The following is a 72089-nucleotide window of genomic DNA, read 5'->3' on the forward strand; positions in this document are numbered from 1 at the left end:
AATGTGTGATTAGCTTATGATAAATAATTTGGTTTAGATATATTATATTTACATTTACTTTTAAATGTATTTAATTTTAATAATAAACAATTAAGTATTTAAAATGCAATTACATTAGAAAATACATTATTGCACTAAATGATCAAATAATTTTATAAAAATAATGTCATAAAAATAATTATTAACATATTGGCGTTTTATAGGGCGTGCGGATTGCCGGATGGCGATGCCGCCGACATCCGCAGCCGGAAAATTCGATCATGATTCTTCCAGTGTTGATACTGTAAGTTGTGTTTTTGAAAATTTTTCGATTTTAAAAAAGCGATCAAAAGAATTGGTTAAATTTGATGATAATGCTAACACTTATATGACCATTTGATCATTTATAATCATGACCATTTGATCTTTTGTATTTGAGATTGTTAATATATTTGTGTTATTATTATTATTATTTTCCTAACAGTTTATTATTATTATTTTCTTAACAGTTTATACGAAACTAACTAAAAGTTTTTTCTTTTATTTCTTTTATACTATATGCACTTATTTGCTTATTTATTTATTTATTTTTTCATACAATTAGCACAGTCATTAATTAATTAATTAATTCTTTACATCGAATGTGAATAATTCGTAATTATTGTTTATTTGCAGATAAATTTACGATTGATCTTAGTGAGTGGAAAGACAAAAGAATTTCAATTAGCATCAAATTCCTCAGCTCTTGATATAACTCAATATGTATTTGATCATTGGCCTGATGGTTTGTTGATTATTTCATTTCTTTTAAAATAATAAATTCTATCTAAATTAAAATTATATATGTAAATATGTGTGCGAAGATTAGATTAATTAGTTTCAATAATATTAATTAATAGGTAAAATAATAAGGAGAAATAAAGAAAATGATCTTTTTTATTAGAATTATTTAAAATTAATGATACTTTTTTAAAATGAATATGAAAGTTGATGAATTATCATATTTTTTTTTTCTCTTTTCAAAGCAAATTTAGTAGAATATTCAGCAGAATTAAACTGTGCTATTTAATTTATTTTTAAAATTATAGTTTTTGTCATTTTGAATGACCTTTTTTTTTTTTTTTAATAAACAACACACGTGTTATATTATTGTGATACGTATGATATTATTATACGTCATTTTAAAGATATCATAAACGTGATGATATTATTATACGTCATTTAAAAGATATCATAAACGTGATGATAAATATATTATGTTAAATTGTAGCTCTTATTATTATCAAATTTTATTTCCTTGTTGATTTTTTTCATAAAAGAAATGATAATAAAATATGATATTTAAATAATTTAATTTTGCAACATTTATTATTATAAACATATGCATTATATGTATTTATTTAAACATTTTTAATTTTATTATAATATAATAATAATTAATAAAATATTATTACTAATTAATATAATATTAAATTTTCTTTTCTTTTCTTTTTTTTTTTTGTTTTTTCTAGAATGGAATGATGAGCGTGTAAATTCATCATCAATGCTAAAATTAATTTATCATGGACGATTTTTACATGGTAGTGTTACCCTTGGTGCATTATCATTACCAGTTGGGAAGACAGCGGTTATGCATCTTGTTACCCGTGAAAATTTACCCGAATCTACCACTAATGGTTTTCTTTTTTAATTTTATCCCTGTTCTTTTTTTTTAAAAAATAAAAGTAACTTTTTTTTTTTTTTTAGTTTGATAAAAATATGAGTAGGTTTGTTTATAAGAAAAAATATCATCAATTAACAATATAGATAATTAGCATTGAAAATTCTTAAATAGTAATTAGCTGAATGAAATATGCAAAATTATAGATTACAAACATTAAATTATTAGTCTCTTTTTTTTCATCTTTCCTTTGATATAAACTAATTAGCAGTGAAAAAAAAAACGATGATAATAATAATTAGATAAATAAATAAACAAATAAGTAAATAAACAAATGAATAAATAATATAAAATCATTGATAATGTTAATAGGTAAAAAAAAAAAGGGTAATAGATTATAATATGAACATATCTTATCTGTTTATCAAATTCATTTTATCATTTTATTTTATCACTTTTCATTTCCTTTTTCTTTTGTTTAATTAGGCTAAAATGCAATGGTACACAGATTTTCTTTCTTTTTTTTTTCCATTTCTATAAATTATTAAGAATAATTCGAAATTCTTTACAGTATAATAATATATTTTAAATTTTGATAGAAATATAGAATTAAAATTAAGTGATAAAAAATGGTATCAATAAATATTTCATTAATATATAATTTTTTTTTTTGGAAAATATTCAAATGTATAACTTTTTTTTTTCTTAAATTCATTATGATTGAAGAATTTTAGGAACATAAAGGATTTGTTTATGTTATCAAATCATTCATTTATTTAAGAGATACTTTTTTTTTTTTTTTTTTTTAGTATTTGAGTAAGAAATTTATCGGAAATTAATGAGGTATTAAATTATTTATTTCAGTGAAAAATACCATTCTTTTTCTTTTTGTATTATTTAAGTTATTTGAGTTAAATTTATTCATCCACATTCTTTTTTTTTTTTGTATTTAAAAAAATATAAAAAAATTCCAGAAAACAAGACAATATTTCCTTTTTTTTTTTTTTCTTTTTCAGATAATTTAAAAAAGATGAAACGTAATACATGCTGCCGATGTTGTCCATCATAAAAATGATCAAATTTTCTACTTCTTCAAACGATGATATCATTTTGTGTAGGATCAAATCGATTGATTGATTGATTGATTTCTTGCTGTCTGTTCAATCGATCATTGATTAAGACAACTCAGATATTCAAATGCGGTCAATCTCAGAAAAAGAAGAAAAAAAAAAAACTTCCAAATCTCTTAATGTATAACAAAATTTATTTTGTTTACAAATTTTTTAGGTTTTTTTGTACAGTACAAAGTGATTTGAAGTATATTTACCTTCAGCTTTTTCTTTCATTTCATTTTGTAATAGGTAAATAAATAAATAAATAAATATAAATAAATAAACATTGTAAATGCTTAATTAATCAATTAATTGATTAATTAATTGCTATTGTATTTCTTTTTTTCTAGCAGTGCAAAACTTTGGAATAATAAAGACTGAAAAAAATGTAAACAAAACAAAGGGAGGAGAGAGAGAGACTATAAATTTGGTTCATCCTTTTGGTACTAAATGCTAATTGCTAATATTAAATTTAGATTATAATTTTAATCCAATCTTCTTAACAGCATCCATCATTCTCCCACCTTCTTTTCCTAACTAAATTAAAAATTATCATTAATGATGCATCATTCCAAAAATGATAAAATGTTAAGATGAAAAGTGATATTATCAATGATTATCATTCAACTACTCACCATCATCATTTATATTCGTAACTAATCAGTTACTTATTGATTGTAGATAGAATGAAAAAAAAAAAAATGCATTATTTGGTTATACATAATGTTATCAGAGGAATTTAATTTTCTTTCAATAATTAAATTTGGGGAACTATTCATTACCTAAGAAAAACTTAACAACAATACTTTACTTCTTCTTTTCTTTTTTCTTTTTTTGTTCTCATTTATATTAGCAAAACGTTTTGCTGTTCCTCTTTTTAGATTTTTCATTCATTTTTCATTTACATTGATAAATCAGCCTATTACATTAGCTTTTTTTTTTTTCTTTTTGACTTTTTCTTAAAAACAACAAAAAATTGTTCGATATGAAAAATATAATTTCCATTTTTTCCTAAGAAATTTTAACTTTTTTCTTTTTTTTTAAAAAAAAAAAGTAAAAAAATTTATGCATCAAGAAGTGAAAATACATGTAAACAAAGGATCAATTGTAAAATATTTTATGAAAACAATAAAATGAAAGGAAAAAAAAATTGGCAAAAAGAATGCAAAAAAAAAAGAAATGAAAAACAGAAAGAGCAAAATCTACAAGAAAAACATACATGTACACGATGACGAAATTAAATTTAATACAAATTTAAATTTATCGATGACATAAAAACACGAAAAGAAATAAGAACAAACTAAAATGGTAATAATAAATACATCATAGTTTTACAATTGAAATAAATCCATTGTACCATTATATATCTTCTAAAATTTACCAATATTAAAAATAAAAAAATAAATAATATAAATGTTTGAAATGACAAATTAGGAATTAGAATTTTGAAATAAGGAAAAATTAAATTAAGTAAGCAAGAAACAATAATACACGACAAATTCACTTTAATACACGACAAATTCACTCAAAATTTTAACCAATTTTTTTTTTTTTTTTTGTTGTTGTTTAAGATGTAGACTAGTTAATCTACTAAGAATTAATTATGATGATAATAATATATCTATAAATTAAACAGAGCTAACTGAATTAAATACAATACCTAAAAATCATTTTAAGCACTTTTCAATATCATTTCCTATTATAGGCTTCTTAACACTGATAACATTTTTGTTTCTTTTTCAAATTTTCATTGACTGTTATAAATTAGAAATCAATGAATAAAAATAATGCGAAATATTTTAGAAGCTACACACAATTTATTTCAGAACATTTTAAATGTATTCAGTACATGGATATACTATCTAGAATTTAATTTATTCATAGAAAATTTGAAAAAAAAAAAAAAACTTTTGAAATTTGAAATAAATCAAACTACGGCAATTCTTGTTTAATAATAATAATAATAAGCTGAAAAATGAGAAAAAAAGATAATTAAGTATGAAAAATGAAAATGGAAAAATTCACAAAAATAAATGGATGGCATGAAGTGGCTATTTAATCAATCATTTCACTTTACCTATACTGAACTTCGTTTCAAATTTCAACAGTTCCTCTTTTTAATACTGAGAGAAGGAGAGAATAAGAAATTATAAACTGTTTAAATAATAATAATAAAAAAAGAAAAACAATAACCTTTACTAATACACTACTTTTATTATTATTATTATTATTATTATTATTATTATTATTATCAATACTATTGCTACTATTAACTATCAAATAGGAATAGTAAGCGGTGTTAATCAAAAATTTTTTCTCAAATAAGAGAATGAATAATTAATTATAAACTAATTTATGATATACTATCAATGAATTTGAGTACATTTTGAGACCCGTCTCAATAATTGGGGAAAATGGGCATAAATGTAACGAAATGAAACGAAGCAAAGCGAAATTTACACAGAAACGATGAAAGCACAGTATTTTTCATTTCATTATTTGAACGCATGTATGAATACATTATGATAACATATGCATTACAATTTCAATTATTTCAAAAATTTGCAAAAAAAGAAAAAGAAAAAATCAAACAACAAACACTATTTCCAAACATCATAGATTTCTTTGCAAGTTACCCGATTGTTACCCGTTTTTACATCAAGTTATACGCTGATAGATTAATCTATCTGAAATTATTATTGTCATTATTAATATTATTGTTATTGAATGAAAGATCAATGACCGTAATTTGCTAGAAATTAAATGATTTTATGCATCATTTTTATTCAAACAAACATATTCAGGTAATTTACAGCTCATATACCGGAAAAAGGAGATTATTATTATCCATTATTCATTTTCTATCCTTGACCTGAAATATTCTCGGTCTATTTCCCTCTATTGTTATCACACTATTCACACAAAAATCAATCAATTAGATCATGTCTAGCTTTAAATCAATCATGAGACTACCTTCCTCCCGATTGCATAATATCTTCCTCGCGCTTTTGTCGTGCTAATTGCTCCAGTGTATTGGAGTACGGATTCTTGCCACTGTATAATGCCTGTTGTAAATTAGCTGCAGCTGCTGCATTACCAAGTGACATTAGATTAGAATTAAAAAGACCAGCTGCAGCACCAAGACTTTGCGGCAATCCTGCTGCCGCAGCCGGTCCAGGAATTCCACCTGGAGGTGCGGCTCCAGTTAAAGTATACGTTGATGGAAGACCACGAGACACATTATAAAGTTGCTGTTGTTGTTGCTGATGCTGTTGACGTTGCATTTCAAGTAGTGCTTCCAATGATGGTTGCGATTGTTGCTGTCGCATTTGTGCAGCGAAAAGTTGTTGTCGCATGAGTTCAAGATTCGGAGTTGGTGTCATTGATGTGTTACCACCTATGCCTGAGGTATTGCTCAAAGCAACCATATAACGATCCATCATTTGTTGCTCCATTTGCATACGCACCAAATCGAGAGATGATGGTGGTGGTGGTTGAGGTGCACCACTAACCGGAACATGTGGTCCGGTTGCAGTTGCAGCATTAGAACTCATTTGCGCAGCTGCAGCTGATTGTCGCAATGCTTCCATCTGAAAAAAAAAAAAACATATTATTCGATGGAAAAATTGAAAATAATACCACTGAAAAATTTTAGGAAAATCGAAAATCTTCTAAAAAAATAATAAATAAATTGCAAAGAGCTGAGAGAAACTTAAAAAAGTAAGAAATTCCCAAGACATTTTTTTTTAAGAAATCATTTCTCTATTTCACATCTTTTTCCTATATTTAGCTTTTTTTTTCAATCAAAGATTTGGACATTTCAAATTTTTCATATTTAAACTTTTTTTCAAAATAATTTCCCCATTTCACATTTAACTCAAACTGAAAACATGAAAATTTTCAGTAACGGATCTTAATCAACTAACTGATTGCATTTGCTGTAATATAGCAGCCATATTGGGATCAAATAATCGCTGTGATGAATAAACAGACTGCGCCTGTGAAGTAACTGCCGAAAGAGGATGCGGTTGACCAGATGCGGCAGCGGCAGATGGTAACAGATACGCTGTAGATGAAAGGGTACCATTCGGAAGAGCTGCATTCTGTTGGGCATTTTGCAATGCAGCAAACATAGCCGCTTGTGCGGCTGCCTCACTAGTACCATTGGTGAGGGAAGCGGTAGCACCAGGCAAATTTGGCGCTAGAGGTAAAGATGAACCAAGAACGCCGGGTAGGGCACTTGGAAGAGATCCTTGAAGCTGAGGCATAGCGCCACCAGCTGCAGCTGCGGCAGCCGCAGCTACCGCCATTGATGGTGCCATTAGACTACCAGCACCACTACCGGTATTACCACCACCAAGTTGCAAATGTAATGCAGAAGCTGTTGGACTACGACTTATTGTTGTTGTCGAACGACCTTGTGATTGCTTTGGTGTCGCACTGAAAAAATTTCACAAAATTTTCTAGTTTCATTTAACAAAATTACCTTCATTAGGAAAAAAAAAAGTGAATAAATTGAAAAATTAAAATTTGAATGAAATTATTTATTATAAATTAATTATAGATCAAAATATATCAAAAATTTCAACTAATAAATAAAATAACGGAGGCAAAATTTTCTCTGATGATATCAATCATAACAGTTATAGATCAATAATAATAATAAACAATCATAATATGATGGATTATTATATTATTAATAAATAATCCCAAAATTAGTTGTATTAATTTAAGCTTATCCATTCTTTTGCTTGGTTAATATTTTTCTTTTCTCCTTTTTTTTTTTTTTTTTTTTCAATCAAAATAATAACAATATCATTATATTAAGTAATGAAATTTAGTTCCTGAAAAAAAAAAGTGTAAACTGTGCATACCTTTGACGAGCTAATTTACTAGAATCAGGAAGTTGTTGAAATGGTAGAGTAAATGGTGATGATAAAGCACCAGATTGTGCTAATGCAGGAAATGATGTTGGTAATCCGCTACCCAAACTGAAATTAATTAAGATGATAATTAAATATTATATTTCTTAGATAAAATAATCTAGCTAAGGAATATATGAGAAATTAACAAAAATATGCTAATGATTAATTCTATCAGGTATAAATTTTCAACTAAGAATTAGTTATTAGTTAGATTTTCTTTCTAGTGAAACAAAAAAGAGCCTAATGGAAAAGCAAAAAAGAAATAAATGATATTCTAACTACTTTAAATGACTTTATTTTTATTTTTTAAATTGATTTTTACAATTTGAATAAATTTATAATATAAAATTATGCAATTATGCTTTAGTATTATTATTTATTGTTACATATGGAAAGAAACAATAGCAAATTATAAATTTATGATAAAAATATATTTAAAAATGCTAACATAACGTAAAAACATTCACCTCTGTCATTCTACATTATTACTTCTCATTTGTTATTAGCGTATTTATTAATAAACAAATATATCCATACATTAAAATCTTATTTTCATCTCATTTTTAACATTTTAATGCATATATACCTCTTGAAAAGAATAAAAAAATTCAATTTCTTTACTTTTTTTTTCCCTGCAAATTTTACTTTTAAATTATTTTTGCAATAATAGCACAAAAAAAAGAGAAAGAAAAGAAATGACGTAGGTAAATAGGTTAATAATAAAATGCTAAAAAATATATGTATGAAAAGCTGTAACATTGTTTGAATAATTTAATAACTTTTTTTTTTTAAATTGAAAAGACCTTCTATTGATATTAAAGTCATTTATGAAATCAAATAAATCTTAATGAAATTTTTATAAAGAAAAAAAAAAAAAAAAAAAAACTAATTTATATTTCTCAATCAACAAAAGAAAAAAAAAAAAAAAATTTTTTTTTTTCTCTTATTTCCTATTAATTTAGATAGCTATAAGCATTCTTACCATATCCAATTTTAATACCTATGAAATTGAATCTATTATCTGTTTTTTTTCATCTAGCAAAAAAAAGAGAAAAAATAGTACAAAGTATTTAAATTTTTAATTAAGACTACTGATGAAATCTAACTATATTATTCATTTCATTTCTTCTTGTTTCTCAACAATTCTAAACTAATAATTACACCATATCCCCTCGATAATTCCAAAAGTACTTTTTAGTTTTTAACTTTACTTTAATTTCACCAAATTGAAATCTAATTTCAATTCTTTGCCTATCAGTTATCTATCTCAATTTTATTCAGCAATTTTACTATTCTCCATTCTTTTTTTCCTCTCTTAACAATTCTTATCTTTTCTAACTTTTCATTTTTTTTTTCTAATGAAAAAAAAAAGAATCTCACACTAATCTTTTACTTTGAAATTCATTTCTTTTTTGGTTCTCAACAAATAATAATCGCAATAAAATTTAAATCTTAAATTAATTAAAAAATTTTATTTCAAACCTGAAAATATTTTCAATTTAAATATTATAGTAGAATTGAAATCATTTCGTAATCATACAAATACAAAAAATAGTTTACTTAAGTGAAAATGAATTTAAAAGGTATAATTAATTCATCTACTGATCTATAATTAATTGATATTTGAAATTTACACAACATTCTTATAATAATACATTAATATTAATTACACACAAAAATATTACTTACACAATGACATTTTATTTAATCAAATGATTAATATATTTTAAAAAGTTTTAAATTTCAAAAAAAAAAAAAAATTAATTACTTACCTTGGCATATTAGCATTTGAAGTTGAAGGTGGACAGAATGGAGCTGTTACACCACCTGCTCTCATCGTAGGTGCATTATTACTATTATTTTGCGATGAAGATACTGCTGCTACTGATGATGATGCTGATGCTGCTACTGATGATGATGATGAACTTTGTGATACTGCAGCTGCAGCTGCAGCTGCAACAACTGATGGTTGTGGTGTTGAACGGCGCTCTTTTTTTGATAATATTTCATATGCTATTTTGATATGCATTGCACACCATCGTCCTTGTTTAGTCTAAAATTAAAATTCAAAAAGAAAAATTTGATTATAATTTTTATTTGATAAAACCATAGAATATCACCGCATAACATATCAATGATTCTTTTAAAAAAAATCGTTCTTTTTGTTATTACTTCCATATGTTTCTTTTAAGTTGCAAAAGAAAAAAATTCATTTTTATATTATTTTAATCTATTTTATTTATTTATTTATTTATTTTTTTTTTTTTTTTGATCAAGAAATCTAAATCATAAAAGAGAAAATAGTAGCTCTCTCTCTTTGTCTTTTTTCTCTCCCTTTTTCTCCTCTCTTTCTTTCTACCTCTATTCGTCAATATGGCTAAAATTGAATTTATTATATATTACATAATAAAATTTCATTTAAAAAGGAATAAATTTACTTTTCTAATATCTGATAGATTTATTTTATGATAAAAAAAAAATATCTAAAATACATATAAATATAAATAAATAAATAAATAAATAAATATATATATATATATATTATGACGTTCGAAAATAACATTTTATATTAGCTGTCAAATCTTTTCAAAATGACAAAGAAAGATAAGAAAAAAAATGCTTTGTTAAAAGAAAATTCATTGCTACTTTATTGCTTTCAATTCAATTCTTGAAATAATTAAGTGAAATTCTTTGATTAAAATCTCGAAATCCCTCATTCACAGTATGTTTAACATTTCACACATGCAAAATGTTAATTTTGTACTATGAATGGTGATAAAAACTAATGAAATTTTAATTCAAAACAAATGAAACATCTGGAAAAGTTAATCAAACCTTAATTATGCAATAACAAATATCAAAGAAATAACAAATAATAATACTACAAAATAATAAGATAAAAAAATAAAAAATAAAATGAAAGAAAAAAAAAGGGAATACCTTTATAGGTAATGGTTGTGTACCAGCGGTAGGTAAAGTCCGTCCTAATAATGCAGCATTAGCAAGTTGTGAACCAAGTGCAGTACCGGGTGGAAATTGAATACAACCAATTGATGATGCTGCAGCAGCGGCAGCAGCAGCAGCAGCTGAGGTTGATGGTTGTGCTGTTGCTGAAAGCGTTGTTGGAGGCACGGTACCTTGAGCAAGTGACATTGACTGAAATGAAACCAAAAAAGAAAATAAAATATATATAAAATAAATAAATGAATAAATTCATTCAAGAAAAATAAAAATTCAAATTTATTATTAATAGTAATAAAAAAAAAAAAAAACCCTTTTAATCATATAACAAATGAATGAATTTCATCTAAAAATTCAAAATGGAAGAAAAAAATTGCAATGATAAAAAAGAAAAAAAAATGATTGGTTAACAGCTAGCCAAACAATCATATAGCAATAGGAATTATTGGTTACGATAAAATTTATTCTGATTGTAAAAATGGAAAAAAAAGGATTTTATAATATCAGCTGTCATATGATTGCTCATTTTTATTGCTAATTCACCTGTTAAAATGGAATGAATTAGATGGCTTGTTGAGATGCTTTACATATTTAGAATAAAAAAAAGGAAAAAGAAAAAAGTGATTGAAAAAAAAAAAATGAAACTTTTGCAATGAAAAGTATTTAACTAACTTGTTGTGTTTGTTGTTGTTGTAGAATTTGTGCAGCAAGAAATGGGAATGCAGCTGCAGCTGTAGCATTCGGTGGTGCACCAGAAAAAAATAAATTACCAAAATCGGCACCACCAATGGTTGTTGATCCGGTACCACCACTACCACCACCAGCAGCAGCAGCAGCTGCAGCAGCAGCATTCAATGCAGCAAGATTGGTGCCACCAAAAAATGCTTGTCGAAATGGATCAATTAAAGATGCTGTAGGTGGTTGCGGCGGTGGTGGTGGTGGTGCTGATGATGGACCGGTTGCTCCACGATTATCCGTATTGGTGGTACAAACGGTAGCACCTGCAACAGCTGATGATAGCTCATTCCGTCCGGTAGGAGCAAGTACACCAATCGAAAGTCCAGATGATTCACCACTTAAAGAATTAACGGATGATAAATTCGATAGATTTATTGATGGTGCAACGGTAACACCGGTTTGTTGCTGTTGTTGATGACCTGCAACCACCGATGTTGATGGTACATCATGTCCTGGATCCACCGGATGTGTTGCTGCAACACGATTTATCGTAACTCCCATTGAGTCAAACGGTTCAACTATTTCTGATATTTTTTTTTTTGCTATTCCGCAAAAAAATAAAATTAAAAATATCAGTTTTTTCTTCTTTTATTTTTCTCCACCTGACCAATTAATTATCATCTGTTATTTGCTGTAATCAAAGACGAAAAAATAAAAGGGAAAAAGAAAAAAAAAACAACACAATAATGTCATTCATTCATCTCTTTGTATATATGTTTTTTTTTTACAAAAAAAAAAATTCCCTCAGGTAATGTTAATTAACATTGGTTAACAAAAAAAAGAGAGAAAAGAGAAAAAAAAAAAAAACAATTAATTTCCTAAACGATGTGACCTTTTCATTTTTATTTATTGTCATCATTATCATTATCATTAGTGATTTAAACATCCTCTAACATTCCATCAATTAATCACACAACATGAACATTACACAAAAGTCGGGCAATTTAATCAGTCCCCATTTCTCGATTCTATTCTGTCATGACCAACAATCATTTTTCCATCTTCTGTTACACACATAAACAGCAACCGTAAAATCACAAAGCAAAACAAAAAAAAAAAAAAAAAGGGAAAAAAAGGGGAAAAAATAGAAAAAGAAAAAATGAAATAAAATTTAATGGTAATCTCGACATCATCCATGCGACACATATCAAACTATTTTAGATGACATCAAAACTAATTCATTCTCCTCTTTTTTTCTCCAATTCTTGTTCTTGTTCTTTTTTTTTTATTTTCATAGGTTTAACATTAGCATACAATCATTATATAATTTAATAAGTAAATAAAATTAATTCTGAAAAAAAAAAAAAAATTAATTTGAAAATATAATAAATGCTTTTCACTTACTTTCAACAGAAGCTGATGATACAGGATCACGTATGTCAGTCGTACGTGATAACTGCCCATTCCATGTTGTTTGCCCAAGTTTATCGGCAGCATTTGACATGTCAACTTTTGTCACGATTGTGTTTACACGTGTTACACCTGTTGTAGCACTACGTGGTGGTGATCCGCTCATTATTGCTGATATATCTTTCTTTGCTGCTATACCAATTAAACCATTCCTAAAAAACAAAAAAAAAAAAAAAAAAATGATTTAATTTAATTTAAAAAAAGAAAATGGGAAAAGATAAACGGATGAAAAATACTAGAAAAGCAACAGAGCAACAAAATGTAAATATCATTTTTCATTCTTAAACAAAAAAGAAAAAAAGAGAGGTAAGATAGGTAAAATGATAATTAATTGCTCATAAAAATACTTTTTTTTTTTGAATTTTTTAAAACAAGTAATTTTTAAAAAAGTAAATAATGATATAAACGAATTATTAAATGACTGATCTAAGCGATCATTGTTTTTAAATAAGAGAAAATGTATCAAAATGATATTAGAAAAAAGAAAAAAAGTTGGAAAGTTTTATGAAATAAGTAGAGAATGTTAGCATATGTAAAAGTATATTTGATAGTAATTTAAATTCTAATAATTACATTTTATCGCTATTTTTTAATTGTAATTTCATTCACTAATTTCATTTTTGTTATTAATTTGAATTCCAATTAAATTTTCCACACACAATTCACAAATGTATTTGATAATTTCATTTTCAATCATTCATTCTATTATCATCAATTGGAAAACAGCTTTTAATTTGCATTTGCTCGATAATTGAATGTATTATAATACACTGGCAATCATAATTATATTCTCTTACTGATAACAAGTAAACAAACTATCGCTTTTAAACTGATAATTTTTATCACTACAACAATCTAACTTTTGATCTGATGCTTCAAAATATGAACATTCGTGTTTTTTTTTTTTTTTTTTTCACTTATTATTATTATTATCAATCAAAATTAATAACTCTCAACAGTTATACATCTTAAATATCATTACAGTTTTATTTTTCTTTTCCTTTTTTTTTTTTTTTTTTTTTTCAAATGATTAAGAAATGAATGAAATAGTTTGTTGTGAAATTAATGAGTTAAGAAGAACAAATTAATTTTAATTAAAAAGGAGCGAAAGCCTTCACAGTAAAGTTTTTTTTTTTTTTTTTTTAAATTAAAATTTGTGTAATAAACTGAGTCAAACCAATATAAAACAAAATTATGTGCTATTAATTGTGATCATAATTTTTTCAAATTAACTGCTGGAATGTCGTAAAAAAAAAAAAAGGAAACAAACAGCTACGCATAATTTTTTCTTTCGAAAATGACAAAAAGAACCAAAGGTTAACTCTTTTCTGAATGTTTTAAAAAATAAATGCTTCTCTTATCGATGTAACAAATTTTGGAAGAAAAAAATAAAATTAACGAATGGCTACTTATTCGTTCTCTTTTTCTCAAACTAGGCTTATCTATTTGTTTTGCTTTTTTTTTTACTTGCCAAATTTGATTTTAAATTTTGTAGTTTTTCGAGATGAATGTGAAAAATGTGTATCAAAATTTAGATCAAATATATATTATAATTATAATTATATGGATCATATTATTTAGATAATATATATATTTCTCGTATATATTTTTAAATGATAAACAAATTTGATTTATGTAAATTTTCCTTTTCAAACATTTCCCATTCAAATTTCATTTATTTATTCACCAATAATCGGTTAAACAAATATTGTCCGAAAAAGATGCTTAGAAAATTATAAATTTTCCAATGTATTTATTCAGTAATTTGCTAAGCATAAATAATAATAATGATAATAATAATAATAATTTAACAAATGATCTATTATGACAAACTAAAATGGAACAAATTTTGGCATGAAATTCAAAAAAGGAAATAAATATATATGTGAGAGAGAGAGGGGGAAAATAAACAAATAAATAAACATAAAAAAAAAAAAAAAAAAAAAAAACTAACTTATGATCTTCTTGATGATTTTGTTCCAATTTAACCCGTTTCTCATATCCAACACCATCAATAAGTAAATCAGATGATCGTTTAAGCATATTACTTAATGCATTATTTTGATTACCAATAGTTGGAATATTTGCAGAGCACACCGAAATACCAGTATCATTCATCCAGGTAATTGTTGTTGTATTGTTAGTGTCAATATGTGTTGTTGTTGTTGTTGTTTCACTTGGAATTTGTTCAATTCGTCCTAATAAACGTGAATAACGCTGCAAAAAGAAAGAAATAAAACAAGAAATTATATAAATAAATTAAAATGAAAAAGAAAAAAAAAAGAAGGAAACAATCAAAAATTTTATAATAAAAATTATAATTTATAAAGAAAAGAAAAGAGAAAAAAAAAAATTGGAAGAAGAAACAAGTAAATAAATAATAAATCATTTAATTTCATTCTTTTTTTTTTTTTCTTTTTCTATTATTCATTTATCTTTTCATCAATCAAATATTAAAAAACATTTTTTTTTTTTTTTTTTTTTTTATAATTGCCAAATACAATAAATTAATGCAAAGAATGAATAATTCAGATTTGATGTAATACAATAATAAAATTTTATATTAATATATTTAAGAATTACTTATAATTATTAAAAAATTTTTAAACTATTCAAATATTCTAATATCATATAAATGTAATCAGTTTATCATTTCATATTAAATTTTTTTAACACACACACAAAGACAAATATATAATACATACACACATAATTCGAATTAAAAAGAAAAGAAAACAGAGAAAGAGTGATCAAAGATTATGAATGAAATGAATTAAAAATTGTAAATGTATCCAAAAATACACATTTAAAATAATTTCCTTCAACTAAATTAATTTTTTCAATTACAATTACAATTATTCTTTACTAACAACTATCATTACTTACCACATACATACATATATATTTCCCTATTATTTTATTTTTTTTTTTTCAACTTATTTTTCCTCCTCTTATCTTTATCATAAATCATTAACTTTTCAACTCTCTTTTCACTCTCTCTCTCTCTCTCTCTCTCTCTCCCTCTCCCTCTCTCTCAGTTATCATTTAGCAAAATAAGAAAAAGTTTAGAATAAAAAGATAATGAAATTAATATAAATAGAGCACAAACAAAATGCTAATTTTCTTTCTTATTGCTTTTAAGAAAAGTATTTACTGGTGAATAACAATCAAACAATCAAAAATCATTCAATCATTTCATTAAATATTACAATAATAGCAATTCTTTCCTCTCTCTTCTTTTTTTCTTTTCCTTTTTTACACTATCATTTAATCAAATAAACCAATGAAAAGAAGGAAATCAAGAGAGAGAGAGAGAGAGAGAGAGAGAGAGAGAGGGCAAAAGAAAGAAAGAAAGAAAATGAGAAAAGTATTATCAGTAATTGAATGAATGATGAAAATGATGAAAAATCCTGATAAATGTGCATTATCATGATTGAAATACCACTCTATTTTTTAAACAAAAATATTACAGAGAGAGAGAGATATATATATATATGGAGAGAGAGAGAGAGAGAGAAAAAAAAAGAGAAAGAAAAAAAAAGAACGAAAAGAATTTTATCAAAAGATGAAAACTTGACAATGAATTAATTTGATAATATTTTTTCAATAATAAAAAAAAAAAATGAATAGTAATGAAGAAATGGAAAAATTTTATTTTAAATTATTTAACCTATGAATTTAGTATTATTCTTATAAATAATATTATATAAAAATTTAAGATTAATCCCACATTTCAGTTATAATTTAATCCAATTGTTATATAATTTTATTAGAATTTCATTTGAAATGCTTATTTATTGACAAATCTATTTGGATTCTTTTGCAAAACAAAAATAAAAATTTCTCGTTTTTTTTTTTTTTTTATTAATAATGAATTACTAAATTAATTATGGAGAAATCAGTGGAAAAATAATTTATGCAAAAGAGAAATAAGAATAAGAGAAACTAATGAGTGATACATTTACAAATGTATAAATAAAATTAAACATATGTGTTATAAATCAATAGCTAATTATGCAAAATTGAAAGAAAAGAGCTAAAAAAAAGATTAATGAATAATACTTATTTAATAAAAATTAAATATATCACATAAATTGGCAACCAATAATTATGCAAAATGAGGTAAAAAAGATTAAAAATAATCATTTTTAATATGTAATGTATATAATAATTTAAACAATAAACATTGATTTTATAAATTAAATAAGCTTATGAAATGAACACTAAATGAAATAAGCAAAAATAAAAATAATATATTTGAAATAAGTAAAATTATTTTGATCATATATAAACATTATTAATCGAAGTTCCGCGATATAAATTAATGGTAATTACTGGAAAGAATGATGAAAGATTGCGGATTAAAAGAGAGTATGAGAAAAGAAAAGGAAAAATTCATCACCAATATTTTAATCAAATATGAAATGAAAGGAGGAGAGTAATGCCCTCTACTTCATAAACAGGTTTGATGAATAATAATAAATCATATATTATATAAGAAGTTAGAAGGAGATATTGAAATAAAAGGAATGAAATGGGTAAATTTTACCCTTAATTGAAGGTAGAAATGAAAAAAAAATTGAACAAAATAATAATTATAGAAGAAAGAAAATATTTGATATACATATATAATATTCGTTAATATATATATATGTAAATAAATATTTCTAGTTTATATAAATACTTTTACAATTCTTTCTTTTTATTTATTTTCTGATGTAATAAAAAGATTAAAATTCAATGAAAATTTTAAAATAACCTCTTTTTTTTTTGAAAAAAACAACAAAAAAAAAATGCTCGAATAAATCTAATCTTTTCAAAAAAAAAAAAAAAAAATGGTTGTTAGGGAGAAAGATTCAAATACATATATAATAAATAGAAAACAAATAATCGTAAAAGAAAACCAAAATTAGAAATTTTCGAAATATACAAACAAAAGAGGAAAATAAATATGGAAGTAGGATAGATGTTTACCTTTTAAATATATTCCAACAACAAATATATTAGATCAATCAATCAATCAATCAATCAAAAAAAAAAAAACAAAGAGAGAAGCAAATTCTTTGTTTCATTGTTTTAACTTCAATTTTAAAACCATTTTTTCATGAAAAAACAAAAAAAAAAATTCCGTTTTTTTTTTTTCTTTTTCTTAAACAATTAGCGAAGCAAAAATTTTTGCAATAAAAATAAATAAAAGAAAAAAGAACACACACACACACAAAGAAAGAAAGAAAGAAAGAAACAAATAGTTGGAATTTTTTAATTTGCATTTTATTTTATTTTTTTTTTTAATTTATATAATCAAAAATGCTTTATTAAAATAAATAAATAAAATAAAAAAGCAAAAAAAAAAAAAAAAAAGGAAATAATAGAAGTGAAAAAGAGTAAGAAAGTAATGGCAAAAAAAAAAAATTTTTGCTTAAATACATTTACATTCATTCATTAGTTTAATAAATTTTCAATTTTTCTACTTTCCTTTTCCTTCTTCTTTTTTTTTTCTCTTTCTTTTTCATAGAAATTAATTAGATTTTACATGAGAAATATTTGACCTTAACAAAAATGAAAAAAAAAAAAATACAAATAAAAGCTATTTTAAAGAGAGAGAGAGAGAGAGAGAAAGAAGGAAAAATGAATTACTATTTGCAATAAATTTAATAAAAAAAAAAATTTAAACTACCAAAGAAAGAAAAGGAACAAAAAAAAAAAAAACAAAACAAAACAAATTGGTTTCTGATTTTTCTTCGCTTTTTTTTTTTCCTTTCATTTTTTCCGCTTCTCTTATCATTTTTAAATATGATACTTTGATCTTTCTCAACTCTTCTCTCTGTTTTTTTTTTCTCTCTCTCTCTCTTTTTTTTTTTGCTATTAAACTTTACGATACATCCTATAATCAAATTTATTTTTCATACTTCATATATTGAAGATAATAAGCAAAATGGAGAAGAAGAATAAGGAGAGAGAGAGAGAGAGAGAGAGACAGAGAGAAAAAAAAAAGCAAAAAGAGCAAAGTACAAATTAATTTTGGAAATAATAAATTTTAGAGGTAAAAAAAAAAAAAAAGTAAAAAGGAAGGAAAGAAAAAATAACAATTAATTGTAATAATGGAAGTGATAAATATGAATTTGTAATTTATGAATTAAAAAAATTTTTTCTCAAAAAAAAAAAAAAAAAAAAATTATTAATGATTAATGATGCAATTCATAAATTAATGAGTGCAATTCGTTTTTTTTTTCTTATCTTTTTTAATTTTCACAAAAAATAAAAAATAGAAATAGGAATGAAATTGAAACGATGGAAAATATATGCAAATTAAAAATGTGAACAATTTCCCCTAACAATTACTATAATATAATATTTAGTTTGAATAATTTAAAAAAGAAAAAAAATTTCTCTCAATGATACTTTCTGATTATTATTTTGCAGAAAAAAAAAAAAAAAAAATTTATAAACAAACAACAAATTAAATGATAAATAATCGAAATAACAGTATAGTTTGTAATACAAACTTTTCTTGCTATTCTTTTTGTTGAAATTTTTTAAAACAATAATTTCATATTAATAAATTTGCATTCTCTTTCCACTATTATTACTAGAATTATGCTATCACTTTATCATTATCACTGAATTGATTATAACTGATATTAATAATAATTGTTATAGTAATAATAGCATTTGTCAAATATTTGAACACATGAAAGGGGGGGGGGGAAAAAAAAAGGAAGGAAAATGTAAAAAGTAGCATGCAATCCTAAAAATACCCCTGAGAGAGAGAGAGAGAGAAGAAGAATGAAAGAAAGGAAAAGGAAGAGGAAAAGCAGATGAAAAAAAATTTGACATAAACTGATTGATAAATCATACATCAGCCATTAAAATTTAGACAACGAAAAAAAAAAAAAGAACTATTTTCCGTTTTTTTTTTTTTTTAAAAAAAAAAGAGAAAGAAAAATTTAAAATGAAATTGTAAAAAAAACAAAAAGTAAAAAAAAAAAAAAAAAGAAAAAAGTTCCTGCAACTAATACAAATGATCAATCATTTTGAAATTTCTCCCAATTTTACAACCCATTTCACCCACGCACCTTTTTAATTCATTCATTCATTCATTCATTCAACCATAATTTTCAACAAAACGGTTAGTCCGGTTTTCAATTCCCTTCTCTTCTCAACTTTATCCAACATAATACAACTATTCTCTCTCTCTCTCTCTCTGTAATTCATTCATTCCAAACTCTCCAATCATTCAATCTTCTAAATTTTACACTTATTTTCTCTCTCTCTCTCTCTTTCCCTTCTTCTCCTTTTCTCTTGTTGCATTTTAACATAATAAAATGTAATGCTATCAGCTCATTTCTCAATCTTTTATCCCTTCTTCCATCTCCTTTTCTCCTCTCTCGAATGTTTATATAGAAGAATCATAAAATTATCGTTCGTTCATTTCACATTCTAATCTTTATTTTAATTTTTTCCTTCTTCCTTTCTTTTTAAAAATATACCATTATACATGTATGTGTATGTCTGTGCATGTATGTGTATGTGTAGTGATAGATGACACATACATACATACATACCTACATGTATGTTATCACTATTATCGTTATCACCTATTATCACCACTATCAATCACTACACGCAATCAAATCCCCTTTTTCCTTCTTTTTGACAATTTATAGGAAAATGAAATAAAGCAAATATCGTAAAAAAAATTTTTTTTATTTTTCATTACTATACTATCTTTTTTTCTTTTTATCTCTTCCTCTTTCTTTCTCCATCTCAAATTTCTTACTATTTAATAACAATAATAATAATAATAATAATAATAATAATAATAATCATTTCAACAATACAATTTATTTCTCACATTTCTTTTTCTTTTTTTTTGTTAAAATTAATAATAATGTTTAATTTAAATTTCATTCTTTATTTCATTAATATTTATTCTTAAATTAATAAACTGATTAAAAAAAAAAAAAAAATAATTCCTTTATTATTTACGATGATTCTAACAACCTAACAGTTTTTTTTTTTTGTAACAACTGATATATTTGATAAGATAAATAAATTGTAATGACTTGCACCCGACACATACACATCTCTCAATTTATATTTTGTTTAAATTTTAAGTTAAATTTTTCGGTAAAACTCATTAAGTGAAAGAAAAAAAAAGAAAATAACGATTAATTGATATATCATTAACTATCAATGAAAAATGAACTCATTCAAATCTGATATCATTATCATGATAATTATCATTGTTCAATACAAATACATTCAACCAAATCATTATCACATGTCCTAAATTTTTTCTTCATCATTTCTCTTCTAATTAATTTAATTGTTCTCAAGGAAGAAAATCCAAAAAAAAAAAAATTAAAATAAAATAAAAATAAATAAATAAATAAAAGCAAAAGAGAGAGAGAGAGAGAGAGAGAGAGAGAGAGAGGAAAAGAGAATCTATATATGATCGAATAAACTTAATTTCATCCAATTTTCATTTATTATTTAGTTTGCTTTTTTCTTTTTTTTTTCTCTCTCTCATTTTCTTACTCATTACTTAATATAATATTATAATCAGTTAATCATTAATTATCACATTACTGATAATACATAATACACATAATAAATTGGTTAATTTATTCCGGTACGTACTGAAATAGGAAATTATTAATATCGAATTAAATATTCCGAAATGATGAATGAATGAATGAGAATAAGGTAAATACATAATAACAGTATTAATAATGATATTCCTAAATCATTAATCAAGCAACCATGCATGCATTTAGCAAACATTAAAAGCTCAATTTTTCGCTTATTCAGCTGTTTCATTATTTGCTCCCTGCATTATTAGCTAATCAGTATTTCATTTCCATTTACATTTCCATTTCCATTTTGCAACTGAAGTACTAATTGAAAATTGCTCATGAATGAATAAATTTCCAATTAGCAATTCAGTTATTTGAAGAAAAAAGAAAAATTCGACAAAAAAATGAAGTTGGAATTAAAGTTTAAGGTCAATTACTAATGAATGACACGCTGACTCATTCCAATCATTAAAAATGAATTTAAAAGAAAAAAAAAAAAAAAAAACAACATGGAAATTTAATGCATATAAAATTGAACAATTTAAATTAGAATTTCAAAGAAAAAAAAAAGAAATTTTTTTTTTAAACATATATTTGTAACCTTTAGTCAAATAATTCCGATACATTCTACATTTGATACAACTGATAATCATGATATGATCTCAAAACTATACATTTATCAATTTAATTTAACAGTTAGGAATAAACGAAACGATAAGAAATGATTGAAATTTGGAAACCGAAAAAGAGAAAAAAAAAAAAGAAAAGAAAAAAGAAAAACTGATACACATCAGACAATTTAATCTATCATTCAAATTACACTTCTTTTCATCCGATTATATTAAAATGATTCAATAAAATTAACCCATTTATTTGATTTGATTTGATATTTTCATCCTTTACTCTCTTACTACAATAATAATTGTAATAGTAGGTAAATAATAAGAATAAAGAGAATAAATAGAGAAAAAAGAATAAATAATAATAATAATAATAGTCAAAAATATTAATAGTAAATATTATTACTATTAATATCACCATTGTTACTATTATTTATATTTCTTCATCATCATTTTTAATCTTATTATCTTTCATCAAATAATTTCTATTGAATCAATTCAGCTAATCTGTATTCAAATTGCTTATAAAAATATTAGTAAATAAGGCTATTTTTAAAATTCTACAATTGATAGTATTTCATTTCTCATCGTCAAAAATAATAATTTTTAAAACAAAAACACACACACACACACACACATATGATTATGATATAATCAGAAAAGTAAGTAATCATTAATATTAAACACTAAAAACGATAATTTTTTTTTTTTAAACTGAAAAGACTAAAATAACAAAAAATTGTAATTTTTGATGGAATAAGAAATGAAAAAAAGAGAAAAAGAAGGAAGGAATGAGAAATAAATTTATCGCATATTTACAACAATCATAAACTGATATGGAAGAGAAATAATGCAAAAATGTTAGAATGTTTTACTAAAATAATAAAAAGCAAATCTACCATTCATCACCATTTGTTTATATTATTTGTTTTGTTTGTTTTTTTTTTTGTTCGTAAAAAAAAAAAAAAAATCAATGAAGGAGAAGAAAAAAAAAAAAAAAAAACGAACGATCATTTCTTAAAATCATTATAGGTGAAAGAAAAAAAAATAAAAATAAATATATCAATTAATTAAATAGAAAATCATCCAAATGTGACATATTAATTCATTTCCATTTCAAATATCAAATAATTAATTTGTTGACATTATTTGTTAATTTTTCATATAAATTAATAACAATAATCATCAATCGTAGTCAAAAAAGATTAATTATTTAATGATACATTACTATTTACTCAATTACTTATTTATTATACCTTAAATAAATTTCACAATAATACATTCATCAAATAAAACATAACAAATAAACAAATAAACCAATTGTAAAAAATTCAAAAAAAAAAAAAATTTAAACTAAATAAAAAAAAAAAAAAAAAAAAAAAAAAAAAACAAAAAAGTAGAAAATACGATGAGATGATGATATGGGTCAAACTGTGAATTTTAACACTATCCCTTAACTCTTTTCATACATGCTTCTATCATATTTTAATATTTTCAACACACACACACATACATACACAGACAGATAGCCACACACACACACACACATACACATACATATGTAAGTGTATGTGTGGGTGTGTGTGGCATATTTGCAGGAACGACAAAAGATTGAAGAACGATGAACACAGCCAAAGAAAGAAACTCTGGCGCTCTTTTAACTCCCTTTCATCTATCTATCTATCCCTGTAAATGATTATATCATCAACTTATTGTAGTTAGTATTTAAATTTCCTACAAAAAAAAAAAAAAAAAAAATTAATTTTTGAAAATTAAAATTTCAATTTTTTAAAAAGTATTAAATTTCCTATTGGCATATATAATAAATTTAATAACCGAATCTAAATAAATAAGTAAGAATGATAAATAAATAAATTAATGAAAAAAAAAAAAAAACAAAATAATTATATTAGAGATATAATTTGTGATAAGAGAGATTAGAGTAAAGAAGAAAATGATAAGATGATATCATCATTACATCTATTTTAAATATTATTTTCCACTGAAAACTAATATTTCTTTAATTTTAAAAATTGAAGAAAAAAAAAAAAAAAAGGAAAAAAAACCAACAAATGATAACAATAACTATTACTACAATTATGTTTAATTTTTAAAGAAAAAAAAATTTTTTTTTCTTTTTTAACAAAGAATAGCAAGAGGAAAAGAGAGAGAGAGAGAGAGAGAGAGAGGGGAGAGGAGAGAAAAATAAAGGAAAAATTATATTTTAAAGTTGAAAATAAAAAAGAGGAAGAGAGAGAGAGAGAGAGAAAGGGAGAGGGTAAAAAAAAAATTTTTTTTAAACGAAGTGGAAATATGGTTAGGCAATTGATGATAATTCTGTACCAGCTAATGATGATCAGAAAACCACAACGGAATAGAAGAAGGATGATGATGAGAGAGAAGCGGAAGGGCGCAAAAAGATTTTAACGCCTATCAAATTCCGCCAATAACACACACATACACGGACAGACATAGACAGACACATACATGTATATAAACATGATAGGAGAATGATGAAAAGGGAACGATGTCCTTCAAAGCAACCGATAGGAGGGAAGGAAGTAACATCATCCCCCGCCCGACACAGAGAACCGATCGTGGCGCATTTGGCCAGCGGGGCGGTGGTGGCACCAACAAGTACTTGCAGGGCACTTAAGACATGAAGGTGGAGGTGGACATGTGGACTGAGGGTACTGCCCCCTGGGAATGCAAGGGAGAGAGAGAGAGAGGAGAAATTCGATCTGGGTAACACACTCCCAGGAACTTTTCCCTCCTTCATATATTTTTCCATTACATTACACTTTTAGGTTTTTTTCATCTTCTCCCTCCCTCCCTCTCTCTCTCTCTCTCTCTCTTTCTCTTATTATCTTAGGAAGAGATTGAAAAAAACTCAGGGAAGCAAAGAGGGAGAAAGAGAAAGAGAGAGAGGGGGAGGAAGAAAAAAAAACGAAAATGAAGAGAATAATTACATGCATGTAGAGAGGGCAAAAGAAACGATAGGAGGAGTGGAGAGAGAGAGAGAGAGAGACAGGAGGAGAAAGGAAAGATTTGACAATTGAAATAAAAATAAATAAATAAAAAGAGGGAATAAAAAAAAAAAAAAATTCAACAAAGGTCATTGATTAATGATGAACAACTACTGTGAAATATTATGATTAGAAAGAAAAAAAAACGGACAACCATATAAAAATTTATAGGAGAAAGAGAGAGAGAGAGAGAGAGAGAGAGAGAGAGAGGAAGAGAAGGTTTGAGAGTACAAAAAAAAAAAAAAATGATTGAAATTGCAATCTAAAATTTATATCTTAAATAATAATAACAAAATATCTAGAAAGATAATAAAGGGATGAAAATAAATGCAAATGAAATGATACAAAGAAAAAAAAAAAGAAAAATATATATGAATGAAATAAGAGAAATTAGAAATGAAATGAAATGATAAATAACAGAGAAATGAAGAAAGGAAAAAGGAAAAGAAAAAGTTAAAAAATAAAAATGACAAGGAAAAAGAGAAAAAAAAAAATGAACGAATGCTTCGTTGAGAATAACGAATGATTGAATTAATGATTGAATGATTGATTGATTGATTGACTGACTGACTGACTGAATGACTAACTAACTAACAAATTAACTAAATGACTGATTGACTGAATGACTAACTAACCAACTGACTGACTGGCTGACTAATTAATTTGATAAATTAATGAATGTAAACAAAATTAGATGAAAGAAATGTTAGAAATGAAAAATGGACAAATTGTCGTCAAATGAAAAGAAAACAAAAAACCAAAAAAATAAAAATTAAATTAAATTAAATTAAAGCAATGAAATATCTACATGCGAACAGAAAAAAAAAATCGTAGAGAGACAGACAGAGAGAGAGAGAGAGAGAGAGAGAGAGAGGTATTAAGGGAAAGGAAAACAATATTATGTACATACATGATGGCATTACTTAAATTTAATTTAAATTGATTTTTCTAATTTTTCTCCCCCAACAAATATCACAGTCTTGTAAATTTAAACCACCAAACCATGTACATGTGCAATGTTTAAAATTTAATTTAAATTGATCTCTCTAATTTCTTTCTCCTCCTTCTCCCTCTGCCAAAAAAAAAAAATCTCACAATACATAAATTAAAGTTAAATTTCTTTTTTTTTTTAAATTTTTCTTTAAAAAAAAAGAAAAAATATTATTATCAGTCGAAGATTGATAGTAGTAGAGAAAACTATAGAAATGATGACAAATTATTGAAAAAAAAAATATATATATATATATAAAGAAAGAATTGAAATATGCTTTTCTCCCTTTTACTTTTCTTTGTTTACAAATTTTTTTTTTCTCGTAATGTGATATTTAGTATTTTTGAAATGTTTTCTAAATAGAATATGAACTGAGATAATTGGGTATAAATTCCACTTCTTTATTTTTTAATTAAAATTTCACTATTAATTATAATCTAAGTAAAGAAGGCCGAGAAAGAGAAAGAGGGAGAGAGAGAGAAAGAGGGAGACGAAGAGATGAGAAAGAAAATAACAAGTGGAAAAGCAAATTTAAATAAAAATATAATTATATAATGTCTAAAAAATATTTCAGCCTATTTATTTAAACATTAAATAAACAAACAAACAAACAAACAAACGAAAAAAAAAAAAAGAATGGAATGAGAAAAATGAGAACGAAACTAAATCTATTCAAAAAAGAGGAAAAAAAAACTGGAAAAAATGAAAAAAAAAAAAAAAAAAACGATAATTATTTTCTTTTTTTTACTAAATATAATTCATCTTCAATTATTCCAAATGTATTTGACAGAAGTAATACTCAAAAAAAAAAATTGAATTTTAAAAATATAAAAATGACTACTGAGAAGGAGAAAACGAAGAAAAATAAAATAAAAAAAAAAAAGCTTTTCTTTCCATATTTTTTTTTTCTTATCTTTAAAAATAAAAAAAAATTTTTCTTCAATATTATTTATTTATTTTTTTTTTTCATTTTTCTTTTTTAGAAAAAATAAAATGAAAAGAAAAAGAAATCGATTTGCTACATATTTTCTTTAACAAAAAAGTATGACGTAGAATGAATTTCTCACATATCAATAATATAATAAATATATGCAATTTGCTGGAAAATAAAATGTCCTATAAGGTCGATTTCTAAAAAAAAAAGAAAAAAAAAAATTTAAGAAAAAATAAAATAACAAAATGACAATTAAAATCGATAATGGAAAAGAGAGAGAGAGAGAGAGAAAAAAAGGATAAGAAATAGGATGAAAAAAAAAGAAAAAATGAAAGGATAGATATGAGAAAAAATGAAGCAACAAAAGATATAAAGAAGTAAGCATAATTTTAATTTTAAGAAAAAAAGAAGCAAAAAAAGGAAAAAAAAAAAGAGAGAAGAAGAAGAGTGAGAAAGCAAAGTGAAGAATGAAATAGAATTTAAAATAAACTAAAAAAAAAAAAAAAAAAACGGAACGAAAGATAAAATTAAGGAAAAAAAAAAAAGGAAATAAAATTGCGATAAGGGAATATTTTCATTTTTTTCTCTCTCTCTCTCTCTCTCGCTCTTTCCCTTCTCTCTCTCTCTCTCCCACTTTTTCAATCCATTTATCCTCCAATCATTAATTAAGAATTCAATAAGCTAACGAAAGATTTTTCAAAAAAAAAAAAAAAATTTTTCAATCTTTTTTTTTTTTTCATTTTCTCTTTTCTCTTCTAATCTTTTCGTTTTTCTTTTTTCTTTTTTTTTATATAACTTACAAATTGCTGTCATTTCCGAAACAGACAAAATTTTTTTTTTCACTCATTTTTTTCACATTTGTAATTTATTAAAGGGAATTTTTCAAAATGAAACAATAAATTAAAAAGAAAGGAAAAAAAAAAAAAATAAATAAATCAAATGTAGTTTTTAATTATTGGATACATAAATTCTATGGTCTTTTTTTTTTTTTTACGATCGAAAAGAAAAATGAAAAAGCAAACAAATATGATAAAATGACGTATACGTTGATAGTATATAAATGTATGCATGTAGATATGGTGAAGATGTGAAACACGTAAAAGACGTGACTACGTAAAAGACGTGAGTACAAAAATGATATTTTAATAAATGTTAGTTTAATTAATTAAACCACTGAATCATTTCTTTCATATTCATTTGACGCTAACAATGCTGTACACAAATATGACGTATAACAGGAAAAAAAAAAAAGAAATACAAAGTAGAAGAAAGAAACGTAGAATACGTGAAACAAACGGAAGTGTAAAATGCGTGAAAATTATCAAATGTATATGGTAAATAAAAAATGAAAAAAACGTCAAATATAAAAATTCATAATATATATATGATTTTAGCAACTAATAACAATCAGACAAGCATTTGACAATAAAAACAATGTTGACAACAAAAATTAAATGAATAGATTGAAATAATTTATTTAAAAAAAAAAATAAATAAATAAATTTGAACTATTATAAACTAAAAAGAAAAAAAAAAAGTTAGTTAAATGAAGAGTTTTTTTATTTATTGTCAAAAAAAAAAAAAAAGGTTTAACAAATTTTATGGATGCCCTTGGGAAGATAGTCCTTATTCAATGATAATATGCAAGAAATTTCAACAGTTTACAATACCTTGGCCTCTTTAAATAAAAATTTTTGAACATTGTATGAAAGAAGAAGAAGAAAAGTGTAAAATAATCCTTCAATCATTTTAAGTTTTTGTATAAAAAAAAAAAAAAAAAGAGAAAAACCACATTTTATGGATGAAAAAAAAAAAGCAAAAGGTGTAAAAAGTGTAAATTTCTCATTTTTTTTTTTTAATTTTATTTTTATTTACTTTTTTTTTTTTTTGTTTCTTTTAAAATAGTCAAATAAACCATTTTAAACATTTCATTTTTTTTTTTTATTAAGATATCAAATAAATAATCATACAATGTATGATTGATTACAATGGAAAATGAAAAAAATGTTTTCTCTTTTTTTAAAAAAAAAAAAAAAAAATAGAAATATCTCAAAATAATATTAATCAAAAAAAAAAAAAAAAAATGATACGTCATTTTAGCTCATCTCATAATATTATATTATTTTATTGCTACTTATAAAGAAATGAATTTACGTTGTAACATTGAAAGGGAAAATTTTTACGTCCAAAAATATGTGTCAATCAATTCATCTAATTTGATTCATTTCTAATTGAATAAATTATTCATTCAAAAAATAAATTTAAAATAAAACATAAAAAAATTCAATAAAGAAAGAGAAGGTAAGAGAGAAAGAAAAGAAAAGAAAAGAAAAAAAAAAAATTGTATTTCAATAATTTTTTTTTTTTTATTCATTTTTTTTTTTTTTTTTTATTCTTTCTTTTTGCTAAATTACTTTTCAATTAAGCAAAAAAGAATATGAGAATGAAAGAAAATTTCTAAATTTTTCTCATTTTTCTAACGTCATTTTATATTCATTTTTTTTTTTTTTCTCATTTTTTCATGAAATAAAATAACAATACTAATTGAACAAAATCAATAAAATTATTTTAAAATATTAAAAGTTATCATTAATAAAACAAAAAAATAAAATGAAATGAATTGAAACACATTTATCAAATCATTATTATTTCCTTTTTTTCTTTTTTCTGTTGAGAGAGAGAGAGAGAGAGAAAAGGAAAAATAAAAAAAAAAAAAAAAGAAATTTTCAAAAGAATCATTTGGAAACAATTCACTAAGCCCATTTTGTTGCAAACAAAAAATTGAAAAATTCCGGTTCCATTTTGCTCAAATTTTTTGAAGTTTTTTTTCTATTTTTTTTTTCTTCCACTCATAATACCTCTCTCTCCTCTCTCCCTCTCTCTCTCTCTCTCTCTCTCACTTTTCTTGCCATATTTTCTCTTCTTCACACAAAATCTCTTCAAACTAAGCATTACACATTTCAACTTTAAAATAAAAATACATGTTATTAGGAGAGAGAGAAAAAAAAAAAATCTTTAAAATAAGTTGATTGCTGCTGCTGCTGCTTTTTTAACCATTCATTTCTCTTTACAACTATTTCATATATCAAAATTTTTTTTTCTTTTTTTAAAAAAGAAAAAAAAAAAACTAAAATAATTTTATTTCTATTCAAAAATAAAAATTTCATGCTGTTAAAGTTAAACTTTTCTCACTTTATATGATAATGAGTTATGGCATACGAATGTCAAATATTCAAATATTTTAAATGTAAAATGCAAAAAACTAACCGATTGTCGAGAGGATTTTTTAGTTGCATTTGAATCTTTCAATTTTCGCTTACGCTCCTTCTTTTCCAATTTTTCATCACCAATTAATTCACGCTCACGCATTTCACGTTCACGTCGTTCTTTTCGCTCACGTTTTCTCTCTTTGCGTAATCGTCGCTCTTCGCTATCAATGCTAGTTCCTTCACGCACTCCACGTTCTCGACGCTCTCTACGATCTCTTCGACGTTGCTCCTTCTTTTCACGTCGTAAACGTCTCCTCTCCAGTTTTCGCTCCTTCTCTAATTGGGCCTTACTTTTGCGGCCTTTTTTCTTAATTAAGCCTAACCGTACATTTTCCTCATACCTACGCCGTTTCTCTTCTGCTTCCTCTTTTGCTTTGATAGCTTTCAGTTCGTCCTGAAAGACCTGAAAATTAACAAAATGATTAGATGATGAAGAAACAATTAAAATTTTAAAAAAAAAAAACAAATTTAATTTATTTTTTAAATACTTTACATCAAAATAAAGAAATTTAACATTGACAAATGAAAGAAATTCATGACCCTAAATCAACATTACAATTTATTCGCAATAGAAAATCTACATGCCACAAAATTTAAAAGCTTCCATTCTCTTTCTCTCTCTCTCTCTCTCTCTTTCCCTCTTTCTCTCTGTTTTAGTAACTTTTCTTTAACAAAAGTAATTTTAAAGAGCACGAAAGAAATGAATGGATAGGAAAAGGAGAAAGGATAGGATGGATTACTCTTTTTCCTAAAACTAGGACGATATCAGGTGAAGGACAATCGAGCGCGGCGGTATGTTTTATTCCCAAACGTTACACATACACACACATACATACACATACATACACATGCATACATACATATTTACATATAAATATTTTATTCTATCAATGAAGAAAATTGAAATTTTAGGAAAAGAAAAAAGGAATAATTCTCTCATTATTAAAAATGAAATGAAAAATTTTTTTTGAATTAAAATATTAGAAAATTATTTCACATTATAATATTATTTCATACTTTTCTTTTTTTTTTTCAAAAAAAAGAAAAAGGAAAAACTAACAAATAAATTTAAACATTTAAACAAAAAAAAAAAAAAGAAAACTAAAAAGTGTAATCGATTAGCGCTAAAAATCCTTTAAATACTTATTAATATTCTTTCTTTTTTTTGTCATCCATATGAATAATATCATATGATTTCTTCTCTTTTCTTTCCTTTTTTTTTTCAAATTAAAAAAAAAAGAAAAGTAAAGGACATAAAAATTTTAAAATAGCTTTTTCGTAAAAAAATTTAAATTGATTAGTACTCTTTCTTTCTTTCTTTCTCTCTCTCTCTCTCTTCTCTTTCTCTCCTTTTTTTTGTAATTATGAAAAAAAAAAAAGCAAAAATAAAAATAAAAATAAACAAAGATGACCTGTAAATCATTTAAATTTTTGAACATCAACAAGGAAAAATCATCAATAATTGATTCTTTCAATAATGTAATTTTGTCTTTTACCAATAATGTTTTTACATATGTTTGTGAACATGAACATGACATCGAATCCTGTAAATAAATTTTTTTTTTTTAATTTTATTAATTAATAAATGAAATGATTAAATTACAATTATTATTGCCTTCTTCAATTTTTCCCCTTTTTTTTTTCTTTTTTTTTTTTTGTTAATTAATTATTGTTCATGTTATAAATTTTAAAGTTTTTTTTATTTTCCTTTTTCCTACTTTTCATTTACAAACTAAAATTTTATTGTCATCGTTAATTTTATTTGTTAAAAGAATTTTGTCGTATTTGTTTACACTTTCCTTAATGCAATGTTTTATTTACATTAACTTAAAATGTCCAAGTTAATGTCAATAAAGTACTTTAATTACTCCAAAATCAAAGATGATAAATTCCAATGATCAAATGATCTTGGCTAATTAACATTTAAACTTATTTACTTTTATTTAAATTTAAATAGCGAATTATAATTCCTATACTTTTCTTATATTTTATTAATATTTAAATGAATATTTAGATGAAATTTAATGCTAGTAATATTTAAATGTATAAAAAATTAATAATAATAATATAATATAAATAATATATAAAAAATAATAATAATAATATTTAAGTGAATGAATTAATTAAAAATTATTTCACAGTAAAACAAACAATAAAATTTTTAGTCACTTTTTTTTCTATCATTGAAATTAATTTGTTGATTCTATAAAATGTTCAATCATTTCTTTAATTTTCATAAAAATATTTCTTTTAAATGTAAATTTGAATTATATTTTATGCATCATATATAAAAATTAAAATCCAAGAATTCTAAGAATTATAAAAATTTTCATCAAATTATCTTTCCTTTTTTTTAAAAAAATGTTAGTAAAAAGCTAATCAAAAAAAAAAAAAAAAAGTTTAAAATAAGAAATAATTATAAGTGCAATATTCAATGATCATATCAATTGTGATCGTTCATTTTTCATCTTTTTTACCTTTTTTTTTAATTTTATTTTTTATTTTTGCTTTTTTTTTTGATCTTCTGTTTCTCGAAATAAATCCAACAAAAATGTATAATCAATAATAATAATATGTCTTTAAAAAAAAAACAAACAAAAAAAGAAAAGAATAAAGCAAACCAAAACTAATGCATTAATCAAAATAACGATGTGAATAAAAAAAAAAAAAAAAAAAAAAAAATTTTTTAAAAATTTAAAAAAAAAAAAAAAAAAAAAAAAAAAAAAAAAAAAAATTAATTTTCAAAATTTTATTGCTTAAAATATCATAAATTATAGCCTCATTATATTTTTTAAATTTCTAACAAAAAAAAAAAAAAAATCATCGCTACTTTATTGATTAATTTAAAATAAAATTTAAAACAAAGAAAAAACAAAAAACGAAAAAAAAAAAAAAAAAAAACTGAAAGACTTAAATGATATTTCATTTCCTCTAAATATAAACATAACAATATCGATAGCTAAGCAATGATAAATAAAATTAACTTTATTTTTAACTTTAATTTTACTTACTTACTTTCTTTTTTAATTTTATTTTATTTTATACAAATGATAAAACTGATATCTAAATTAAAATCAAAATTAAAATAACAATGATCTTATCATTATAGTGCATATGAAATAATCATATGATAATAAATAATACTATCATTTCTTTCATTTGTTTAAATAACAAATAAAAATTATCAAATGTTATTGCTTATTGCTAATATCAAAAAAAAAAAAAAAATGAAATAAAATAAAATAAAAATAAGAAATCAATATTATTTTATAATATTTCATATTAAAAATAACATTTAATGAATTAATTTGTAATTTAATCAAAAAATTGAAAAATTTTTCACTCTTCGCAACTAAAAAATTTCGTTTAATTGCATGCATATTCGTAAATATTTGCGATATTTTACTAAATGCGAAATTTAAAATTTTAATCGTTAAATTCTAAACTCTAATTGGATTATTTCAATAAATGAATTCTATCATTTAAAAATTTGAAATATGAATAATTTATGATTAAATTCATTATTCCCTCTAACCCATATTCTATACTCTTTTCTTTTTATCGTTATTTTGTTTAAAATTAAAACTAAAAAAAAAAAAATCTCATTGAAAAAAAGAAAAAAAAAAGTAGGAAAAATTATTTCATAAAAAATAAATTGAAAGGGAAATGAATGAAAAAGAGAGGGACAGAGAGAGAGAGAGGGAGAAAGAGAGAGAGAAATAAGATAAAATTGATAGATTGTCATCTTCTAAAAATGAAATGATATTTAAACAGAAATGATCAAAAAAAAAAAAAAGGAAAGAAATGTCCTTTCTAGTTTTTCGCTTTTTTTTTTTACTTTAAAAAAAACAATTTCCCTCTATCTATTTTTTACCTTTACTTTAAAAAAAAAAAGATGAAATAAAACTGAAATTAGATAATTTTTAGAAAATTAATCATGATGAATTTTATATTCAATCTAGTTGCTTACTGAAGCAAATATAAATTATTAAAAAAAGAAAGAAAAAAGGAAACAAAAAAAAAAAAAAATATAAAAATCTTTCTTCATATTTATGAATTGTATAGCAAAAATTTTTGTTTATGTTTTTTCATTTTTTTTTTTCCGAAATTTTTTTTTCTAATGAATTTAAGTATTTAATAATGATTTGTATAAATTTCTAATTAAACAATTATTGTTATTCTTATTCTTCTTATTATTATCATTATCATTAATTGTTATATACATAGATGGATAATTAAACTAATTTAACCATAAAATTGTTTATCTCTATTTTTTAATCATCATTCCTATTATTACTATTATTATTATCAATATTATTATTATTATTATTATTATTATTATTGTTATTTACAGTAATTTGCTTTTATTTATTAAATATTTCTCAATTGAATAGTGCGCTTTGTACGATATGACAAATTTAAATATTTATTATCACTAAATATAATTTACTAATGCTTATCATTTACATATTCTCTTTATCATTTATGAATATTATAGCTTCATTTTAATAATAATTCTCATTTTCTCATATTTTCTTCACACTCAAATAAATATGACAAAATTATTTAAAATAATATTAACTATCTATCATATATGACAAACAAAACAAAAAAAAATCAAAGTAATAATTATTTATTATAAAGTAAAAAAAAAAAAAAAAATTAATTTTTTTTTCCTTTTAAATATGATTTACATAAGCTAAATTAAAGAAATTTTTAAGCTTTTTTTTTTTAAAAAAAATAACTTTAAACATTTTTTTTATTTTTTTTAATAACTTTTTTTTTTTATTAAAATTCAATATAATATTGAAAAAACAAAAATTTACATTTGAAATGGTTGACGTTCCCTCTTTTACATCTTTAGCAGGTTGAATTAAACTTAACGATTGTTTTGCTATTGAATCAACGTTAATTGTTTGTCCGTTACGAAGTGAACTACCACGACGACGTCCAACACTTTTCCTATAAAAAAAAGAAAAAAAATTAAATTTCAAAAAAAAAAAATTAATATATATAAATTTGTTTAAAAAAAAATAAAAAAAAAAAACTCAGCTAAAATGATATATTGAAAATATTTTAATTTCTTCATTCTTTCTTTTTTTCTTAAAATTGAGTTATGACAATGTAAATTTTAAACTTTAAACTCATTTATTTATATTTTAGAAATTGTTAAATTGATTTAAAAAAAAAAAAAAAAATTAATGTATATTAAATGAAATTATTATTTTTTTTTAATCCTTTCAAATGCTATAAAAATAATGCATTAAATGAAAAAAAAAAAAGAGAAAAATTGTAAAAGATGAAAATCCCTTCTTTATCTAAAAGAATGCAATGCATCATCAAAATGCTCGATAAAATGAAAAGTACAAAAATGAAATTTAATAAATGAAAATAAAATTGGAATATTTTTTTGTAATGTTAATTTAACTAATTAAAAATTAAATGATAGTTATGATTAAAATTTCAAAAATTAGGAGAAAAAAAAGAAAGCGAAAAAAAAAAAAAACAAAAATGAATAATTAGTATGGGAAAATAAATGATGTAATTAAATAATAAATGATAAAAAAAAAAGTAATCAGCACTAATCAGTCATGATAAGTACATATATATAAATCTTACAAAGTTATTTTAAACCAAATTTTCATTTTTTATTTTTATTTTTACTTTTTTAAAAAAAAGAGAAAAAAACAATTAATTGTTAACAATTTATTATGACTGATAAATGTTGGCAACAATTTTACAATATTTGTAATAATAATCATTATTTGATGATAATAATAATGATAAGAAATATTTATTATTATCATTATTATTTATAACATTTTATTAAATTCTAGCAATTTCATCGTTTTCTTAATAATCCTTTCTTCCTGTAATTTCGAATTTTATATCAGAAAATAAAATTACATAACTTAATTATATTATTTAAAAATATAAATTTTAAATTGCATAATCTAATAAAAATTGTGCAAAATTTACCATCCTTCCTGCTTTTTCAGTTTATTATTAATAATAAATAATATAAAATAAATTAATAATAAATAATATAAAATAAAATTAAGAAAAGTAAAATATAAAAAAAGTTAAAATAGTAAATTATTACAATTCTATTTCTAAAAATAATTGCAAATATATACTTAATAATTAAATAATCAAATCTTATCAATTTTATCAACAAAAAAATATATATTAAATTTAACAAGGAATAAAGAGACATGAGATAGAAAGAGGGAAAAAGAGAGGGAGAGGGAGAGAGAGAGAGAGAGAGAGAAAGGAAAATGAAGAATAAAATAGCTAAAAATAATCGTAAATAGAAAATGATAACAAAAAAAAAGAAAAGAAATGACTTTTCCGTTTCTTTCATTCCCATATTTTAACACATTTTCATCTTTTTTTCTCTTCCTCCTATTTCTTTCTTTTTTTTTTTTTTTTAAAATGCATTTAATTTTAAAATGAATGAAAAAAAAAAAAACTTTTTTTTTTCCTTCTTATATTATATGCTGCAATAAAAATGAATAATAATTGATGAGCACAAGAGAGAGAGAGAGAGAGAGAGAGAGAGAGAGAGAGAGAGAAAAAGAAAAGTTTACAGGATTAAAAACTATTTCAAATAGAAATTAATAAGTTTCAAAAGTTTTACAAAATATTATTCTTTTCTTATCAATTTTTTTTCACAAAAAAAAAAGAAAAAAAAGTTATTATAAATTAAAACATATGTATATCTATGAGAAGTGTACACTTTATAAATTGATAAGTTTAGAGAATACTAATAATCAAATAAATGAATAATTGTAAAAAGAAAGAATTTTTCTTTTTTATTTTTTTTGATTTTATTTTACATTTCTTTTTTAAAAATTGAATTTCCCTTTTCGATTATTTACAAAAAAAAAAAAAAATTTTTCACAAAAACATTGTTCATTGAAAGTTTTTCCATTCTCTTTAAATTCTTTTTAAATATTTAACTATTACTACTCCTATATCATTGAAATATTTAATTTTTTTTAAAATTTTTTTTTAGTATGAAATTTAATATGAAAAATATTTAATTAGTATGAATATTATAGCATTCTCAGAATTTATCAATTTATAAAATATTTTTCACAGATAAAATAAGTCTAAAATTATTCTCCATTTTCATCTTTTTTTTTTTTTGAAATTTAATTATTTTATTTGAAATAATATTATGAAATGAAATTATGCAAATTGTCACATGTCATTGCAACCCGGAAAATTTGAATAATTGTTTCAGATAATTAAATATGATAGCAATTATAAAATATTAATGAAAAATAAATAAATAAAAGAGAAAACACATGATTATCACATTATTTGCTAATAATTTAGATGCTAACAGAGGAAGGGAGAGAGGGAAAAAGAGAGAGAGAGAGAGAAAAGGGAAAATTTTAAGCTTTATATTTATCTTCCATTCTCTCTCTCTCTCTCTCTTTTGCTCCCTCTTTTTTCTTCCAAAATTAATTTAATATCAAAATTTCAAAACTATTATATCTTTCTCTCTTATTCTTATAAATGGTAAAATTTGATAAGTAGTTCCTTTCTTCGTTTTATTTTCATTTAAACTCAAAGAATGCGTTTTTTTTTTTTTTATTTTTTGATTTAAATAAATGAGAAATGTTTGTCAATTGATCATTTTAAGTTATTATTAATTAAAAATAATAAATTAACAAAGAATTAATCTAAGATTAAAATGATAAAATATGCCTAATCAATATGCATTAATCAATTTTACTAATAAATCAATAATCGACTTTTTCAATTTTTTATCTCAAATTTTTAGTTCAATTTTCGATATCAATTAAAAATATTGCTCGATGACCTAATTTAATTCAAATGGATAAATGTAAAGTTAAAAAAGAGGAAATTATTTGTCATTATCACAATTAATTCTTTCAAAAAAATAAGAGTATGTTTTTTTTTTTTTTAAATTGAAAAAGACAAATATGAAAAAGATTAGTAAAAGTTTAAAAGTTTTTGCAAAACGATTATCAAACTAACTAAATTATATTATTCACAAAGGTCAAAGGTTAAACATTCATCCGTTAATTGTAACTTTTTTAGGAAAAGAAAAAGAAAAAATTTTTTTTGCAATGTTAACTATATGGGATAATTACATCTAATTAAATCTTGAAATTGTCATAAAATAATTTTCTTTTAATCACTTTTTTCATTTCAAAAAAAAAAAAAATTTTATCATTTTATATCAAAAAGTTATCGTTGTATGAGATAAAATTGATTATTCATTAGCTAAAATAAATTTGAATATATCTTCAAAAAAAAAAAAAAAAAAAAGAACGTCCAATTATTCTATTTTCTTTCTTTTGTTTTTTTTTTTTTTTCCCAACAATTTATTAAACTATATTAATTATCAATAAATTATATAATTAAAATATTTGTATTTGAAATTATTTTCATACAATTAAAATTAAATTAATGAATTGCAAAAAAAAAAAAAGTAATTTAATACACAAAAATATTTATTAATAAAATAAAATAAATTATAATTAAATATAATTTTAATCAAAATTATTATTAATAATTTTTTTTTTTTTTTTACCGTGGTGGTAGAAGAAGTGGTGCTTTAAAGCAAGAATCATCAAAAATTTCTTTGCTTGTATTTGATGATATTGTCGTCGCATTAGTGGTATTATTTGTCGCATTTGTCTCCTCCTCAACACATATCGATGTTTGGTCCTTCTCCTTCATACCATTTATTGCATCAAAATTTTTTTATCAATTTTTCAATTATTTGATTTTTTTCACCCAAAACATTCAAATAAATCACCAAAAAAAAAAAAACAAAACAAAACAAAAACAAATTATTGCAATTATTTGTTATAGAGTTATAAGTAAATAAATAGTATTCGTAGTAGTAGTAGCAGTAATATTTCCTGTTATTGTTATTGTAGTAGTTAACAGTAGTAGCAGTAGCAAATTAAGAATAATATTTCTTGTTGTTGTTGTTGTTGTTGTTTACAACAGTATGCTAATATTGTTGTTGCTGCTATTTATTTTGATAATTTGCCGTCGTAATAATAGTCGTATCAGTAGTAGTAGCAATAAGAGCAGCAGCAGTGATAATGATAATAATAGTAATAATTAGTGGTAGTTGTTGTAGTAATAGTAATAATTGTAATAATAATTTATAATAATTGGAAGAATAAATTAATTGAAGCAATAATAGAGATAGTAGTAATATCTTTGTGTGAACGATATTAACACACTAATTAATATTAATATGCTTCAATATTGATATTTACAGATGTAAAAATCTGAAAATTAAAAAAAAAAATTTTTTTTTTTTGTTTCCTTTAATCAAATATATTCACATATTTACGTATGAAAAAAAAAAAAAAAAAAAAAAAACAAACTGATAAATTAAATTTAAAACATAACAATACATTTAATTATATTTAACAGAAAAAAAAAAAGGAAGGAGAGAGAGGGAGAGAGAGAGAAGAGAAAAAGAAAAAATTTTTAATATAAAGTTAATTAATACGATTTTAATTAACAGTTTAAATTAAAGCAACAATAAATTTGCACGCTATCGCATTGTCACCGCTTAATCGATAAAATAATAGTAGCAAAAACAAAGAGAAAAAAAAGCTCTAAGCGAAAGGTTAAAGGTCAAAAAGGACAAACATTATGAAACAAATCATCACAGTAGTAAATTAGTTTAAGAAATCAAACAAAATCTTTTGTAAATTTTTTCATTCATTTACAAATATAAATTACTAATGTATGTATCATAGTAATATAACAGATTATATTACTTAAAAAAGAAAAAATAAATAAATAAAAATATTAATAATAAGGATGATAAATGATAATGATAATTTGTAATAAACTGAATGCTAATCATATTAGAAAGTATTCAAGAAAAATAAAATTTTCAAATGTTTGAAATTTTAGAAGTAACAACACCAAAGTTAATTAATTAATTAATTAGTATTCTAAGCTTTTCTCCATAATCTATCATAATGCATTATTAAAAATAAAAATTATCATATATAATTTATCATATAATAACAAAATTATCATATATAATTTAACTTAATATTAAATTAAAAATTCATATAAATATACATATTACTAATTTTAGAATTTATAAAACATTTGAACGAATAATTTATCAAAATTAGCGATTAAATTTTAAATACAAACAAAACAATACTGTTTGTTATCGTTATATACTTATTGTGATAACTCTAATTATTTAACCTGATTAATTAAAAAATTAAAAAAAGAAAATTGAATGTATTAGAATAAAATAAAAAGGAGAGAGAGAGAGAGTGGGAGGAAGGGAAAGAAAAGAGTAAAAAGGGAGAGAGAGAGAGAGAAAAAAAAGAAGAGAGGAATTTATAGTTGAGAATATATTCATCCGATTCAAATAAAATGAATAAATTTCGCTGAATTAATTTAAAAAAAAAAAACCAATTATTACTACTATTTATGCATTACAAAAATGTTTTTCTTTTTTTTTTTTTTTGAATGATTTCCTTTTTTCAATAAGAACATTTTTAATCGAAAAATTTTCGTAGTTTCAATAAATTTCAACAATTTCATCGAATTTTTAAATTGTTGACAACAGAAAAGTAGCTAAAGAGAGAGAGAGAGAGAGAAAGAGAAAAAAAAAGACTAAACTAAATATTATTTAATAGTTCTCTATCTATCTACCTGCCCTGCCTGTCCTTCTTTTCATTTTATTACGATGACATTTTTAACAATTTCAAATCTTTTCCTATGCATTAAATTTAGCATTCCCATATTTTCCACATTTCTTTCTTTCTTTTTCCATTTTTAATTTCACATTTAAATCAAATAAAATATTCGAAGAGAGAGAGAGAGAGGGAGAGAAAGGAAGAGAAAGAGAGAGAGAGAAAATGTAAGAGCAAAAGAATACGATGAAAAGGAAGAAATGCAAAACAAGAAGAGAGATTTAATTGAAAATAACAAATTTCATTTAAAATTTAAGATTTTTTAAATTAGAAATGAAAACAATAATTTGTATATGCAAATAAGACAGACGTTGAGAATATTATAATTTATCGTACAATTAAGTAATATTCATAAATTATGTAATGCTTAATTATATAGTACAAAATTATACGAATGCTTTAATAAATATCATAAAGGAAATGCATTTTGTTTAATTATTATACAAAATTTCATTCAAACAATTTAAATTATTATAATTAAACAAAATTAAACGATAAATTAAATTAAATTAAATAATATTTCAAACAAAAAAGCAAAAAAAAAGAAAAAATTCATAATTTTATTACAAAATATATATTAATTTAAAACAGGAAACATTTGTAATTTATTAAAGAAAAAAAAAAAAAAAGAAAAAGAAAGAAATATCATAAAATAATAATGAATAAGTCATTAAAGATTTAATAATAAATTATACTAATGCTAATATAATATAATCGTAATCGTACTTTAATGCATAATTGTTGCAGATATTTAATCAATTCATCAATCAATCAAACTAACTAGACTTTCTGTCTAACTGACTAACTAAACAGCTTAGTTTAAATAGCAGTAGCTAAGTTAAATAGACCAATGGAAAAGATTGAATTATTCGATGAGAGAAGAGACCACAGACGGATGCTTAATATAGTTTAGTTGGTTAGTTAACTCGTATCATACATTTATACATATCAAAACTAAACACACTAGGCAGCTAGCTTATTTGTTAGCTAAGTTCAAACTTTGAGCTTTCATCCATAATGCCGTTCTCTTATCATTGCACTAAAACACATCATCTCGTCTCGTTATTATTACTATTATCATTGTTATTATTACCATCATTATTACTATTACTATTATTGTCATTAATATTATTATTCTATTATTATTTATTTATTTACTATTATTATTATTACTATTATTGTCATTATTGTAACTATTATTATCATTTACTATTAATATTCATTTACTTATTATTATTACTATTATTATTATTATTATTATTATTATTATTATTATTATTATTACCATTACTATCGTCATACCACTGCCATTTTCTGATATGTCCTCTAACAATTATAAAATGATAGCGATAGCAACTACTACTACTACTACTATCGCTATCATTCTTATCACTTCACTATCATAATTTCATCACAATTTATCGCCAAAGAAGTGGAACTCATAAACAATGAATTGTTTTTTCATTTTTTTTTTTTTTTTTGACTTATAAACGAAAAGTATAATCTAACAGAAAAAAAAAGTAATATAATTATAACATTAGTGTTATTTCATTTTCAATATTCTATCAAAAAAAAAAGAAAAAACGAATTAAAATCAATGAAAATAATATGTTAATTGAATTTGAATAAATAAGTAAATCAATAAAATGTGGAAAATTTTTGTTAATAAATAAAATACTATATTATAGTATGAAATGATAAGAAAAATAAAATAAATGATTAGAAAATTTGGCATGATTAATTCAAGAATGCATCAATATTATATTAATCAAATGAGTGTGATAAATCTTATCATTTTTTTCTTTCTTTCACTATTATCACTTTGATAACAAATTATTGGACAACAAAAAAAGAAAGAAAAAAAACTCAATCTTTTCCAATAAATTTATTACATATGAAAAAAAGAAAGAAGACAAATATGAAATATTATTGCTATGAATTGATAATATCTAAAAGAGAGAGGGAGAGAGAGAGGGAGGAAGAGAAGAAAAAAAAAATAAAAATAGTCGATTTGAAAAATGAAATGAAATATGTAAAAGTATATATATTACATTTATAAAATATTGAAATTGCATAAGATTCAAATAAAATTAAATCAAAAAAAAAAATTGAATACTATTTAACATTTCTTCTGCTGAACCTAACTCCTCCGCCCTGCCCTCATCTTAAAATATTTACAAGTTTTTTTCTTTTTCTTTTTCAATCGAAATGATTAATATCATTGCATCAAATATACATAAATATATATATATATTCCTATATCCAAGCATTACATTATTATTTGTAAATCAATTCAAAATGATAAAAAAAAAAGAAATTTTTTTTTTCCAAATTTGATTTATTTTCTTTTTTCTTTTTCTATAATAAAAGAATTATGTAATAAGAGAAATTTAAATTAGAAATTATAATGTAAAAAGAAAAAGAAAGAAAGAAAAAAAAAAATGAAAACAGAGAAAAGTCGATAAATAAACGAGAATTATTGAAAAATTAAATTTTAAAAAATCTAATAATTATATGACAAATACATGAAATATGATTTAACATGCTAAAATATACTTCGATCAATCAATTAATCAATCAATCAATCAATCGATTAATCAATCAATCAATTAATAAATCCATATTTTAATATTACAATAAAATTAGATAAATCGATATGACCGTGAAAAAAGAGCTACGAATTATATGAAAAATTTGATAGCGAACGTTTATTTCTATGCCATTTATTTGTTTAACAATAAAACATTACGTATTTTAATCGAAAAAAAAAAGAAAAGAATAAACATACATACACACACACACACACACACACACACATACATACATAAACATACACACATACACACACATACATAAACACAGATCTGATCATTCATACCTTCTGAATCAAATTAATATTCAGAATTACTCTCAAACATTTAGCAAATGAACGAAAGGTAAGATAATTAGGAAAAGAACAACATTTAGAATCATTCATTTACAAATTTTATATTAATATTTTATTCATATTTTTAAAATTTCTCTTCTTTTTTTTTTTAACCCAAAAAAAAAAAAAAATTTTCTCGAGAAAAAAAAAAAAAAAAAAAAAAGAATGAATTCTAGTTTATAGTTGTTAAAAAATAATTTCATCGAATATATCATAATTTTTTCTTTCTTTCTACTTTCTTCTTCTCATTTCTATTTTCATTTCACCTATTATTATTATAGTGAAAATGAACGAAAAAAAAAAAAAAAAAAAAATAAAACATATCGTCTAGAAAAAGAAATTATGAGAAGAAGAAAAAAACCAGAATTTTCATCGAAAAAAAAAAAGTGCAAATATTTTCAAATATGCATTTAAGAAAAGTTTACACTTCAAATTCCATTTTTTTTTTATGCTATAAAATAATGAACAAAAAAAAAAAAAGAAGAGAAGAAAAGTTCAGCAAAAATTGAATACATTAAAATGTTATATGATCAAATGTATTTAATAATTTTAATTAATTAATTATTCAATTAATTCATAATATTTTGTTTTGCATGAAGTTATACTAGATAAAATTATCATATTTATCTCTTACAATTAAAAAATAAATTGCTACAATACATTAAAAAAAAATCAAAATCAAAAATGAAAAATAAAATACAAAATAAATGAAAAATATAATAATAATAATTTTTTTTTTAGCAAATTTATCAATAAAAGCTTTCTTCTTTCAATGCATCAATGCATAAAATTTGATAAATTATATTCATTATTTGCTTATAATCTACTGCAATTAAATTATCGATTAAATATAATTAAATTTGATCTAATAAATCAGAAAAAAAAAAGAAAAGAAAAAAGAAAAATTTCACCACTAGCAGCAATTAGTTCACAGCCCAACCTCCTCTCTTCTCCCTCCTATCATCTATCTATCTATTTCCTGCCATTGCCGCCATCGCTACTGCCATTACCGCTATCATTGTCGCCGCCGTCATCGCGCTATTGGCTTCTCTCTGAACCGTTCAATCATGTGAAAAGCATAAAAATGAGCACAGCTGAAGAGTTTACGAAGAATATGTATGTATGTATGTATATGTCTGTCTCATGTGTGTGCGTGCGTGTATGTGTACGTGTGTGTGTGTGTGTGTGTGTGTGTTTAATGCATCAATGTGATTCGTATACTGATATTTTTGTTTTTGTGCGTATATACATGCGTGCGTGTACGTATACGTGTGTATATGTATGCCAGTGCATGTGTGTATGTAATGGTAATATATTGAATGTATCATTTCTATATATAATATCATTTTAGAAAAAAAAGTTACTGATTTGATTCACAATTTGTGGACATTTTCAGGACGAATTGCTGATATAAGTGAATGAGTATGTGTGTGTGTATGTGTATGTATGTGTATGTGTATGTATGTATGTATGTATGTATGTGTGTGTATGTGATGTTATCAGAAATCGCTCAACAATGAAAATAAATTTAAACAAACAAAAACTGATATTATTTACATATATATATGTATATAAATGTGTAAAAAGAAATTAGCCAACACTAACAAACATTTGCAAAAAGAAAAAATAGAAAATGAAATAACAAAAATGAAAAGAAACAGTTAGAAAAATTATCTAAGAAATTGAAATATTATTGCAGTAAATAAAAATTGAAAATATTATTGCAAAAATTCTTTTCATTTTGTTTTTTAAATTTCAAATTTGTTATTTTATTTCTAACTAGAATAATTATCTAAAAAATGGTTAACTAGAAAAATGAATTTGTTGTATAATTTTTTTTTATTCTTTCCATAGCAAAATTTTTTATAATTTACTTAAATTTATCTTCAAAAAAAAAAAAAAAAAAAAAACACTAAAATGTTTATTTCAAATAATAATTGTCTAAAAGAAATATGTTGTTAAAAGAAAAAAAAACGGAATCGAAATTTTGCAAATTCAGGAAAATGAACAAAACAGTATTTTGAAAAAACAAAAAGAAAAAATAAACAAAATAGCTGAAATTAATCAATTGTGACAGGTGAACAAAAATAATTTTAGACTAAAACAAACAAAAAAAAAAAGAAAAGAAAACCGGAAAAAAAAAATTTCGGAAATATTTCAGAAAAAAAAAAAAAACAAAAAGGTAATGTTTAATTGATTTGTCGGAATTATTTTTAACCAATCATTTCAAATTTACTTTTTTCCTTCTATTATTTCATCTTTATTTATTATTTCTCATCTTTATTCTTTATTTCATGGCTACTTAATTTACTAACTGTTACAAATTTTTGAAACAAATATTGCAAAGCTTTTACAATTTATTAGGAATTTAAAAAAATTAAATTTCAAATTTTCAAGGCAAACAAGTATAATCCGTTAGACTTTATCTCTCTCTCTCTCTCTCTCTCTCTCTCTCTCTCTCCCTCTCTCTCTCTCTATTAGAGAAGAAAAAAAGGTTTAGTTTAGTTTTCATTTGAAATGATAAAAAAGTGTCTTATTTCTAATAGATCAATGATTAAAGAATCATCCAATGGAATATAATGAAGGAACGGAAAAAGAAAAAAATGCGCAGCCATTCGAAAAACAAATATATAATCCGAAAAAAAAAACTTTTCATCCTAATTTTTCCCTCTCTCTCTCCGTCTCTCTCCCTCTCTCTCTCTTTCTTTCTTCTTTCCTACACACACATACATAACATACACGTACAGACACAAACACATACACGTACATACATACACATACAAGAATCGCCTCTACGCAGAAAACGCCAACCTACATACGTACAAACCAGCCAAATGTAAATATTAATTTTATTCTTTCACTCCAACAAATTATAATATTATTCTCTGCAACTTATGTGATAAAATTACGTGACAAACGTAGAAATTACGTGATGAACGTGGAAATTATGTGATGCACGTAGAAATTATATGATAAAGGTAGGACAAATTATGCATTTTTCTGTCATAAAAGAGAAAAGGATAAGGAATAAATTTAAATTAAATGTTTCATTTTTCTTTCAGCAAAAAAAAAAAAATAAAAATATAATAGCTTAGCTGAATGAATGAAATAAAAATAAATAAATAAAAGAAATAAACAAAACAAACAAAAATTCACTCATTTTCATATATCGATTAGCTATCAGTAATATATGTGCGTGCGTGTACATGTCCACGTGTATATGCGTGTGTGTGCGTGTGTATGTGTGAGTGTGTGTGGCGTGTATGTGTGTATGTGAGATGAATGATAGCATAGAATTGTTGCCATTAATATATATGTATATGTACTTTAAAATGATCAAATATCATGATGAATTCCTTCTTTCTTTCTCTCTTACATCTCATAAATGAATTTCTGTTGCAATATTTAGAAAGATGGGAACCACCCACCAATTCATTTCATTTCAATCAATTCAATTCCCTCCAATTCCGTTCAATTCCTTCCAATTCCATTCATTCATTCATTCATTCATTCATTCATTCATTCATTCATTCATTCATCCAATCATTCAACCACTCACTGATTTGCTATTCAACTGGATCACATTGATAACAGTTATCAGTACAGTAATCAATATACGATAATACATTTATCACTGATAATGCTTTTATCACTCTCATTCACTCATCTCATCAATATTCCTTAACAATGAATGCAAAATAAAGAGAAAAAGAAAAGAGGAAAAAGATAAGGAAGAGAAAGAGATGAATGAATGACAATGAATATATATATATATATCTTACATCATTCAACATCTGTTACAATAACTAAAAGCAATTATCGTAAACTTTTTTTTTTTGAGTGAAAAACAGAGAGAGAGGGACAAAGAGAGAGAGAGAGAGAGAGAGAGAAGGAGGGAGAGAGATGAAAATAAGTAACAAAAAGAGAAATAGAAATAGTTATATTAATGAGAAATAATTAAGATCAATAATGATAATCATAATAATCGATAATTTTGCAGGTTTTAAAAAAGTTACCGTAGCTAAAATGATAAAAGAAAGAAAAAATTTTTGCAAGAAACAAAGCAAACGACAAAAAAAGAAAAGAAAGAAAGAAAGAGGGAGAGAGAGAGAAAGAAAGAAAGAAAGAGGGAGAGAGAGAATATTATTTACATATTATACATAATTCAATAACGTCGTATTATTCTACAAATGAAACAAACAATTATTACTATTATCAATTATTATCACTAGCTAGTGATAATCGTTATCAGTGATAAATATTAATTAGAGAAATATAATGAAGCAAAATGATTTGTTATTTTATGTAACAAATTATGTCAATACAATGAGAAAATATATATTATAATAAATAAAAATATGAAATAAACAAAGTTTAATAAATCATTTCACACTTTATTTCATTTCTTTACATTAATTGATAATTTTGTTTTTTTTTTTTTTTTTCTTTTGAAATGAATGAAATATTTTTTAACAAATTCAATGAAATGCTCAAATAATGTGAAGAAATTGCAAAAAAAAAAAAAAAAAAAAAAAAAATTTGATTTAAAAAGTTATGAAATGAAAAAAAAAAAAGTACATAAATTTATATTTCAAAAAAAAAAAATTTTTAAATTTGAAGTCATAATTTAATATATGCTAGCTATATCATATCGTTAAATGAAGAAATCATTGCTTTTATAGGATTTAATATAAAAAAGAAAAGAAAGGATGTCGATATTTAGATACAATTAAATAAAGAAAAATGGATAAAGATAAGACAAAAATTTAAAAAAAAAAAAAAAGAAAAAATTAAATAAAATTGAGTGAAAAATTGAATGGAGCAAAATGACAGAAGTGTAAATTACATTTAAAAAAAAAAAACAAATTCTTCTACTTAATTACAACTTACATTATTAATTTACTATAATTTATTTATATATTTTATCAAAATTTCACAAAAAAAAAATTATTTTTTTTTTTTTGAAATTTATACATAAATTAATTTCAATAAACAAATGAAATTTAAAAAGAAAAAAGAAAGAAAGAAAGAGAATTAAATAATTTTAAATGAAAATATTTTATAAACATAATTTTGAGCAGCAAAATAAATTTGTAATAATATATAAATTACTAATTTAACTAATATATTATTATTATTAAGTATTTGTAACGTTTATTTCATTCCTTTCATTTTACATTTTACAACAGTGCCATCTTTCATTCCGTCCTAAAAACCGGATCATATTTATATGTAAATAAATTCTCTGCTACGATACAAAATGATCTAATTAATTAAAGAGAAGAGGGAGAGAGAGAGAGAGAGAAGAGAGGGGACAGAGAGAGAGAGGAGAGAGAGATAGATATGATGATGTATCATTTGAAATAGTTTCCATGTATATATTGCTTATCGTTTTATATCTGATAAGCAAATATAAACAACAAATATTATTTCAGACATAAGCGTTTTTTTTAAATATTGATTCTATTAATTAATTATTTCACTCATTTATATTTTATATTATTAATGAATATTTAATTAGAGAAAAATTCAGCAAATGAATAACCAATAATTAATATTTAATTAAAGAAAAAATAAGTAAAATGAATGGTTAACTTTATTAACTATCAAATATGAAATAATTTCATGCTTTAATTTCCTAATTTAATCAATGTAATAGTTTATTTGTACTAAATTAGAATTGATTTATGCTTAAATTGAATTTAAAAAATAAATTAAAATTTGTAAATAACAAGTTTTTAAACTTTAATCCTAAATCAAATATAATTATTTGATGTGAAAAATTACTTCTCTATATTATTTCCATTATTATTATTATTTATTTGTTTTTCTTTTCTTTTTTTTTTTTTGATTTTTATTACCATCAAACAATTATTAACATTGCGCCATTTGCGTCTAATTCAGCAAAATTTATAAAAGAAATGTAAGGTGAAAAGAAAAAAAAAAAAAAGAATTATATTATTTGATTCAAATACAAATTTTATTTATTTTTATATAAATAAAAGTAAAGTTATTAAGTATCATTTAATTAATAAAAGTAAAGTTAAGAATCATTTAATTAATAAAAGTAAAGTTATTAAGTATCATTTAATTAATAAAAGTAAAGTAATGATTCTCACTTAATTACCATTAACGGAGATAATAATTAATTGATTAATTAACACATTAACTCTTCATCCTTTGTTTCTATCATTTTTGTTTATCTGTCTCTTTCCAAACATCAATTAGCAATTAGGAAATGATATTTGTTAGCAAAAAAAAAAAAAAAAGAAAAAGTAAAAAGAAAAAGAAAAGGAGAAAAAAAGATATCGATGGAATTTTTATCCTTCTTCCATCTTTTTTCTCTCTCTCTTTTTCTTTTTCTTTCCTATCATTTCTTCCTTTCTTTTTTTTTTCCTCCCCATTTAGTTGATGAAAATAATTTTAATGTGAATTTGAAAAATTAATTACGAAACATGGGTAAGGAGGTAAGGAGAGAGAGAGAGAGAGAGAGAGAGAGGGAAAAACAGAGAGATGGAACAAGGAAGAGAAACACAAATAAAATTAAAAAAGAGGCAGCAAATTGTGAAAAAAAAAAGAAAATTTAAGAAAAAGAAGAAATAACAACGATACATAAAAATGAGCAGTAGGTTATGTAAATATTTAATTAATATTTAAATACAGAAAAAAAAATTCTATTATTTCTTTGAATATTTCACGAAATAAATGAAATAGCTAATTAAATGAAGAAAAATTTGATAATAAGATTAAAATTATTATTTAATTATAAACATTTTACAACTACAACTACTATCAGATAGCTAATAGCTAACTAGCTAGCTAACTATTTCTCTCTTGTCATATCAACTCATTCTTCCCAATTTGTCACTGTTATTATTAGCTATGCTTATTGATCATTAATTTCTATGAATGCTCTACCAAATGACCTTTAGTCTCCATTGTTTATTTTAAGCTACCACAATTAAAGGCTAAAAAATTTTACACAATTGTTCACAGAGATAAACATCTTTTGAAATAATAATAAAAAAAAAAGAACTGATACATATTTTAAAAAAGATTTAGTAGAAAAAACATGAAATATAAATTCCTAAATTCTCTGTGATATTGTAGAAAAAGATGTAGAAGGAAAAGTTAATGTAATTAATTAATTAATTAATTAATTAAACAATTATTATGACTTAATCAATTTTTAACTATTTCAAATATCGTTTTCAATACAACTTTTCATAATAATACGTTTTCAATACTTTCAATCAATTTCAATTTGCACAATAAATTCTATTTATAAACAACCGAACAAAATGTACAAAAAAAAAAAAAGGGAAATAATTAGTATGGCGTAAATGACGTAAAACCTACGAATAATTACGGAAGCGTGGAAACAATACTGACATATGTCAAGTTTTTTTTTTTTCAAATTGTCAATCTCTCACAAAAATAGGAAGGACTACCAGCGTGTCTTAATTAACTAATTAATTTAATTAATTAACTAACTAGCATAGTCTTTACGTTTTCAATCATAAATTTAATTGTTTATTTTAAAATACAAATACAAAATACCTATAATTACAAGGTATGAAATAAGAAACCACAATAGAAATATGATACATTTGGGAAAAATGTAATAACATATTTTGAAAATTTTTCATGAATTAATTTAACCTAGTGCAAATTTAATTTAAATTTAATTGCGAATATCTAATTAAATTTGCAATCGAATTTAAATTTAATCGCAAATTTTCATTCTATTTACGTTCAGCATTTATTTACACTTCGCATTATTACCAAATAATATTTTACATATAATTTTTTTAGACACAATAATTTTTAATTACAATATTTTAGATAATTTAAAAGATTTTTCTTCTTTCTTTTTTTTTTCTTTTCTCATTACGCTATAAAGTATAAATATATACGTTTAAGTTTAGTTTAAAGCATTAAGTAGTAAATCATACAAATTAAATGCATTTACAATTAAAATTGGATTGAAATTGAAAAAAAAAAAAAAAAAAAAAGTGAAATGGAATTTGAAGAAATGAAGAATGAATGAACAAAGTATTCACAAATATTATTGAGAGCAATAAAATTTAAGCGGAATATATGTGAAAGGTAAAATTTGTAAAAGGAATGCAAAGTGTTTGCTTTACTTTAAAAGAAGAAGAGAGAAAGAGGGAGAGAGAGAAAGGGGGAGGGAGGGAGGGAGGAGAAGAGAGAGAGAGAGAGAGAGAGAGGGAGTCCTTTTCTTCATTTTCCCTTATCTTGCTTTATTAAAAATGTAGGAACAGTTACAGATATAATTGATTTGTTTAAGAAAGCAAAAAGAAAAAAGAAGGGAGGAAAAGAAAGGGGAAGAGAAAAGAAGAAAAGTACAAACATATAAGATAATTTAAAAAATCATTTAAAACTTTTTAAAAAAAGAAAAACCAAAATTAAAATAAACCAAAAGTCAACATATGTATCGCATATAAATGCAAAAAAAAAACAAAAAACAAAAACAAAAAATAAAAAAAAACAAGAAAACAAGAGTGAGAGAGGGAAAGGATAGCGAGACGGAGAGAGAAAAAAAGAAACAACAGGATAAAAAGAAAAAAAAGAGAAAAATAGAATAAGAAAAAGAAAAATTTAACATAAAAAAGATTAACTAGAAGTTAGATGATATGGTGATGGCAAAGAAAGAAATGAATGAAAAAGCAGTACAAATCTCACATGGAAACAGAAGAAAAAGGAGAGAGAGAGAAAAGGTAAAAAAAGAGAAACCAGAGATAATAATACATTTTCAAGGAAAAGAAAAAAGAGAAAAAAAATGAATAAAATTTTTATTTTTTATTTCCAATTTTTATTTCTAATAGATAAATTAAGAGGCAAAGAAAAAAAAAGAAAAGAAAAAACAGCAGAAAAGGAAGGGAAAAAGAAAAAAAAGAAAGTTAATGTAAAATGAAGAGAATAAAATGAGAGAAAAAGAAAAAAAATTTCAATTTTATCATATTTTCGTATTTTTTTTTAAGTTCCAAAAAAAGAAAAAAGAGAAAGAAAAAAGAAACGAAAAATAATTAATCATAGTTAATTGCTCTTTTTTTCTTTTTTGATAGTAAGAATAAAAAATTTTTTTTTGGTGAATAAATTTAAAAGAAAATTCATTCTTCCTAGTATTTATCACTCACTGATTAATTAATTATCGAAATTAATTAAAATATTATAAAAAATCTTTTAATATATTTGTGATATGTAATATACATAAAATATAATTAATACTTACTTATAATTATTGAAAACCATTTTGAATTAAATATCCTGATAATAGCTAATGATAATACTGAAAGTGTAATGATTTATCAATAAACAAAACTTTTTGAATGTTAAACAACTGTCAATATTAAGTAACAATACAATGTATAACCAAAACTAAACATTACTATCTTATAGAACACTGACAAGCGTTAGTCGTCAAGGATATTCGTTAATAATGATAATAATAACAATATATAATGATATAATGATAATAATAATAAATATATAATGATAATAACAATAAATAATGATAATAATAATAACAAATAATAATAATAATAATGATAATATAATAATAATAGCAATAATAATAATAATATTCATAAATAATAATAGTAGCAATAACAGTAACAATAATAATAATAACAATATTAATAATAATAATAATTACCAAAATATAAAAAAGGAAGAAATCTTTGAAATGGAAAAAAAAAAGAGTGATAATAGTTTATGCTAGCAGAGAAACTAGCATTGCTACTAGCATTGAAAGATGAAATAGGATGATTTAAATTAATGCTAAAATGAAATGTTGATGACAAATGTCTTTCGTACAGTGAATATTTCATGTGACCTTTATTGAATACTTGATGAAATTGATAATTCATTTCTAAAAATCAATGCATTTAAAATTTCCTTCCGTTCACTTTTTCTTTCTTTCCTTTTTTTTTAAAAAAAAAAAAATAAAAATAAATTGTTTAGAAGCAAACATTGCAAAAGAAAAAGAAACACAATATGTGTGTTCCATGTTTAAAAAAAAAAGAAAAAGAAAAAAGTATAATTTTAACTAAAAATTTAATGTAATATAGATAATACGTATACAGATTAGAATTATGCATACACGTACGTAAAGATATACAAAAAATATTTCACGGATGTTTATTTCAAAAAAAAAAAAAAGATATAATCTTAATAAAGAATAATTCTTAACAAAATGAAATTTCAAAGTAAAGAAAAAATTTTGATATATCATTTGAAAAAAAAAAAACAAAAAAAAACAAAAAAAGAGAACAAAAATCAAGCTACACGTCCATATACACGTACACAGACAAACACGTGGAACACGTGCACATACACACATACACACACATACATGTATGTATACATAACATCTGGTTCATTTGATGGTTACATTCACATGCAAATTACTCTCTCTCTAATCACACACAAAATTCATATTTCAAGTTTCAATGATTCGTTAAAATGTTCTTTTTTTTTAAAAAAAAAAAAAAAGAAAAAAGGGGGAAAGAACTTCGATTAAACTTAAATAATAAAATCATTGCATTAATGAAGTATCACTGAATTTAAAACCATTATAAAAAAGTAATACACTATTTATTACACACACTTTTCTATGTATGTATGTATGTGTATGTGTGTGTATGTGTGTGTGTGTGTGTGTGTGTATGTATGTATGTATGTAGACAAATAATCATCAACATACATTCCACATACCTCTGTTTCTGGCCATTTATGAGAAGAAAAAAAAAAGAGTAAACTTGGCCATAGAAAAGCTATAAATGAGTATAACAGATTATTTGCTTAGAAATGAAAATAATAATTTGAAATTTAGGTCAAAAAAAAAAAAAAAGAAAATTCGAACAATTTAAATAGCTATTAGCTATTGCTAATAATTGTAATTTTATCATTGTTCATCCCTTTTTTTCTTTCAATTTCATATATTTTACATGATAAAGTTCATTATTAAATATACTAATTGAATTTTTAAATTACAAATTAAAATTTATAAAATATTATTTACTAGAATAATAATTATGTATCGAAATAAAAGAAATATAATCAATTTATATTTTACTAATGCTTAAAATTTCAATTATTTTTTTTTTTTTATCAAAGCTATTAAATAATAAAACCTATTTTTTTTAAAAAAAAAAGTGTTTGCACTTTTTTCTTTCGTTAAAAATTTAAAATTTAAAAGACAAAAAAAAAAAAAAAAAAGGGAAAAGAGAAAAGAGAAAACGAAAATAAAAAATAAAACATCGATTTTTTTTAATTGATAATATTATCAATAATCAATACAGAAAAAAAAAAAATCATTATCATATTTCTACGACTTCTTTTATCATATACAAATAAACAACAATTAATTGATTTCATTTCTCTCCCTCTCTCCTTCCCTCTCTCTCTCTCTCTCTCTCTCTCCTCCCTCTTTCTTCAAATTTATTTAATAACCGGATGGAAAGAGTGCAATAGCATTCATTCCTTCTCTTTGTAAATTTTATGTTAAAATTTTCATATAAAAATTACAAAGATAAGTGTAAAGATAAAAAGACGATAAGATGATAATAATTATTGATAACAAAAAATTGAATTGAATATAAACTATTAATAAGTTTTACAAATATAAAATTAAAAACAAAAAAAAAAAAACGAAAACGAAAATTTTTGGAAAAAATAACAAAAAAAAAACACCAAAAGCAGCAAATAATTAATTTATTCCGAATGAATGAACAAAAATAACTTTTCATTCTCCTACGTTTTTTTTCTTTTTTTAATTTATAAATTTTAACAAAGAATTTTATAATAAAATTATCAATTCAATTCAAGCAATAAAGTTGATAAATGGATTTAAAAAACGATTTATTAAAAATTTAATGAAATTAAAAATTTTACTAATTTACCTATATTACATTAGATAAATGAAACGAAAAAAGTAAATCATATAAAAAAAAAAAAATGTTTATAATTAATGAAATTTGCAAATAGTTTGCATTATATTATCAATTACAAATAATGCACAAATAAATTTTAATAGATTGAATAATTTTATAGGTAAATAAATAATAGGATTCATTGTTGTTGTTTGTTTGTTTTTTTTTTTTTTTTTTTAAAAAATTCATTTCTACAAAAGTGGTACAAATAATAAGACGAATAAATCACAATTGAATTTAACCCAAATTTTTTCCTTTTTTTTTTCCTTTTCTTTCTTTCATTTTATTACATTTATTTACAAATGATTGAAACTGATGCAAACAAATATAAATTAGATTTAATGCTGTTTTATGATTTGTTTACAACAATAAATTATTATCAAAAGGGTTGTAAATTCAAAGAAAAGAAATGAATAAACAAGATGAGCGCAGGTAAATAAACTGTGTTGTTTACATAATTTGCTAGGGAAGAAAAAATAATTCAAATAGACGAAAACAAAAAAATTATGTAAAAAAAAAAAAAAAAAAAAGTTTACAAAATTAAATTTATAACATTGAAATGACCTATGACATTTATTTCAATAGTAATTTATTGATGGGTAGCTATAATGTTTTGCATTTTATCATTTGATGAAAGATAAAAAGAAAGGAAAAAAAAAAAAACAGTCATTAATTAAAATGTCAACGAATAGATATGACAATTTATAAATTTTAATGTTTATTTATGAATTAATAATTTCATTTAATTAATTTAATGCTAAATTTGGTGACACAATTTAAAACTCCATAAGTAATTTTATATTTAATTAAAATTGAAAAGTTTAATCGTTCATAATTGAAATATGATACTATCATTACTTATTTTTACTTAATTAAAACTCAATTCATTATTTTAATTATCACTTTAACAAATTTCAAAAAAAAAAAAAAAAAAAATGAAGAGAAGAAAAATAGTTATTTGAAACAACACTTAACATTTTAGCAATTATATTATTCACTAATGAGAAATGATTAATATCAAATATAAATTTCTTAGTTTACAAAAAAAAAAAAATCTATAATAGTAATCAAAGAGAAGAAAATAAAATCCAATTAATAATTAAATTTGTAAGAGGAAAATAATTAAATTGATATTGTAACAATGTCATTAATGGAATATTTTACTGATAATGCTAAATAATATTTAATTGATTTGCATAAATATATTATTTCAATTGCTATATGCATTAATTGTTTACAATAAAAAAGAAAGATACTATTAAAATAATAATTAATACATTTAATTTAGTTATAAAATGATTTTTAAATGATAAATAAATAAAACTATGCAAAATTTAATGTAAGATTGAATTAAATAATAATATGAAGATATTTTATAGATAAATAAATTGCATAATTTCATGAATAAATCAATTTGGCCTTTAAAATTATTGCTAATTCACGTCATCGTATAACATTTATGTTTACGTTTACATTAAAGCGTCAAAATGTCATACAATTTAATAGTTTGATGTAAACAAAATTAATAACATTACTATGAAATATTTTATATTCACAGAATAAATCAATAATTTCAAAACTAAAATTAATTCATATATGAGTAAATGAATTAATAGCTATAAGACAAATTGGCTTTTTATTACTTTTCTTCACAACAAATTATTCATTTCATTCTAAAAAGTAAAAATGAAAAATGAAAAAAAAAAAAAAAAAAAAAAAGGACATCAAGCAAATAACATTGTAAAATATAATAATTAAGTATTATCTATTTACTTTAAGTGTAAAATTTAATTTAGATGTAAGTTAATGATGTCATTTTTATAAATTTTTTAATTAAAAGAAGAGAAAAAGAAGAGAAAATTATTTTGTTTTTTATTTTTTCTTTCTTTTTTTTTTTTCAAAAAAGAAAGAAATAAAGCATAAATATTCAATTTTAAAATTTTTTATATTATAGAAATAGACAAGATTAACATTTGAAAATATTTCATTTGCACTATAATAAATTCATCAATATGAATTGTTAATGAAATGACTAAAAATTGTCAACAAAAATCAAATTGATGAAACCATAATTGGTCAAAGTGATATAAGCTTAATGAATTATATAAATAATTGATAATGTTGCAAAGAATAACACTTAAATGATTTCGAAAAAAAGTGCTAAAAGATGGACAACGAAAAGTAAAGAACGTTTAGGGGAAAGATTGTGGAAATATCAGAATTGAAGGAACAATTTCTAATGGGTGCAATCAATGATTGTTTGGGAGAGAAAGAGAGAGAGAGAGGGGGAAGGGGAGAGAGAGAAAGGAAGAGAGATAATAGGGAACCAAAGAGTAATACAACTACAATTGCCCTTGAAATAATGATGAAAGGAATGAAGGATGAGAGAGAAGAGGAAGAGAAGATGAAAAAGAAGAGGAATGCACTGCTGATGAAATGATTACTAATAGATGAGATATGAGAGAGAGAGAGAGAGGGAGAAGGAGAGGTGGAGAGGTAGAGAAGAGAAAAGGAATAATACAGAGTTATGTAGTTTGCTAAAAGATTAGTTGATGATTTTTCAAAATGGATGCAAGACATGAAAGAATGAAATAAACAAAAGAAAGAGAAAAAGGAAGGAAGGAAGAGAGGGAGAGAGAGAGGGAGGGAGAAAGAAAAAAAGTAGAAAAATGAAATTATTATACCTTGTAAATCAACCCTCATTCTTCTTTCCCTCCACTCTGTTTATTTTTACCCCGCGCTTTTAGATTCTCATTTTCAATGTCCACCAATTCTACTATCTCATTTTTACCTCCTCCCTCTTCCCGACAATTCCTCCTTATACAATCTCTTTCAATATTTTCATCATCTAAACCAATACCTACCTACCTACCTACCTACCTACCTACTTACCTACTACCTACCTATCTATCTACCTGTAAGATATATTGAGCCAATAGACGGACAAACATGACCGTTTTACCGGTGGAAAAAGAGACGATCAACCGGGTCAATTGTCCATCCGTTACATTTCTCTTTCTTTCTCTCTCCCTCCCTCTCCCTCTCTCTCTCTTCATTTCTATCCATTTCTCTTCTTCTTCTTGACTATTATCATTTTCTATTACTGTTAAAATTATGATCAGCAAAATTTCTTCAATATATATTTTTTTTTCATTCTTATCATTCTTTTCACTTTTTTTTTTCATTATTTTCTTATTCATTTTTTTTTCCTCTCTCTCTCTCTCTCTCTACTCTATATCAAAAAAAGAAAACAAAAATTATTTTAAAAATTTGTTACAATTTTTCCTAATTAATTAATATTAAAATAACAAAACTAAAGTGTTAATAAAAAAGCATTGAAAAATAAAAAATAAACTTTTCAAAGTATTTTTTAAGTAAATTTTCCCTTTTTTTTTAATATAATCGCTTTTTTTTTTAGAAAAACGAAAAAATTATTATGAAAATAACAACTTTTCACAATAAAACTAAAAGAGCAAATAACTGTTTTTTTCTCTTCCTCTCTCTCTTTTCTTCTTTTTTGGAAATTTAATATTTTTGAATGAAAAAAAAGAAAGAAAGAACAAGTAAAAAATGCTTTTATTTTTGTTTTCCTTAAAATTTATTATTCATTTCAAATTTCGAAAGTTAAAAAAAAAAGTAAAAAAATAAAAATAAATAAAAAGAAAGAAAAAAGAGAAGCTAACCCTATAAAAGAAACAATAATCAAAACATTTAAAAAAAAAAAAAAAAAAAGGAAATATAGAATAATTGCTACTAATGACCTCTTCCTCATCTTCTCTCTCTCCCCCTCTCTCTCTCCCTCCCCCTCTCTCTCTCTCCCTCTCTTCGTCTTACATTTCAATTTATGAAAATTTACAATTTCAAACATTTGTCATCCATGTATCGATGACATTTTTCACTTCCCTTCTCATCAATAATCATTTAGGATATTGTATTTATATCTTTCATCAAATTTCATTTCATAATACTATTATCTCTTTCTCTCTTTTTTTCTCTCTCTCTCCCTCTCTCTCTCTCTTTATCTTCCCTCTAATCATATTAACTATATTCTTTTTAATTACAAAAAATTAAACTTTAGAAAAAAGAATAATAGAAATTAAAAAATAATTTGCAAAAATAAGTTATTTTTGCATGAAAATTATTTTTAAATTTTCTTTCTTCTCCCTCTCCCTCTCTACCTCTCATCCTCTCTCACTTCTAACAATTATTCCTCTCTTTCTTTCTTTTCTCTCCGTTTTTTTTCTCTCTCTTTTTTTCTCACTTAAAGTCAATTGAAATGTTAAATAGTTTTTTTAACTTTTATATAAATTCTATTTTAATCATTCTTCTGTCTCTTTTCATTCCTTTTCATCATTCTATTTTTCTTACCTTCTCTAAATCTCATTCATTCATTCATTCGATCGATCATTCATCCATTCATTCGATCATTCATTCATTCGATCGATCATTCATCCATTCATTCATTCATTCATCCCAACATTCATTTAAATCGACTATTTTCGATAATTTCCAATTATCCGTCCTTCTCTTTCCTTTCGTCCATTTCTAAATCTTATCTTTTCATCTCCATTTCCTCTCTCTCCCTCTCTCTCCCCCCCTCTCTCCCTCTCTCTCTCTCTCTTCACTATCATATTATCTATTATACAGTGATAACACTGCGATGACCTTATTCCTTCTTCTTTCATCAATTGACCCTATCTAAAAATTCATAAATAAAGAAGAATGAAAGAAAAAAAAGTTGTTTACAATGTTTACAAAGTTGTTTACAATTTGAATAATGCATCTCTGATATTTAATTTCTTTTCCCACTCATTTAATTTCAATTTTAATTTTAATTCTTTCTTTTTTTCTTCTTTTATCAGTCAATACATTATAATATGGCATAAAAGTGCGTAAAAGTTTTTTTTTTTTTTTTTTTTTCAATGCATATCGATAATTCATGCAAAAAATGAAAAATAAAATAAAAATAATTTCTCAGAGAATACATTTTTGTTTCTAAATAATTTCTCAGTTTGTAAATTACCATTGTATTTATTACTTAAATTCAATAAAATTTTCAATACAAAAATGAAAACAAAACTATAAATTTTGATAAATTTTAAATAATCAATTCATTTTTTTCAATTTAATTATAATATTATCAAAAAGTTATAATTGATTAAATCACTGAAATAATAATATAATACAGAAAAAATTTATCAAAAAGTATCTAAAAGATATAATTTTGATTAAATCAATAAAATAATAATAATAATACATTTTCATTTTAATAGTTATCAATTTAATCATATCACTTTAAACTAAATAGTTTTTTTTTTTTTAATTATTTCATTATTTTCATATGATTAATTAAATCAATAAATAATTTTTTAATTAATAAACATTTTCACATCAGTAAATAATTAATCAATTAATACTGTTTGATAATTAAAAATTAATGAAGTAAAAATAATATGAAATTGAAGTAAAAATAATATAAAATTGTTAGCTGAGATAATTTGATCATTTTAAGAAATATTAAATTTGACAAATCTAAGAGGGAAGGAAGGAAGGAAGGAAGGAAGGAAGGATCTTTCGATGGAGGAATTATCAAAGAGACATACATATATGTTAGATGAAGCGCATTAATATGCATTTTAATATTTTTAAATAGGAATAAAAATTGAAATGAGATTTAGCTATTTTGTTTATTTGGATGGTAAAAAAATTTTTAGGGCAAATAACTAATAGAAAAAAATTTATAGTTGGGCAAAAAAAGAAAAAAAAAAAGAGAAGAAAGAAAATTCTAGGATTTTTAAATTATTATTAATGGAAATTAAAAGTAGGTGCTAGTAAGAGAGAAGTTAAAAGAAATTTTAAATTAATTCGAAAAAATAATTTCTATAGAAAAAAAAATAAGTAAATTAATGAAAAAATAAAAATAAGTAAATAAAATAAATAAATATCGCTAATAGGAATTGATAATACAAATGTATGAAATATATTAGAATAAAATTTTAAATTTAATAAAAACATCTAAATTAATGCATTATGAATAATTTTATGTGTATAAATTAGAAAAAAAAAATTTTATTTTTACAATGAAAATTTTAAATTTATTTATTTATCTCTTTTAAAAATGATATTTTCTAATTGGATTTAAATATTAAATCATTTAAATGCAAATTTTAAATTATATTAAGAAAATTAAGTGAAAGACAATTGATAAAATGATTGCAATTATTTGCCATCGATAAAATTTAATTTAAAAAAAAAATACTATCATTGGTTTTTTAAGCTTTGTGTTAAAAAAAAAATGAAAAACAATTAATTAATTAATCAATCATTTCAAATGTTTTTCATTCTTCCTTTCTAACACTTTCCGAATGTTTTATTTTATTTCAAACTGGTTAATAAATCATTGAAATTTTAAAATGTTATTAATTTTCTTAAAAACAAAAAAGAAAAAAAAAAGAAAAAATGAGAAAATATTTGATAAAACATGGTAATATATGAGAATTTGTAATTTTACCATAATAAATTTGTTAAAATATAAAAAAAAAAAAAAAAAAAAAAAAAAAATGAAAGAAAGAGAATTATGTTTGATAATAAATTTTGAAATTTCAATTTAATATTTTTTTTTTTTTTTTTTTTTACAAAAAAGAACCTACAATTTTAATTAATAAAAAGATTTAAATTTAAAATCTTTATTGTCCTAATTAAAATTTTTCATTCATTCATGCATTCATTTCACAAAAATATTTTCTAGGCCAATGCAATTATTAAATGATTTATTAATTCTCATTTCTGATATTATTAATCATTATGAGAGAGTTTGACCAATGTCAAATAATGACCAATAAGTTTGAAATTCACATAAACAAACTGTAATATTACATAAAAATTTGAACTAATTAATTTTTGCAACTAATATTACATTGAATTATTATTATTATTATTATTATTATTATTATATATTATTATTATTATTATTTAAATATTTTTCTCCAAATTTTTCTCCTTCTAAATTCTTTATTACATTAAATTAATTATAATTTAAAACTATTTTGTATTAATTATACATAAATTTCTTTTCATTTCTGATTTTTTTTTTTGAACTGTGTGAAAAGATTAATTTTTCATTTATTCAAAGTATAATAATAATAATAATAATAATGATAATGATAATGATAACGATAATAGCAATAATGATAATGATAATGACAACGATAATGATAATAATAATAATAATAATAATAATAATAATAATAATAATAATAATAATAAATAATAATAGTAATAACAATGATAATAATAATAATAATAATAATAATAATAATAATAATAATAATAATAATAATAATAATAATAATAATAATAATAATAATAATAATAATAATAAATAATAATATAATAATAATAATAATAATAATAATAATAATAACAATAATAATAATAATAATAATGACAATAAATAATCTAATAAATACATTAGAAATTCAGTTTCTGCTTAATACTAAAAAAAAAATTTGAAATAAAATAAAAAAAAGAGAGAGAGAGAGGGAGAAGAAAGAAAGAGAAAAAGAAACAAATGACAATTTCTTAGCTATTTTGCTCATTTTTCATTTTATTGATGATAAAAGCATATTGTTTGCTTCAATTTTGGGATAATATTTTTTTTTAAAAAAAAAAAGAAAAAAAATGAAAAAAAAATCGAAGAATTTCTAATTTTTTTTTTTTCTTTTTTCGTTTCAACTTTAAAAACGAAAAAATCAAACACAATTTATTCACACATTTTGTTTTTTTCCTTTAAAAACATCAAAAATAATTTCTGCTTTTTAATGTTACAATTATCATTTCAACAATTTTTTTTAAAAAAAAAAGAAAAAAAAAAGTTTAAATTTGGGATTTTTTGCACCAAACAATGTTTATTTCTAATTCTTTGGTGTTTTGTTCCTTTTTTTTTTTTTTTTGTTTTGTTTTGTTTTTGTTTTCAAAAATAAAATGAAATTTTCTTTTCTTTTTTTTTTTTCATCTTTCTTTTGAAACTTTTCACTTTTCTTTTTCATATTTTTTTTTTCTTGTATGAAATTTAAATAAAAAGGAAAGGATGAAAGGGGGGGGGGGGGGGGAAATTGAAAAAAAAATTAATATATGAAATTTGTTTTGCTTAAAAAAAAGTTTAATCTAATTTGAGTGGATTAGTTCAAATTTTTACATTTTAAATTTATTTAACTTTAAATTTAACAAATTTTATGAGTAAATTGATATCGTTAAAAAAGAAAGAGAATGAGAGAGAGAGAGAGAGAGAGAGAGAGAGAGAGAAAGGGAATGGAAAGATTATTAAATTGAATCATTTATAATTCCTTCAATTTTAACCTCATTGCATTTCATTTCATTTCATTTAATTCAATTATTCAATTTTAAAAATTTTTCGTTATGAATAAATTTAAATATTATTTATTAAATACATTTCTGTTATATAAATAATAGAAACATTTCCATTTTGCATTATTAACAAGGCTAATCTTTCTTTCATTGTTCTTTTTTTAAATGCTCATTTCAGAATAATTCAATTCTAAATCAATTAATGAAATTAAGTACTAAAAATTTTAGAGTGCACAATTTTATTGCTTAATTTTAGCTTTGATTTAGAATTAATTAATTATTCTTTTTCTCCATAATTTTGTCACAAAATCATTAAAAATTAATTGATATACTTTAAAAAAGCTAATAAAGGAATTAATTAACACAATTTGTAATTTTCATAAGTTTCATTTTCAAATCATTTTTTCTTTCTTTTTTTTTTTTCTTTTATACTTTTCTCTTTCTTTTTTTTTGCAATTATTATTATTATTTAAGTGAATTTCACAAAGAGTTTTATAGCATAAAATCATTAAAAATCATTTCTATCATTTATAATATATTTTTTTTTAAAAAAAAAGAAAGGGAAAAAGAAACAGAGAAAACTCTGTTTAAAAATGCAAAAAAAAAATTTCAACATTTCATTTTTTTTTTTCATTTATATTACTTTGCAAAGAAAAAAAGAAAATTTGCTGCTTTTAGCAAATTTCAATTTTGCTTTTTCTATAATGTGAGCAATGAAAAAAGAATAAACAGGAATGAAATCGGAATGAAACCGGAAAAATGGAAATAGAATGTTAGTATCAGTTGAATAAAATAAATAAGCTTTTTTTTTCTTTTTAAACATTAAAATTTGCTAATTTTTGTATGAAAAAATTGCCATTTTGTCAAATTTTTAAATATTGAAAAAAAAAAAAAAAACTCGCATTTTCTTTTTCTCATCTATTTTTTCATAAAATTTACAAATTTAAAATTAATTAGAAATTTCGTTCGTTTATTTTTGTTCATTCAAAATTTTTAATTTCGGAATTTCATCAAAGATAAATGAATTAAAAAAAAAAAAAAAAAGAACGAAATGAATGAACGATTGAATGATTTCTAAATGTTTTGAAATTTTTTTTTTTTAAAAAATATTCTTTTGATCTTTTTTTGAAACTGCAATTTAACAAAAAAATAAATTTCATTCAAATTTAATTAATTCATAATTAAAATTCCTTTCAAAAAATTTAAATAAAGCAAAATTTCTTTTTCATTTTTTTTTTTTTTTTTTTTTGTTTTTAATTTAAATTTTCTAACTAATATGCAAACAATGCTTTTCGTTCCAATATAAATACTACCAATTTAATCTTTTTCATTTTTAAATAAAATAGAAATGACATTCTCATAAATCATTCATTGCAACATTATCCATTAAATGATGTAACAATGAGAGAGCAAAAAAGAAAAAAAAAAAAAAGATGAAATTTGTTTCGTTTTTATTTCAAATTTTAAAACAGATGGAATTTTATTACGGGGAGATTTTTTCACTTACTGAAAAATTTTGTTAAAAAAAAAAAAAAAAAAAAATAGAAAAGTAATTATTAAATTAAAATAAAATTCATAAATAAATGTAAATGTATATATGCATGTTATAGTAAATTAATTAAATAAATAAATATTTGTTTTCTTTTTTTTTTTCACAGAATTTTTTTAGCAAAAATTTTAATTACAAAAATAATTACTAAATTGAACTGAATTCCATAAATGTATATGCGTGTTATAGTAAATAAATTAAATTAATTGGTTAAATTAATAAATAAATAAATATATAAGTTAAATTTTAATTATTTCATTTTTTGAAATTAGACTAATCATTGGAATAGCAAAAATATTTAAGTTAGAATCTTTCAATAGTTTCATTCACTTATATATATATATATATATATATCATTTTTATATTCTATAATGTAATTATTTTAAGATTTATTTCATAGTTTTGTAAACAAATAATTCAAAATGAATAAGCAATGGCTTTGTTAGTTAGTTAACTAATTAATTAATTAATTAGTTAATTAATTAGAACACAATTATGAATATAATTTTAACTGAAAAGTTGAGTGATGTTTTATTTATTTATTCATTTATTTTTTTTGCTTGAAAATTGTCAAAATGTAAAATAATTAATTAATTAATTAAAGGAAAAAAGAAATAATTTATTAAAGAAAGAATGAATGAGTGATAAGATATAATTTTTGTGATAATTTTTATGATTAAAATTAATAGACATAAAGTTTATTACATTTTAAAATTAAGTTAGCAAAATAATTTCCTATAATATTTCAAATTAAATTAATAATAAAATATTAATCAGCTCGTTTTTTTTTTTTTCTTAATATCATAATTACATTTTGGTGTTATCAAATTAAATCGAATATCGAATGAATGAAATTTTTCTATTGAAAATTAAAATTATATTTTCTAAAATATTCATTAAATATTTTACTTTATTTTTTCGTTTTTTTTTTTTTGTTAAAAAAAATAATTTTTGAAAGAATAACAAAATAATATTTCATTCTTACACTAAATTCATTCATATTTGTAACACAAATACAATTAAAATTAATGTAAATAAAAGAAATAATTGAAAATTTTAGCAAATATATGAAATGCAATTTTTTTTTTTTTAGAAAAAAAAAAGGAAAAATAAACAAAAATTACAAATAATATTTGATTTCCTTCAGAGAAAAATTTAATTAAAATTTAAGTTTTTAATTCTTTCAGTTCATTAATATATTTGATCACACATTATTTTACTTTTTACTAAGTGTGAAAATTGTGACACGAAAAAATGAAAAAAAGCTGTGACAAATTTAAATTTTTAGAAAGATGAACGATTGATTGGACAAAGAGAGAGGGAGAGAGAGAGAGTGAATGAGAGAAAGAGAGGTGGAGAGAGGAGGAAGAGAGGAAAAGAAAGAATGCCATGATGATTTCCTCTTCCAATAACTCTTTGTAAATCGAAACAATATGTATGTATGTATGTGTGTATGTGCGTGTATGTGTATGCATGTATGTATGTACGTGTATGTACACATACACATACATACAAATAGCTTTTGCTCCTCAAAAATTGATCTTTGAATTCTTTCTCAAAGTTTAATTCAATCAAATTTGTTAGTTACTAATTTTGGAAATTCCTTCTAACATTATGTTAATATAAATATTTAAAATCATTTAAATATTTTGATGTAATAAGTAATTTTCAATAAATAAAAGTAAAAAAAGAAAATAGGTAAGTAGGATTGATAAATTATTTAATTGTTTACTGTAAAAGATAAACTGAATTGTGATATTTTAATTTAACTAATATAATTATATCAGAACACACTATTAAGCAATCATATTTTAGCTTTTGAGCATTTCATCTAATTTCCATTTCTATTCTCATCCAATCTCATTAATTTTATCCTCTCTCTCTCTCTTTGTCTCATGAAAATGCTTAAATTACTTAAATTATATTTTAAATTAGGGAAACAAATTAAATAATTAAATTAAATTAAACTTCAGAAAATATTTCTGAAGGGTTTTAATTATAAATTGGCAAGAGATGACAAGACTAATTAATTAATTAATTAATTAATTAATTAATACTATTGTCATTTTTATTTTTTTAAGGGCATTGGCAATTGTTTTTCAGAAAAATTTTAGAATTCGTTCCGAAAATCAGAATAAGGTGATAGAATGTTTTCTCGTTTATATATATATATATATCTTCCAGTCTTTCCTGATCACTTTTATCTTCCATATCACTTCATCCCTTTCCGGTATATCCTTTCCTGTATTTACTCTCTCCCACTTACTTACCTCTCTTTTTGACTTAGATGAAATCAAATAAATAAATAATGCAAAGTAAATCAAAAATCATATCAAATTCATTGTCACTTTTCTTTTTTCTTTTGTTTACACTATTTACTGTCGACGAATGACAATTTTCTTTTCTTTCTTTTTTTTTTTTTTTTTTTGAATAACTAACAACAAAAAGCATAACAAATAGAAAATTTTGATTAACAAAGTAAAAAATCGATAAAACACTCAGAATTAAAGAATAGAATAGAATAGAAAAGAAGACAAAATAAGAAAAGGGATTGCATAGAAGACAGAATAAAAGAGAGAGAGAAACGAAAGATTAAAAGAAAAAACTTGCCGATTATAAATAGGAGAAATAACTTTAAATTTAAAAAAAACCAACATTCTTGTATGTGTATGTGTGTGTCTACAATAAATAATGATTGAATTTTTACCAAAAAAGGAGAGAGAGAGAGAGAGAGAGAGAGAGAGAGAGAGAGAGAGGGAGGGAGAAGTACAACGAGAAGAGTTAAGAGAAAGAGGAAATAAGTGTAAGTTAAAATTATCAGCTCTATTGCACATTTCCCATTACCATTTGTGATCGATCTATAAGGGAACACCCATTTTTAACCAAATTAAATACTTCAGTTAATTAATTAAGCAATTAATTAATTAATTATCGTTAATTCTGTATGTCAGAAAAAAGAATAAAATGGATTTATAAGTACGCAAAGATAATCGCTATTATTATTATTATTATTTTTAAATATCAATGAAATTAAAGGATAATTCAATTTATACTTCCTATTCCTTTCTATATTATATAATTATTTTATCAATTTTATTTATCATTAAATATGGAATGCTTGGAATGAATCAGAAAGATGAAGGTCAAGATTTGCAATGATCTAGAAGATGATTAGACAAAAGCGCTTTTGTGATTATTTCTTTCATTTTTATGGATTGCTTTTGTTGATGGTAAAAAAATTAAAAAAAAAAAAAGGAGGGACATTATTTTTTGTAAGAAAATTTGTCAAAATTCTGAAATGGTCGTTGTTCTTTCTTTCTTTCTTTCCTTTTTTTTTTTTTTTTTTTTTTTTTTTATTTCTAAATTAAACTTTAAACAAAATTTTCATTTCTTTGGATTTTTGCTCAATTTTAAATTAATTATAAAATCTCTCAAAGTTTTCATTTATTTAATAAATTTGTCGCCAAAGGTATGTTTTAATGAAAGGAATAGTCTTAAAATTAACAAGAAAAGAAAAAATAAATGACACTTGTAATTGAAGAAGTTATTTGTATACATTACTGTTCTCACATTTACTATCATTATCATTATCAGTGCCATCACTAATCATCATCATCATCATCACTCTATCATTGCCATTATCATCACTATTATTGTCATCATTATCATCACCATCATTATCCTCACTACTATCATTAATAACATTACCACATTGTCCTTTATCACTATCAACCGTTCTCCATTATCCCATTACTACTACCATCGTTATTATTATCATTATTATTATTATCCTCATCCTCACTATTATCATTAACATCACCATCATCATCATCATTACTATGACCGTTATTATCATAATTATTCCTACCATAATCTGAAAACAAATTTATTCAAAAAACAATCAAAAAAAAAAAAAAAAAGAATTGAAATTAGTAAATTAAGCGGTGAAGATGCTAATGTAGTATTTGAAGTAGTATAGAACAGATTTCATTAGAGTAATTAATCAAAAATTAATGACATGATTACTGAAAAATGTACCTGTTACTGTAATAAAATTATATATATTTAAAAATTTATTAAAGAAATTTTTAAATTTCTTATTCTCTTTTTCTCCATTTATGATTCTAATTTTTATCATTTATATACTTACCTTTTTTACAATAAAATTATAAATTATAGTAATAACAAAATATGATAATATCAATATTTAGCAATAACAATAATTTCATGCTATAAAGCAAAATGTTTCTAATTAACAAAAGAAATTTTAAGCTTTTGAAAAAGAGAAAAGACAAAAAAAAAAAAAAAAAAAATTAAGGGTTGAAATTTGTTAAAATTGATTCAACTTTTGAAAGATGAAAAACAATAGAAAAAGGACAAGTAATTAATGTCAACGAACATGTGTTTCTTTCCCTTTCATTTATTTATTATATAAATTTGTTAATTTAAACAAAAAAAAAAAAAAAATTACACAGATAATTAGAAAGTCATGAATTAATTAAAAATTTCATACGTATTTTAAAATCATATCTTTATTATTGTTTAAATTAATTAATTGATTAATTCAGTTCTTTGGCTTTCAAATTGCCTGATGGTTATTCCAGTATTAATTAATTTAAAATACTGGACTGAAATAAAAAAAGTGAAATTAATAATAATTTATGAAGAAATGAATTATTATATAAAAATTTATTTGTAAAAATGAAAGAAGAAATTTAATTTAAAAGGTTAACAAAATACAAAAAATGAATGAACAATGAACAAACAGGTGAAATTTCATTTTTTGTTTGTCAAAAATGAAATCGGGTCAAATTGTATTGGATTAAAATATCTGTTAAACTCAAATTTTGTCATATTTCATATCATTACCTAATTTTTTTAGTGCTATTATTATTATTAGGAATATGGCTATTGATAATAGATTACTGATAAGATTTGAAGCTTTTAATACATGATCATTATCATCACAATAATGATTACATTTAAACTATAAAACAAAATAATAGCAATAAAATGATACAAATATTATTTTAATTATTTTTCATGTATAATAAGATGAACTTTTAGAAAGAGAAATTAAATTTTATAAAAATGATTTGCACAAAATTGAATTCTTTTTAATTACATTCAAATAATTTATCATTTATAAGTTACTCAAGTTGTAACATTCGATAAGGAACAAAATATCTCAAATTTTACCAAACAAACAAATAATTATTATAATTAAAATTGTCAAATTGATCTAAAATTCATTGATGGAAGAAATGATTGATGATTTGATCTCAACGGACATTTTACAATTTTGTGAAACAGGTTTTACACCTTAGTTACAATCATATCTCACTGAAATATTGCGATACTTTCAGCTTCGTCTGCAAAAATCATTTTTACATCAAAGAAATAATCATTAATCAAATTCGATGAGAGCGGGCAAAATTTCTTTTTTTGATGACAGAAAATGCAGGAAAACATAATAACATTATGTCATCAAATAATAATAATATCACATATTTTATTACCAATAAAATACTAATTATTTTTGATTAATTGAATTAATTAATTAAATTAATTCAAAATTTTTGCATGAATTTTGCAAAAACAATTGGCAATTATATTTTCAAATCTAATATCATAAGAATTTTTTTTTTGACAGACAAAAAAAAATTGAAATATTTCTTAAAAAAAAGTGAAAAATACTTTTGTCTAAAATATTTTTCAAAAGTAAAAATTGTTTGCACACTTTTTTTTTTTTTTTTTTATTCTTAATCATTTATTATATATATATATGCAACTGAAAGTTTATTTTGAAAAAAATGAACAAAAAAAAAACGGAAAATTATTGATATAATTTTTTTTGGAATTCATATCATTAAAAAAAAAAAGAAAAAATGTTTAAATTGTTTTATTAATTTTTTATTGGAATAATAAGAGAAAAAAAAATGATTAAATATTTGACCTTTTATTTGTTATTACTAAGTTTAAACTTTTAAATTCACTTCAATTCTTAGCATTTCATACAATCTGCTGTAAATATTTTCGCCGATTGATAAAATAGAATGAACGGATAATGAATAATGCATTATGACCTATTTTATTTCACCTTCATAATATTATTTCAATTTTAGTCATCAAATTATTAAATTAGTAATTATTTAACTAGCAATAATAAAAAGTTTGATCAATTATTAAATTATTAAATATTATTAAATTAATTTTTTTTTCAATTATTAAATTAATTTTTTGAAATATCTTAAATTATGCTTTATAGTAAATATTATTATAATTATTATATAATGATACACTCCTTATTCCATAATTTATTTGTTCTAAATGTTATGGTTCTTTTCATTTAT

At 22.4% G+C, this 72089-nt stretch overlaps 3 protein-coding genes and 3 further genes across 6 annotated transcripts; 4 read left to right on the forward strand and 2 right to left on the reverse strand.

The window, feature by feature from the left end:
* Positions 1–220: 220 nt before the first annotated feature.
* Positions 221–2708, forward strand: Bm2797 (Ubl3 protein, putative; the record flags this gene model as incomplete). The annotated part of the gene is made up of 3 exons (XM_043077823.1): positions 221–283; positions 655–763; positions 2656–2708. 3 exons carry the CDS (start codon positions 221–223, stop codon positions 2706–2708), a joined length of 225 nt encoding a protein of 74 aa, XP_042933757.1.
* Positions 2709–5434: 2726 nt separating this feature from the next.
* On the reverse strand, positions 5435–15496 carry Bm8426 (Uncharacterized protein; the record flags this gene model as incomplete). The annotated part of the gene is made up of 10 exons (XM_043077824.1): positions 5435–5438; positions 5725–6341; positions 6678–7191; positions 7626–7742; positions 9449–9729; positions 10617–10832; positions 11310–11848; positions 12720–12937; positions 14740–15002; positions 15491–15496. 10 exons carry the CDS (start codon positions 15494–15496, stop codon positions 5435–5437), a joined length of 2775 nt encoding a protein of 924 aa, XP_042933758.1.
* An 8016-nt stretch (positions 15497–23512) lies between these two features.
* On the forward strand, positions 23513–23572 carry Bm16219. Its single transcript, XR_006228054.1, has one exon. The product of XR_006228054.1 is annotated as a pre-microRNA Bm16219 (primary transcript).
* A 1226-nt stretch (positions 23573–24798) lies between these two features.
* Positions 24799–24930, forward strand: Bm16217. Its single transcript, XR_006228053.1, has one exon. The product of XR_006228053.1 is annotated as a pre-microRNA Bm16217 (primary transcript).
* Positions 24931–30112: 5182 nt separating this feature from the next.
* Bm8495 (reticulocyte binding-like protein 2b, putative) lies at positions 30113–38925 on the reverse strand (the record flags this gene model as incomplete). The annotated part of the gene is made up of 4 exons (XM_043077825.1): positions 30113–30607; positions 31617–31748; positions 35031–35166; positions 38777–38925. The coding sequence occupies 4 exons, from the start codon at positions 38923–38925 to the stop codon at positions 30113–30115; spliced, it is 912 nt and encodes a 303-aa protein (XP_042933759.1).
* A 28252-nt stretch (positions 38926–67177) lies between these two features.
* On the forward strand, positions 67178–67252 carry Bm15677. Its single transcript, XR_006228024.1, has one exon. The product of XR_006228024.1 is annotated as a pre-microRNA Bm15677 (primary transcript).
* The last annotated feature ends 4837 nt before the right edge of the window (positions 67253–72089 follow it).

This window comes from Brugia malayi (assembly GCF_000002995.4).
Source record: "Brugia malayi strain FR3 genome assembly, contig: Bm_v4_Chr1_scaffold_001, whole genome shotgun sequence".
Taxonomy (NCBI): domain Eukaryota; kingdom Metazoa; phylum Nematoda; class Chromadorea; order Rhabditida; family Onchocercidae; genus Brugia; species Brugia malayi.